The sequence below is a fragment of the Cornus florida genome, unplaced genomic scaffold (assembly GCF_030987335.1).
Source record: "Cornus florida cultivar Cherokee Brave unplaced genomic scaffold, ASM3098733v1 CherokeeBrave_3.0.0_Hap2_Chr03, whole genome shotgun sequence".
Lineage (NCBI taxonomy): Eukaryota > Viridiplantae > Streptophyta > Magnoliopsida > Cornales > Cornaceae > Cornus > Cornus florida.
In genome coordinates, this window is record NW_026775573.1 from 40,022,051 (window position 1) to 40,094,139 (window position 72,089).

General features: G+C 37.5%; 4 protein-coding genes and 1 non-coding gene across 5 annotated transcripts; 3 read left to right on the forward strand and 2 right to left on the reverse strand.

Annotated features, from left to right (window-relative positions):
* Positions 1 to 12,697: 12,697 nt before the first annotated feature.
* Positions 12,698 to 14,230, reverse strand: LOC132301476 (MATH domain and coiled-coil domain-containing protein At3g58410-like). The gene is made up of 7 exons (XM_059798725.1): positions 14,203 to 14,230; positions 13,979 to 14,105; positions 13,707 to 13,879; positions 13,490 to 13,620; positions 13,302 to 13,372; positions 13,088 to 13,174; positions 12,698 to 12,860 (listed from the first exon to the last, which is right to left on the reverse strand). The coding sequence occupies exons 1-7, from the start codon at positions 14,228 to 14,230 to the stop codon at positions 12,698 to 12,700; spliced, it is 780 nt and encodes a 259-aa protein (XP_059654708.1).
* Positions 14,231 to 21,294: 7,064 nt separating this feature from the next.
* LOC132301477 (uncharacterized) lies at positions 21,295 to 22,299 on the forward strand. Its single transcript, XM_059798726.1, has 3 exons — positions 21,295 to 21,353; positions 21,549 to 22,137; positions 22,198 to 22,299. Exons 1-3 carry the CDS (start codon positions 21,295 to 21,297, stop codon positions 22,297 to 22,299), a joined length of 750 nt encoding a protein of 249 aa, XP_059654709.1.
* Positions 22,300 to 34,454: 12,155 nt separating this feature from the next.
* LOC132301478 (MATH domain and coiled-coil domain-containing protein At3g58250-like) lies at positions 34,455 to 46,060 on the reverse strand. Its single transcript, XM_059798728.1, has 6 exons — positions 46,012 to 46,060; positions 35,712 to 35,841; positions 35,433 to 35,605; positions 35,069 to 35,195; positions 34,797 to 34,945; positions 34,455 to 34,639 (listed from the first exon to the last, which is right to left on the reverse strand). The coding sequence occupies exons 1-6, from the start codon at positions 46,058 to 46,060 to the stop codon at positions 34,455 to 34,457; spliced, it is 813 nt and encodes a 270-aa protein (XP_059654711.1).
* An 11,018-nt stretch (positions 46,061 to 57,078) lies between these two features.
* On the forward strand, positions 57,079 to 58,452 carry LOC132301479 (uncharacterized). The gene is made up of 2 exons (XM_059798729.1): positions 57,079 to 57,951; positions 58,033 to 58,452. The coding sequence occupies exons 1-2, from the start codon at positions 57,079 to 57,081 to the stop codon at positions 58,450 to 58,452; spliced, it is 1,293 nt and encodes a 430-aa protein (XP_059654712.1).
* Positions 58,453 to 68,887: 10,435 nt separating this feature from the next.
* Positions 68,888 to 68,994, forward strand: LOC132301988 (small nucleolar RNA R71). Its single transcript, XR_009480703.1, has one exon. It is a non-coding gene; the product is annotated as a small nucleolar RNA R71 (small nucleolar RNA).
* The last annotated feature ends 3,095 nt before the right edge of the window (positions 68,995 to 72,089 follow it).

The window sequence follows — 72,089 nt, forward strand, 5'->3', positions numbered from 1 at the left end:
ACCACTTGAGTCTCAGAGTTGTCGGTTAGGGAGCATATATGCAGTAAGATGCGTAGCTGGATATGATAGGTTGGGGTATACCTTGTTAGGCTTAGGTACTCATGCCCACTCAGGTGCGCTTTGCATGTTGCCTTCTATTCAGGTTGAGACCCCCTGCATAGTCCAGTGAGAGTCCTGTAGTGTGGACATATATATATATATATACGGATTATTTAGCTATTGCTGAGTTGATTAGAATGTACATGCGTATTGAGTCTCAGTTTGGATTGTAGTAAAATAGAACTTGTTCGTGGGCTTGACCCACTTCTATTTTTTCAGGTTTTTGCCAGTTCCAGTCTTAGACCTGATCGTGCTGAGCAGAGACTATCACTCACTCTTCCGTTGATGTAGGACTTCTCTCCATGGTTTAATTTTGGATATTCGTTCAGTTATTTATATTTCAGTTTGGATTTTTATAAGGGGTCCACTGGATGGATTCCCGAGTTGTTAAACTATTGGAGGTTTTGGGATTTTAAGTATTTAATTTGAAAGGATGTTATTTTTGAGATCTTTCAGCTTTTAATTATTTATTTCTTAATTCATTTTGTAATCTGTGTTCACTTAAAATACTTTAATTGTTTGATATTACCCTCGGGTTCGGGCTTAGGCCTGATCAATCCATGTCTCGAATTCAAGGGGTATCACAGTTAGTAGTGGGTGAAATGGCATTAAGAGTATGGGTGAAAGGATATTTTTCACTTGGAGATAGAATATACATGTAATGTGATAATTTCAATGCATTGGGATGGAGGGAAGGGGTGGTAGGTTATTAAGCTCTGGGATTAGTCTAAGCAGAGGGGTTGGGACCCTCCAAGCATTCCTAATGAAGGAATTGACACTGACATTCTCACCTGCTGTGTATATATATATGAGCTGAAGATCTGCTAATTTTGTTTGCAAGAGGGCTTGACATAATCCAACTATTATTGTTGCCATTCGGAATGTAGTGTTTGATAAGGGGCCTAGCTAAAGGTTTTAACTGCAAAACTTTCCTCCAAGTCCAAGAGGCATTCTGGGGGCTCTTGATGTTCCATAAGCAGCTGCCTTTAATCATGTAACAAAGCCAGTAAGGGCTGGAGAAGATATTAAATAAGCCTAGCTAGCATGCCATCTGTAAATGTGAGGTTCAGAAGCTTAAGAAATCACCCATGCTTTGATTAGAATCGAACTGAATGAAATAATCGAACAACGAGAGAGAGAGAGAGGAACCGAAAAGGATGAATGAGAAAGCGAGTGAGAGAGCAAAAATGAAGCAAAATAGAAGTGGGGCCTTCTTGACGTATCCTCCCACACGTGACCTTGGGGGTATTTGTAGGGCTCACGACTAGGGTATGTGATAGCTGTCATCCACCACCTTGTAATAATTTGGTTAAATTACAAGTATACCCTTGGAGGGTCATGGACCACTTGTATCCGCGAGGGTCATCTATGGCACGTGGATGCTGATCCACACATCCACTTCGTGTTCCTATACCGTGTAATCTAACGAACCTCTCTCTCAATTAAGGATGGCAACGGGGGCGGGTGTACCTTCCTCCACCCCCGCAACTATTTAAAAACTCCGCCTCGTCCCCGCCCAAAACCGCAAAAACGGGGGGACTTTCCACCCCATCCCTACAACCGTTTAACATTTTTACCCCTGCAGGTACCTGCCCCACCCCATTTAAGACCATAATTTATTTATTGTTGAAATAGATTTACTCTTTCTTATTTTTATTTTTTATTTACTTTTTTATTTTTCTCTCTCATCTTCATTTCTTCACCATTGCAACTTTCCTTCTAATCAAATTTATTTGTTACTTTAATATTGTTATACAAGGTCCTTAATATATATAGTAATGAAATAAGGGTACTTAAGTAATTGCTAATCTAAACGGGGCGGGGTGGTGTGGGGCGACCTCCCCCGCCCTCGTACCAAACCCGTACGGGTTTTTATTACATCAAACCATCTTCGCCCAAATAAGCTAAACGGTCCCCCAAAATTGCCAAAAATAGGGCAAGTAACTGCAGGGGGTGGGTCAAATTGCCATCCAACTCTTAATCCTCCATTCCACAATCAACCCATCTTCCCGATTGGGACTATGACGCTATGGTGTGTCGCGATACCAGTTGCACAAAAGTGTGTAATGTGGCTAAGTTTGAATTTATAGAATGATACTACTACTACTGACTACTAATATAGCTAGAGTGAGTAGGGATCGTCTCAAGGGAAAGGAGTTATATTTTTGCTTGGAAATCAATGTCGGATTAGTAGGTCGAATGATCAAAGATGATTTGTTGGTTGAATTATACTACAATTTAAACTAAGCAAATGCAATGTAAAACAACTAAAGTAAATAAGGTGAAGAGAATATGAGAGAAAGGTCTTGGGACTTAGAGTTCACCACTAAGCACCACCTTCGTAGACATTCAATTTTTGATGGATTAGGGGGATTATATGTTGCAAATGAGATTGTGTGCCATTAATTGAATTCTCAAGCATAGATGGCCAAGTAAGCATACATTGTCTAGCCAAACTAGTGAATAGCACAACATATCAAATTAAGCCATTATTCCTTCCTTTAAGTCCATAATTAATGCACATCATCAAATTAGAGAAATATACCACTTGCATTCACAAGCATGGAACATCAAACAACAAGCATGGATTGCCCTCCTATCTAAGAAAGTAAGGCAATTACACTACAACTAACCTAGTGACATGAAAATTAAACTAATTAAACTAAGAAGAAAGTACAGTCCATCAAGAAATAAGCATGTACCATCAAACAAACCACAAGAGTAATCTGTTTAAGCACTATGCCTTGACCATCACTAGATTCATAGTATCAACACACATAGACATACATCAATATCACAAAATTTAGAAATAAACACATGAACATTAACTTTAGAATACATAGACATATGGATATAATTAAATGATCAGTTGAAAGCATTAAACCACGCAATCATTGTAGAAACAAGATTCATAAATATATAAGATATCAAGACAAACATTACAACATAAAACCCCTTTAATTACAAAGCATCAAAGTTTAGGAGCATGCTTAGGGCTATCTCTAGCCCTAATAAGATGTTTAGCCACTCATTGATGTTGTCATCTAACCCTCAAGGGCTATTTCCATGGTAGAAATAATCTTCTTTTCCTTGGTGGAAACCCTAGATGAGTGGAAGAACTTTTCCCAATTGGTGTGTATCTCTCTCTAATCTCTAGCCAAGCCTCTCTCACTAACCAACCTTTTTTACTCAGAATAGCTAAAATCCTTATATAGGTGGCTCAAATGTCACCCCAAATGGTCAGACCTCATGCACTACGACCTTCTAATGATTGCACCACGAGCACACCCTTTAATTTGTTGGAACTCTATTTTTCTTGCACTTGAGGCAGTTCGATTGATCACAATGGTGCTTCGATCGACTATGGCGGTGTCTTTTTGGAATAATGACAAAACTGAGATATTTTCGGGATATTTTGGGAAAAGAACAAAAGTAGTAGGTGGGGATAAAATCAAAAATGTTCGATCGATCGAAAGAATGTTAGATCGATCGAAAAGGGAAATTTCCTGGAGATAAGGACAAAAGGCTCGATCCATCTTGGCATGGTTGGATCGATCACTGTGTGATTGATTAGAGCTTGTTTCGATCAATCGAAGAAGGCTTCCTTTCACCACTTTGCTTCTACTTTGTTTCTTTCTTCCAGTAAGCTTAAGATTGCTTCTTTTATGCTTTAATTCGGCTGAATTAACTATTTTGGGGATAAGTGCCTGAAAAGGGAAATAACACGAAATTAGACTAAAACGAAAAAATAAGATAGAATAAGGTGCTAAAACATTCAAGCTTAAGGGGTTTAAATGTGCACTTTTCAGTGCTTATCACGCTACATGTCTCAATGTGACACCATAGTCGCCTAAACCATATTACTGCGTAAGTAGATATGGCTTATGGACATAGATTGTGTTATTTAACTAGTTTCATCTGCTAACCTTGGTGATAATGTCGTGACTATCTTTAACTGTTTTAGTAGCATAACTTAGGTCAACAATCTTTAGGTCAATGCCACAGTTTATGAGTTTTGGTGTAACTGACATTTCGTATTACACCTTATCCTTCAATCTATGTGATTGTTTGGACACGATATTCTTCAAAATGCTATTTTGCTTTAACCGCATAATCGTTGTCTCAACGTGTCGCTTCCATCGTGGGATACACAAAGAGTTTTGTAACATCCCAAACATTCATAACACAATAATTACATTAATAATCTCACATACATAAAAAAAAAAAAAAAATCTCCCAGGACCTAATTAATTACATCAAACATCCTCAATATACATAAATCAATACTAAAAATACATGTCCAAAATAAATCTCCAAATAAGCAAAATAGATCCGCAACACAAGTTCCTCCACATTCCTTCTATTTCTTGAAAATGTTAAGGAAGGGCTAAGTAACACTTGCCCAGTAAAGAGTGGCTAAAACACATCTCCTATAACCACGTGAGCTACACAAACAAAGAAGCAAACTAAAGGGGAAAGGATCATGCTTTGAAAGGGAAGGTCATATTTCATGATATGGGTACCATAATAAAAAGAAGAGGATGATAGAAATAGCAATATCTTAAGTAATTCTAATTTAATTCAATGTGATATGAGTTCCATATGCCATGAATGCACTCACACACACACTGATCATATCACACTTACACACCCAACTCAACTCACACCAAAACCTCTAATCAACTTCACGTGTGATGCATCCCATCCCAAACTTGGTCTATACCGACCCCTCACTCACTTTTCGAAATCCCGTTAATTGACTTTATCGAGGCGAGATTAATAGCTATCCCCGGTTCCAATTATGGCAAAGCCTGGCAACCGTCAAATAGCCTAATATTAACTTTTTCATGCCTTACATCGGGCCACACTCCCTTTAGGTCAAGCTAGCCCTGGACTCGTGAAATCCAGTTCATTTTAAAAAAAAACTCCCCATTTCAAACAACAACCTTTCCTTTAAAATCCATTCCAAACTCTTTTAGAAATCAATACTTCATTTGACCAACCCAAACCAACCATACGATGCTAATGTGAATGCTATGAATGAAATGAACATTCTCTACACACAAACCACGACACACACACCCATAGATATGCATGTGTGATAAATGAACATGGCATTATAAAGTCCCAATTTTAGAATTTAAGTATGATTCTATAAAGTAGCAAGCATACAGGCATGAACAATAATTGTGAACATAATTTTATACCATTCACATAATTTCCATAATATCTGCACAGTCTTCACAAAACAATTAATAGATAATTCATTTTAAAACAAAATAGGGCAAACCAAAATTCTTTGGAATCTAAACTCAGAAAATACTATGAAAATTTCACTCCCAATAGCTTAAGCATTTCCAATGAAATCAATTTTTACAAGAAAAGCAATAGTCCTCAACTCAAAAAAAATCTGGGCAAGTTTGAGAGAAAATTTATCCCACACCGGAATGAGGGAAATTAAATTTATTTTGAATGCTAAATCATGAGAGTATAAAACTGAAATTTTTTGTAATATTTTGATATCGGGACGTCACCCAAATAATTTCATAAACATTTGTTTTCAAGCTGTGGTAGAAAACTGAGCAGCAACCACCATCTTATTTTTACAAAACATAATACATGGTCTAAAATCATAATAATTGGCAGAAACACACTAGACTGGTGTTAGAACTTGGGATAAACTTTTGAGAATTTTCATACGTACATTAGGAAGTTAGCCAAACAACTTTGTCAAAACCTGTTTTCAAACAGTGACGGGAAACTACACAGCAGGTACTCTCCAATTTTTATAAAACTAAGTACATGGTTTAAAATCATCAAAAATTACTGAACCATACTGGATTAATGTGGAAACTAGCTATAAAATATTTAGAATTGTTCTATGTGAGAAAATCAGTTAAACAATTTTTGCTCGAAACTTCATTTTCCAGTAGTGACATGAAACTAGACAGTAGATACTTCCAGATTTTTAGAAAAATATGTACGTGCTCTAAAATCATAAAATTTTTATGATATATACTAGACTTACAGGAGAAGTTCCAATGAAAATTTTGTTTCAATTAGAGTAGCACAACATTTAAATCAAAATTCATTCTAAAGAAGGTTGACATATTCACAAGGTAAGATATGTCATCACAAATGAATCATAGTAAGTAAGATTCAACTAGAATATGACATGAATTCATTAACTAAAATCAAGAAAACAATGAATTTAACCACATAGGAGATTATCCAAAACAAATAACATAATTATCCTACACTTAAGTATGTTTTGACATGAATAATAACTAATTTACTCACAATAATCAAGGAAATTGTGGGTTAGACACCCCTACCTCAAATGGAGAAAAAATCAAGCAAAACACCTAATTCAGCCCAAAATTCAAAATTCCAAGAGTGGCCAATTCAAGACCCACTTCGATTAAAATGTAGTCATCGACGAGCTCGTCAACTTTGCCTTCAATGGTAAAGTGAAAATCCAAGTGCAAAAGGGAAAAATCAAGGCTTGAATATAATGTTTATAGAGAGAGAAACCCACTCTGTAGAGACAGTAAGGAGGCCACGATTTTGAAGAAGGAATGGTCAGCAGATGGCTTATGCAACAATGTAATTTGCTTAATGCTTAGTGGGGTCCATCCAACAAATGTCATCATTTTGACTTTGTACAACCATATGCACATTACACACATTATAATCATAAATCTAAACATGTAATCAGGTAATTGAACATCAATTAACAATATATAAAATGCAATGATCCCAAAACACAATCCCCGTGCTCAATAACTCCGGTAACAGGTCCAACTTGGACCTTCCGGCCCGAAAAACTAAAAAATGCCAAAATGGCTACCAATGCATTTCTAGAAGTTCTGAACCTAAAGAAATGCCCTAACCAACTCTCAAATACACCCGACACACCCCACGGTGTCTGGCATGTAAAACGAGACAAAGTAAAAATAACGCCAAAAAATAAAAATAAAAAATCCCAAAAAATGAAAAATGATAAAATCGAAAATATTACAAGTTTCTTTATAAGTTTATTCCCTCATTCGAAACAACATATTTAAAGAATCTTAAGATATAGCCACAAAGGAGAGTGCCCCATTTCCTCACCCCTAAAGCATTATATATATAATATTATATATATATATATATATATATATATAATATTATATCCAAGTATCCTACAATGGTCATGTGGACCCCACTTTAATCTTCATATATTCAGAGCTTGCAAATTTATGCAATCCACACTATCGCGTGATCAAGGTCTTCTCGCACACTTTCACGAATGTCACTCATCCGCACCTTTTACGTACTTATATAAATTTGCATATCCTTTTGGCTACACAATTAATTCTTAATTGATAATTTGAAGGCAAAGTCAAAGTCTAAAGTATACTTCGCGTAACACTTTTACCTCTTATTTGAAAAAGTGTGCAAAAAATACCCTTAATCTTTTTACATTGTGCATAATACCCCTCAATCAGAAATCTAACATAGATTAGTGTTGTTATACCCACTTTATATGTAACTAATGCCCAAGGGGGTATATATGCCACTAATCTCATAGTATAGGGGTGTTATATGCACATTACCTTTTTTTTTTTTTTTTAAAAAAAAATTTCTATATATATATATATATATATATATATATCTAAACTTATTTTTTAAAACTTTGAGAATTTGTACGTAGAATAAGGATTTGAATTTTTTGATATTTTAGTTTACTATTTTCCACTAAATTATTTTTTTCATTATTATTAATTTTTTCGTACCAACACTTTTAAACCAAAAAAAAAAAATCCCAATATTAGTGTGCACTGGTTTTCAGAATTTGGAGCATATTTGTTTTCTTTTGTTTGCACTTAATTTCATTTTTTATTTTTTATTTTTATCTTTATTTTTCTTTTATACTTTTTTTTTTTTATCTTTACTTGTCCATTGCGGCGTCCTCCAATAGTGTCATTTTTGTCATTTTACAAAATTATTTATTTTTATATATTTTATAAAATAGTTTAGTAAAGGTAATTTAGAGAACTTAAGGTTTAAATTTGTCAGATGGACCTATTTGTACAAAATTAAAACTTTAAAGATGTTTTTTGCGTGTGAGGGGCATCTTCTAATAGTGTTTTTTTCGATCATTTTACAAAATTATTTATTTTTATATATTTTATAAAATAGTTTAGTAAGGGTAATTTAGTCAACTTATGATTTAAATTTGTTAGAATGATCTATTTGCACCAAATTAAAATTTTAAGAGTGTTTTACATATGAGGAATATGATACGCACTGTAAGTATATTTTGAGGGTGTTTTATACATTTTACATTTTACTTATATAACTATGCATATCCTTTTTGCTAGACAATTAATTCTTAATTGATAATTTCAAGGCAAAGTCAAAGTTTGAACCCATTACTTTAGTAAAACTATATCTCTTACAAGTTACATCTATTATGTTTATTATATTTTATTATATATATCTTTGTCCCAAATCACACACAATCCTGGTTGTCATTTGACTTCAAGTACATAAATGTAACAAGGGGGAGTTTCTTCCGTATCAGATTCGGATGAAAAAGTGAATGAATATATATGAGTCAAGTGTTAGTCCTATCTAATAACTTACGTTTTTGGATTGATAAGCACCCACCCATTACAGTTAGTATTAGAGTTAGACTTAATTCTTGATCCGGTGTCACGCCAACCACCCGGGCTTAAAATGGCTTTTGGGTTTGGACCCGGGGTAAGTAAGGTAGCCTGAGCCAAAACGAGGGCGTTGTGAGTTCGGATGGAAGAGAATATAACTAGAAGGAACTTATCTCACATTGGATGAGTTGGGTGTTCAACCCACCTAATAGCTTAAACTTTTGGATCGGATCGCGAAATACCGATCCATTACACTCAATTTCGCACAAGTTTGTGTATTTCTCTCATCTGCACCTCATTTAAACCATGTAATTGGTACCCAAAATTGACCTTACAAATTGAACGTATTTGTTGGCTACCTAAAATGAAAGAGTGAGGGGTTTTCAAGTTTTAGGGTTAATTAATCAAAAGGTATATTTCTATATATATATATAATTTTTTTTTTCTGCTATCAAAATTGGGTAGATTTTTTTATTATTATTAAAAATGTTACAGTTTAAAATGTCTCCTTTAATTAAATAATTTCATTAAATTAAAAAACTAGGATTAAATTAAATAATTTTTTGAAAATTAGGATTCTTATAACCTTTTATTTTCTCCAAAATGTTTTCTATGGGAAAATAAGCATGTCTTTTTATTTTGTGCTATTGTTTTATCCAACAGCTCCATAGATATTATTTTACCCAACAACTTCATCTATATTTGGAGATAACAACAATTTTTTACTAGGTTTCAAAGAATTAGAGTTCACTAACAATTTTATCATTGATAAATTTTTAGTTTACTTGACTTTCATTCCTAGTTGTTTTTCATCATATATTAATAATAGTAATTCAAAAGGTCTAAATTAATTAAAAACTTAATCATTTTTGAAACATATTTTATTACTAATTCTTTATTATTTTATTATTTTATATTTCACTTCACTTTTCTTTTCATTTTCTATATCTCTTCCTTTCTTGCTATTTCCATGTAACTTTTCTTTTCATTTTATCAAACTTATATATTTTAGGCCTTAGTGCCCTAAATCCCCCTCTAATTTTTTATTTTATTTTTCATAATACCCACTCTCATTTTTTTTAAGCAACAAACAACCTATTTTTTTATTAAATAAAATTACATAAATATTCAAAATAAGGAAATTGAATTAAAAAAAAAAAATAAACTAGATATTTTTTTTAAAAAAAAAGACCATAGCTAAACCAACCTTTCACCAGTTGGATTTTTTTGTTTGGAAAAGGAAAAGAAAAGAAAAAAAGGTTCTGCCTTAGGGTTCTATAGCAGTTGACAACCACCTCATGGAACCCTAATCGAGCAAAAACGAGAGTTTTAGGGTTTTAATTTGTCAATAAGGTTTTTTTTTTTTTTTTTTTTAAACGTTTTTCTTTTCAATTCAAATAGTAGCAAGTGCATACATTTTAGCTTGTGAAAAGGATGTTAAGGTTTGCAATTTGTCAACGGGTTACATATTAGTTCAGTATAAAAAAATTGATGATTCCATGCATGAGTGCCTGTATATTAAGGATTTTTTTTAAAAAAGATTTAAAAAAAAAATTCAAAACGGAAGATTCAAATCAAGAAGTGAAAGATTATTTGTAAGGATAATTCTGTCAAAAATAATGAATTCATGATACGTGTGAATATATATCACACCCCTTTGCTCCAGTCCATTGATTTATCGGTAACCAAAAAAAAAAAAAAAATCATTTTAAATCTATCATTTATTAAATTCTTCCAAGTTGGATCATTATTCACCATGTTTGGAATTCCACATGGAGGACCAACAATACAAAAATGAATTATGATGAGATGTTTTTGTTGAAAATAAACTTGATTTTAGTATTTAGTATTTTCAAGTATTTGTTATCCATGATGCATGTGTTAATTTAGGATGTTAGTGGGTAGTAAATTGTCTTAGTGGGAGTTAAGGTTATGTAAAATAAAGAGGCATGAGAGTTACAACTAGTAAATGGTCATGTTAGTGGGTTAGTGGGAGTTTTGCCTACTAAATGGTCATGTTAGTGGGTTAGTGAGAGTTTTGCCTACTAAATGATATGTTAGTGGGGTTTTAAGTTTCATTTACATTTATGTTTTGAAGCCTATATAAACCCATGCATTGTACTCATTTTCTATCAAGTGAAATAAAAAGTATTTTTCCGCCATTTCTATTCTCTTCCAAATAGTATAGTGTTGTGTGTGTAACTAGGCCACTATTTCCAACAAAGTGGTATCAGAGCCTAGACGATCCTAAAGGCTAGACGAAGTTGATCCTAGAAGGTTCAACATTTGAGAAAAACATGTTTCTCCTTGATGATGATGAAGGGGAGAAAATGTATTTTCTTAGTGAAAAGATGATGGTCTCTAATTACAAGAGAATGAGAATCATCATGACTTCATACCTCAAAGCATGCGATTTGTGGGATGTTGTTGGAGAAGAGCCAAAGAATGGCATGTCCAACAAGCTTCATGAAAAGAAAGAAGATAAGGCATTGGTAGTGTTGCAAAAGGCAATACATCAAGAAATTTGGGAGTATTTTGGAGAGTCCAAAACTCCAAGTTGTATTTGGAAGATGCTCGAGACCATCGTTTCCAATCATAGAGGTGAATCACTACCCATGGAGTATTGGGTACAATGCTTTGAGAATGATGAGTTTACAAAAGATGATTATGAAAGTCTTGAAGACAAAGTTGTGGAGAATGAAGAGGTGTATCGTGCAAAAGAAGTTGAAGATTTTGGAGATTCAAAAGTTGAAGGAGAATTTGAAATGGTGAATAAGGAAGAGGTAAGAAAAAGTGAAGGAGGATGAAGTGAAAATAGAAGATTTAGAAGAAGGAAGTGCTAAAGAACAGGCAAAAGTTCAAGTTGGTGAATTAACATCTTCAGGTATGGTTACAAATTCCACCTTGAAAGAAGTTATATTTGACTTATTTGATGAAATTATTATTTCTTCATATTCATCAAATAATGCTTATTTTGTGGAGAATGATGAACTTCTCTTAAAGAAAGTTGTTCCAAAGAAGTATGAGATTGAAGCCCAGGATGATAAGAAATTCTCATATTATTTTTAAAAAAATAGTTTGGAGAATTTTGTAATTGATACAGGTTGGGTGAATATGGAATTATTTTTTGACTCTAAAGAAGAAGTATATGTGAAATTGAAGATCCATAAAAAATTTAAGAAGAAAAAAGATCGGTGGTGTGCTTGTATAAAGAGGATGATATATGATTATACATCAAACAAGCATTTGAAGAAGTTTCACAAGCCTTACACATCAATGGAAATGGCCAAGAAGATTGAAGCTATTGAAGGAGGTGGAATTGAAGATCAACTATCGAACTTTTGATCAAGCCCCCAAGATTAATAAGAAGGTTTTTCAAGTTACAAAATCAAGTTTAAAGGGGGGTGTTGAAAATAAACTTGATTTTAGTATTTAGTATTTTCAAGTATTTGTTATCCATGATGCATGTGTTAATTTAGCATGTTAGTGGGTAGTAAATTGTCTTAGTGGGAGTTAAGGTTATGTAAAATAAAGAGGCATGAGAGTTACAACTAGTAAATGGTCATGTTAGTGGGTTAGTGGGAGTTTTGCCTACTAAATGGTCATGTTAGTGGGTTAGTGAGAGTTTTGCCTACTAAATGATATGTTAGTGGGGTTTTAAGTTTCATTTACATTTATGTTTTGAAGCCTATATAAACCCATGCATTGTACTCATTTTCTATCAAGTGAAATAAAAAGTATTTTTCCGCCATTTCTATTCTCTTCCAAATAGTATAGTGTTGTGTGTGTAATTAGGCCACTATTTCCAACAGTTTTAACGAAGAGAAACAAAATCTCAAATAAGATAAAGAAATCATAAACTGATAATTAAATGATAAAAGGAAATAAAATCAATTAAAATCCACTGCAATATTGCCAGCTATAATTTGTAATTCCTTCACCCACCTCTACTTGTCTTGTTTCTTCTCCTTCGAAGACATAATGGAATTAGTCTCGGACAACGTTACAATTTCTACCTCAATAATTATAGTATCTTTCACCTTGAAGCCCTTTGATTTGTCAAAGAGATTACTTAGATGCATGAAGCTTATGAATCCCCAGCTTGGAATCCTGGCACAGAAACAGACACTAGCTGCAAAGATAAATTTTGAAGGAAATTTAACAAAAAGAAAATAAAAAATCACCAAAAAAAAAGTTTCAATCCCTCTAAAAAGAAAAAGTTCTTGCAGTAAACAAGTTTATCCGGAGCAGCTGAGAGTAGAAATACAATTCTTACATTCCCCTTCAAAGTGTTTACCATTGACTTCATCCCTTATCCTCAGCTTGATTTTGCATACAGTTTTTCAGAATCAACTAGGTTCAGATACAGAGATAGGCTTTTGCCTTTTGACTTCCAATTTCCTTTGGGATAGAGAGAGAGCTTCCTGAATTCATTATAAAAAGAAACAAATAATAGCTTGCCTTAGAAATCAAACGAGCCAGTTTCAAATTGAGAACATCCAAGTTTTTTTAAAAAAAAAAAAAACGAAAACACAAAAATTTTGATCATACCAGCTCCGCCCTCCAATCTTAAACTCGTCGGAGCGTAGATATTCTTCAATTAAATCTAAAAATTTGTCAACCTTCCAAGTGTAAATTTTGTTACTTAGTAAATTTGTCATGGACAGACACATTTTGTTACTTAGTAACTTTGTCATGGACAGACACTTGCCTTTGCCTGAATATTTCATAACGAAAACCTCTGCGCCAAATACACAGGTGTCATTGATGAGGTACCCGTTTGAAGGATTTTGGAACTTCTTGAGAGAGAGAAATTTCTCAAAACCCCATTCTGTCTTATTCCCATGGAAACGCCTCACTGGTTCAGCATCTACATAATATATGGATATCTCTCTATTTAAATATTATGTTGCTATATCAGATTTCAGAAAATTGAATGCGTAGTAGAGAAACTACCTTCGATAGTTAAGTACTTGTCACGTAAATGATCAAAGACGAATAATTTAAAGTTCGCAATGATCTCCCAATCAGAAGGAAGATTAGCTGTGTCGGATACTGCGAGGTATAGTGAAATGTACTGATCTTTCCCCTTTCTTTTCTTATTCCCATTTGGATAGAAAGACAATTTCCTGAAAACCCAAAAATACAAAAATGTGATTTATTTGGTTTTGATATAGAGAACATGTATAGACTAAAGAGTATGGAACAAAGAAAATAGAAAAACACACCATTTATAGCCGCCAGCTTCAAAAACTTCTGATTCGTAATTTCCAATATTTTTCAGAAGCATAGAGAAAGACTGTATCTTGAAGATGTAATGTGATGGGTGGACATCACGCAATGTTCTTTTAAGCTCTGATACAGATTGAAGATGGACAAATATATTTAACATCACCATAACTCACCGTATATAAATCATGTAATAGGGAAATAAAAATAAAATATAACTTACCAACTGCGTCAATTATGTTAGATGACATTTTTTCTGCTGAATGTAAAATGAAGGAATTTATAACGTCTTGTGGCTTTATTGGTGATGACTTCTGCTAGGCTTAGGTGGTAAAATATTAAAGGACTCCATGTTTATATATGTACAGATCAATCTGGATGATTCAGTAAAAATTCACTTGGCATGCTAAAAGACACCTTGCAAAATCAAAGTACTGTCCCACCAAATTCATTTACTTGTGTTCATTTGTTGAAGTTCTTTACCAAAACCTAGTTATGTATGTCCAATTGAAGGATCTAAATATTAAAGTAACATTTCGAATAGTTTAAGCTTTTAGAGTACAAGGTTGTCAACATGGTATCAAAATCAAAAGTCTCGAGTTCAAACATCACCATCACCTAATTAAAAATTAAAAAATACGAGTTGGACAAAAAGAAGGCCACACGTGAAGGGCGTGTTAAAGGATTTAAATCTTAAAATTACTCCCGTTCTAATAGCTTAGGCTTTTAGAACATGGTGGTTGTTAACATGCATATGCAGCTTTAAAGTTTTGGGTTTTGGACATTCATTGCATTTATTTTTTTGGAGCTCAGTAGGTTGATTGCCTCTAAAGTGAATCAAAATGGTCAAAACAAAATAAAATCAAGCTTAAACTTGAACAATAAATAATATTCTTTTTCCTAGGTTGAGCTAAGCATTAAGCACTTTAAACTTCAAGCCAAAACCAAACAAGAAAAGCATTCTCTCCCTTTTTTAATATATAACAAGTTAAAAACTTCATACTTCCATATAGATTAGATCGTAGTTTTTGTTTGAGTTACAAGAAAAGTTTTAAAACTTTGACTTCTAGAATTCCTATCGGTTAGAAATTCAAAAGTCCTTAACTAAATAACTAATTAACTGCATGTGATAATAATAATAACCTTAAGGAAATTAAAGTAATTAATTAAAGACTAACGGTTAATAAGAGTTAATAGTGATTTAGCCAAACAAAAAGACGTGATAAAGTCTATAAATATATAGGTTGTGAGTAGTGGAAAAAATCAATCAATCAAATTCTCTTCTTTTCTCAAAAAACCTACATATTCTCTCTGCAATCATATTCCTTTGCAATTATACAGTTTACTCCTACCATATATATTCTCTATTTCTTATATTCAATTTTGGGGCAACCTCACATCAAAACTTGTTGAAAATTTCTATGTGATCGTGCGCATAGGGAATAATTAGAGTTGTAGCATGGAGCCTATGGTGGATTGTAATTACCACCACATAAGGGAGACTTCAAAGGATTTAAGACAGCACATTGTGTGCCTCTCCATTAACAGGTCAAAACTATCTTTCTCTGATATAATTATACTTGTTGTTTAATTATTTCTAAATATTTTTAAAACTTTTTTTCCATTCCCTAAATAGAAGTATTTTACAATCAGAAAACTAATATCCCTAACAGTTACAAGGTGAAGATAGTAAAGCTAGGATGACAGATTATATCACTAATTTCACATAAAACAATGCTAAAAAAATAGCAGCTTTATCCACATTCCTTAGATAATTGTAAGAGTCAAATAAAATCCACATCTACTGAGAGAACTGTCATCCATAATGGAGTTCATGGAATTTAGAACCTTCAAGTCAAACCAACGATCACAAATGAACAATTAACAACAAATAACTTTGAATCCACGTACAAAGTAAATAAAAAGAGCTCTGAAATATGGCATTACACTTTCCACAATGTTTGTGTGCATGTATAAAAAGAAATGATATTATATAACGTTTATTTATTAGTAAATACTTTTTAAATCATGTAATGTAAAGGTATAAGAAAAAATAAATAAATAAATAACTTTGCAGGCTGTGGATAACTTACTATCCGCATTAGACATCCCTACTATGCTTTTTAGGTTTTGAATGATCACTAATGCCATGTTGAGGTAGCGAAGCAGAAACGAAGGGCTTCCTGTTTATATGAGCATATGGATCAAAAAAGTACCCCGAAATATCGAATAATTCTACAATTTACTCTATATCATGATACATAATTTGGGTATTAATTTTATTTAATTTTTTTTTTTTTAGCACAACACTGTAATCAATATAAGCCCAAAATTCATAAGTTTCTTACCTTGTAACAATAAATCAACTTTGAATGATGGGGAAATTCTTCAACTGGACTTGAGACTCAAAGTTGATAGGCTAATTTCCTTGAATCGTTGGGTTGTACCTGACTCACTTGGTCACATTCCCTTCTTTCAATCACAGAACTTTCACACTCAACTAAATGAACTATCTAACCCTTCCACCAATACTGATACAGTTTTATAGTTACCTTAACCTAGCTGCAATTTCTCCCTTTCTCATACAATCAAATACCTCCTCCCTCCCACTTTCATTTTCCCATGGCATAAAACCATTTGGTTTAAACATCATATTCCCAAGCATAGCTTTATTGCTTGGTTAGCAGCAAAAGGTAGACTCTATACTCTTGACAGAAAACCTAGGAAGCATAAACATCACATCAATGCTTGCTTTCTTTGCCTAGCCAACAATGAATCCTTGGACCATCTATTCTTCTAGTGTAAGTTCTCAAAGGTGGTGTGGTCATTCATTCAACACACAATTGGGTTGTACATTCAGCTATCTAGTTGGAAAGAACTGATCTTATGGTGTTCTGCTCATTGGAGTGCTAATGATTTTCTGGTGCATAAGTTACTACTCTCTGCTACTGTCTACTTTCTATGGATGGAAAGAAATAATAGGGCCTTCAGGAACACATCCTCTTCCTCATCCTTAGTCATTTCTTAGATTAAGATATGTTTAAAAGGAAGATTAGCCTCAATTAAGCTGAAGAATGCTTCTGATCTGAGAAATATTAGGAGACTTGAAGACTTGCAAAACTGTTCTTGGATGGATGCAGCTTTACCTGTGCTCAGGCTCTAACTATCCCTTAAACTTGGTCGCTTTAAATGGAAGTGTCTACTGGAAGATGCTTGCTTGGATGGTTGCTTCTTATGTTTGTTTTGCTTTAGGTTTACTTGAACTTGTAGAAGTCTAGTTCTGTAGCCTTTTATGTATTTTGCTTGCTAGGACTGGTTCCTAGCATTTGTATTTTGCTGGGATTCTGCTGCTGCCTTGTGCAACTTGTTGCTCCTATCTTATAGGATAGGACCCTCTTGTACATTTTTTACATCTATACAAGCTTACCCTTTAACTGAAAAAAATAAATAAATAAATCAACTTTGAATCCAGAAAGTATAAGCCAAGAGAACTCTGAAAAAAAGTTATTAATTGCATGAAAACCTAACAGAACATAGAGGAGGTATTTATAATGGACTTGGATCCTCTAAGTTAAAATTTCTCTAACTTATCATAAGTTGAATTTTCTACATAATGACGCGAATATATCTGCGGCCTATATTAAACCACATCAACTAATCTAATAAAATTTTAAAAACTACACTATTTTAAGATAAAAAGTTTTACGTAAACATCTCTCTCCTATAATATCTCTCCTCTTTTCCCCAAAAAAAAAGTTGCTCACCCTCTTTTTGAAATAATAGTATTGGCTTGGATAAAGATGATTTGATTAATGAAACTTGAATAGTAGGTTTTTAATTTAATAGTATACAATTAGATGAATTTTGTAAAATTTAAGATTTGAGCATAGTTTGCCATGATATTCATTATTTAGAAATACTAAATCTTTGGTTGGTAATAACTATATGCATTTTTATGCAAATTCAGATTTAGATTTAAACTGAAATATAAGAGTAATGATACTGGCACCGAATTGTTGCACCGAATGTTTCTTAGTTATTTATGCATAGTACATGTAAATGGAGGGCCCTACTTTCTTATTTATGTGATTTGTTGTAATGAATTGTCAGACCTATTTTTTTTAATCGATCCATTTTTGCATAAATAAAGGAGTGGTGCCCTCCACTTACATATATTAAATATTCGATTAGGTAATTCACTGCAATAAATCGGTGCAAGTATCTTTACTCGAAATATAAATGGTGAAGGTATTTTAAAGGTTTTCTATTTTAAAACGTGCAGTTTCCTAACTTTTATTAAATTAGTTGAAGTGATTTAAAATAAATTAGAGATATATCTTAAATGACACATGTCATTCTATAGAAAATTCAATTTAGGATAACTTAGAGGATTCAAGTCCAAATATAATACAAAAGTTGCATAACGAAACCTAACACATAAAGAAAGTTGAAAGAAAGGCATAATTAATTAAGTTGCATAACGAAACCTAAGGAAAGTTGAAAGAAAGGCATAATTAAGTTGCATAACAAAATCTAACAAATAAGGAAAGGTCCCTCTAACAATTATGAAAAGGAAAGTAGGAGATACTTTCCATGACAGAAAATCCCATTTCCAATGGGCAATATAGACATTCGCAATCTGCATCAAATACAAACAGCCCTTTTGTACTTGATCACTGTTGAAAATATAAAATTATAATTTAGGAACAAAAATATATAAAATTATATATTTTTCCAACAGTTTTACATCTTTATATATATATGTAAGAAATTTGATAGTATGCCCTCCACTCCCCTAAAATTTTTAATTATTAAAATTATCTTTTTCCCTTTTTGTCCTTTCACTTTTACTAATTAAATTCCTTTAAAGTTGCATTCCCTTTGTTCATGATTAATCGAATCTTAATTCTCCTATTTTTCTTTCTTTTTATTTTATTTTTTTTCTTTTTATTTTTCCACAACTCAATGTCTATCTCACATTCAAAATAATATAAAGAGCCGAAGACAGTTGTAATTTTATTTTGGTGAAAATATTATCAATCAATATATATATATTTTTATTTTTCACGTATTTATCTTTCTTTTACTACTCTTTGATTAGCATATTATTTGACAATCATTTTTTTTTTTATTTGCCTTTTGATTTGAACAATCTATATTTATTGATTTTTTTTAATAAAAATTTAAGTACATTGTGAAACCCTGTCACCGAATAAAAGGGTAATAAAAAAACAAGCAGGCTAATAGACTAGCTGTACAAATAGACTTAATCAGGATTCAGAGAGAGAGTAAGAGGGTGATGAAAATTCAAGATTTAAGGCCTAAGACTTTGAGTAATTAGAAAATTGATAATCTAAAAGAACATCAACCTTCGTTTCAAGTGCCAATTACTATATTCAATTATTGGCGTTCGAACAGAAGATTGTCGTTGCTCTAAATCAAAGGCATGTCTATTTTGGAGGGAAGAATCTCCCTCCAATAAAAATTGAACACGTCATCACTTTATAAATCTACATTTGGTAGATTTCAAAAGCCCATCCGGATCAATCCCAAATTACATTATTCTTTAACCCAATATCATTTATATTGGACCTCCAAGGCCAGGTAAAAACATTAATCAGCCCAACGTCACTATTGTTGAAGTTCCAGCCCATTGGTCAAGTCATTTAAACCGAGTTGCATCCGGCCCAAGTACAATTAAATATTATCCAGTCTTGTTAAGCAAAAGATTCAACACAGAAGGAAAGTTCTATACAAAGCAAGTTCTACGTAGGAAATATTATACAATAAAAAGAACTCTATTTGCAAAGAAAGTCATGTATGAGAAGAATTGGAGGACAATCAACGTGAGTCCTACCTTAATTCTACCAATTTTTGTGTATAAATAGAGGCCCAAACCTCCAATAAAAAGATCCAAGCAATTCTATACTTCTCTGTACATTGTTCTTGTTTATTTTTACTATTCTTGAGTGTGTTGTATTATTTTTCTTAATCGTTATTGGTTGAGCGGAATTTTGTATCTACACTTTGGCGCCGTCTGTCAGAACGTGTGCAAATATATTCCTACTCTTGTTTCACAAGTGAATCCTGTAACTATCATTCGGAATGTCGAACGGAGGATCTTCAACAGATCAATAGATGAAGTTGATGCAGAAGATGCGTGAAGAGTTTTTACTCCAGTTTGACGTACTTCGTCAAGCAAATGAAGCTAGCGTGGCTCAGATCGCCTTGCTTCAACAGCAGAATAACACTCTGCAAACGGCGATGGCTCAGTTGGCACCACCGCCACCACTAGGTGACACAGCAACACCCCCGAATCAGAATATTCCTTCAGTTAACGGGCTTCCACCTAATGGGGCATGACCCAACGAGGTTTAGCAACAACAGAGGGCAAGGTCCGAGGCTGTGCCTCAGACAACATCCCCCGTCCCATGCAGGACGAGTAAGTCGAGTCTAGCCATAAGCTCACGGTGTGGTCCAATGGAATTCCAGATGGTGCAGGTGTTCAGGATGCCTTTGATGAGAAAAGACTCCTAAAGATTCAGACACCTGTTGAGATGGCTAAAGAGCACAAAAACTCCCTGGTCAAAACTCCTTTCATTGACGATGTGTATAAGGTTGAGAGGCCCAAGAAATTTACCATGCCTTCTTTTACTCAGTTTGATGGTACGGGAGATCCTTCTCGGCACCTAGATCATTACGACCAAAAGATGGCTTTGGATGACCGTAATGACCCTTGGATGTTTAGATTTTTTCCTACCAGCTTGACAGGAGCAGTACTAGAGTGGTTCAGGAATATGCCACATAAGTCCATCCCGGATTACATAACTCTGTGCACCATGTTCCTAGCACAATACTGTGGAAATAAGAAGCAAAAGAAGAGTATTGCTAGCCTCTTCACAGTAAGGCAAAAGAAGGGGGAAACACTGTAGGATTTCTTATCTAGATTCAACATGGAAGCCTCGGAAATAGCAGACTGTCATCCCACGACTGCTATAGAAACATTTAAACTTGCAATGATTCAGGGGATGAAGTTCACACTTCCTTGGTCAAGTATTCTCCTCCCGACATGCAGACTCTTAATGCCAGGGCCCAGATCTACATTCGGCTCGAGGAAAATGTAGCCCACCGAGTGCAGCACACCACCCTCATGATAGTAGAGAACAAGCCTCGAGAGAGAATTCCAAAGTCAAAGATTCAGAAAAGTCAATGAGCCTCAACACCGATCACCTAGGCACCTGAGAAGCGGCAAAGGATAGAGGAAGGGTTTACACCTCTCTGAACTACCTTGGCTTGGCTCTTCCAAGAGAATAAGATGGAGTTCACAGCCCTGCAGCCAATGAAGCAACCCTTGGAGCAGAGGGACAAAAGCAAGTATTGCACTTATCACCGAGATTATGGGCATTCAACCAATGATTACAGATCCCTTAGGCGATAAGTGAAAAATATGATAGCCAGAGGTGAGTTGGCAGATTACCTCATGACAAAGGAGTATGTGAAGCCCCGCGGGCTTTATCCTTGCAAGGTAGAAAGAACTTAGTTAAAGGTCATTCATGCAATAAATGGCAGATCTGAAGATGATCAAGAATCCGAGGTGATATACAGATCCAGATTGAGGGCAACCCATAAGCTCAGGAAGATATCCTCAATCAATGCTATCACTTTAGGTAACATCAGTATTGGATTCGGTGATGGTGATCTATCCAGAGTTCAGCTCCCCCGTGAGGATCCATTGGTCATCAGTCTTTTAGTGGCAAATTGCATGATCAAGAGGGTTTTGATAGACCTAGGGAGTAGCGCCAACATCATCACAAAGACGGTCTTTGAGCAGCTAGAGATCCTGTCATCATCTATTCGACCTACCTCTAGCCTATTGATGGGGCTCGATGGCACAAGAGTAGATCCCCTTAGAGTAATAGACTTATCCGTAACTGCGGCGAAGAGAACTCTAAAGGAGACCTCTGTCTTAACAGAGATCCATCCTTCTTATAATCTTATCATGGGAAGAGGCTGGATACACCAGATGAGAGGAGTTTCGTCCACCCTTCATCAGGTGATGCGGTGCTTGTCTCCGGACAGAAAAGAGGTGATTAACCTATGGGGCGATCAAGTCGCTGTGAAGGAATGCTATATGCTGACACAGGCTGAAGCAAAGAAGGTATCTAGACAGCCTCAACCAGGTATGACTTCCAGAAATATACTCAAATAGCAATTACAGAGCCCTCTTCCCAAGTATCTTAAGGTGGATGACAAAGAGGAAATTGCGAAGCCTACCAAGGAGACCCTCGAAGCCGTAGAAGTTATCCTGGACGACCCTTAGAAGGTCACTTATTGAGGTTTTTCTTCCACGTCCGAAGAAAAGGAAGCATTAATTGATGTCATTCGGAGCAATGCAGATGCTTTTACATGGGATCACTTGGACATGGTAGGAATTGTTCCTTTAGTCTCCTGCCATAGCCTGAAGGTGGATCCAAAGTTCAAACCGGTTAAACAGAAACACCGAAGGTTTGCCCCCGAACTCAATCGCATTATAGTTGAAGAAGTGAACAAGTTGTTACAAGTAGGTTTCATTCAACAAGTGCAATATCCACAATGGCTGTCAAACGTGGTGGTCGTATAAAAGAAGAATGGAAAGTGGAGGGTTTGTGTAGACTATACCAATCTTAACAAAGCCTGCCTTAAAGATAGCTTCTTTCTGCCAAAGATAGATCAGATGGTTGATGCTACTACTGCCTACGAGAGGCTGACATTCCTTGATGCGTACTCGGGATACAATCAGATTCCTATAAACCAAGAAGATGAAGAGAAAACGTATTTCATTACAGAAAAGGGGACTTATTGTTACAGGGTCATGCCCTTCGGGCTGAAGAATGCCGGGGCCACTTATCAATGCCTTGTTAACAAGATCTTTGACAATTTGTTAGGGAAGACAGTTGAAGCATACATAGATGACATGGTGGTCAAAAGTGTGAAGAAGCAAGACCATCTAAAGCACCTCCAGGAAGTTTTCAATACTCTGAAGAAGTACAACATGAAGCTGAATCCATCTAAGTGCTCCTTTGTAGTATCAACAGGTCAATTCCTCGGCCATATAGTGAATAAAAGAGCGATAGAGGTAAGCCCAGCTCAGGCTAAGGCCTCATGCAGAATTAGGAACCAAAAAATCGTAAGGGGGTGTAAGTTCTTACCGGTCGGATCGCGGCCCTCAGCCGGTTTATATCCCGATTATCAGATAAGTGTAAACCATTCTTCGATGCCATAAGATCTAAGAATAAGGATATATGGGGACCTCAATAGCAGGAGGTCCACAATCAGTTGAAATGTTATATGGCCGAACCTCCAATTCTATCCGTTCCAAAACCCGGAGAGGTTCTTATTATGTACTTAGCAATTTCTAGCATAACGACAAGTGCAGCATTGATTAGAGAGGAAGGAGAGATTCAACATCCAGTCTTCTACACAAGTAAGACAATGATAGATGCGGAGACATGGTATAGCAAAGCGGAGAAAATCATCCTAGCCTTGGTTTATGCCAAAAGGAAGCTTCGGCATTATTTTGAATCTCACAGCATTGTGGTACTCACCAACTATCCTATACGGGGTATATTCTCTAAGCCAGATCTATCTGGGAGAATTACTAAATGGGCTATCGAGCTCAGTTCCTTCGACATAACTCATGAGCTGAAGGTGTCGCACAAGGGATAAGCCTTAGCAGACTTTCTTTTAGAATATGAAGACACTCCCGAAGAGCCAGAACTCCCTGAACCATAGTGGGAGCTTTGGGTCGATGGCTCCTCGAACCAAATAAGTGCAGGAGTTGGGGTTGTTATATCAACACCCGAGGGTACCAAGTTGCAGCAGTCCATTTACTTGAATTTCCCTGCTACAAACAATGAGGCTGAATATGAGGCATTACTTGCTGGTCTTCAATTGGCCAGCAGCCTTCAGGTACATTGTTTAAAAGTTTTTAGTGACTCACAGCTTGTTATAAATCAAGTGACAGGTCAGTATCATCCCAAAGAGGAAAGGATGAAAGCATATAAAGAAGTTATGGAGAATGTTACACGAGGATTCGATCAAGTCGAATTCCACCAGGTACCTTGTGTTGAGAATGCTGAAGCAGATCAATTGGCCACGGCAGCGTCATCTACAAATGAAGATCTGATTCAGATTATGCCAATTGATGTCCTAAACGAACCCAGCATCAACCCTCAGCAAGAAGTAATGATGATTCCAGTCATTCCGCGAGAACCATGATGGATTGATCCATTGGAAGCCTACCTCAAGCATGGAACTCTTCTAAACCAGAAAAATTAGGCGCGGAAGCTCAGACTCACCGCAGCTAAATATGCCATCAACAACCAGTTATACCGAAAATCATTCTCAGGTCCTTACCTGAAATGTTTAAGCCTTACTGAGGCTCTTGTGGTGTTGAAACAGATTCATGATGGAGATTGCGGCAACCACTCTTGGGGCAGATCCCTTGCACATAAGGTTCTAACTTAAGGTTACTTCTGGCCGTACTTAGCCCGGAATGCTGAAGAGTACGCCTGGAGATGTGATAAGTGTTAGCGTCATGGTCCAATAAAGCATCAATATGCCGAAGATTTACATGCAATGGCAAATCCATGGCCGTTCGCACAATGGGGGATTGATATGGTAAGCCCGTTACCCAAGACCGTGGAACAAATGGAATACGTGCTGCTGGCTACAGACTATTTCACAAAATGGGTGGAAGCCGAGGCTTACTTAAGTGTGACTCATGAGCAGGTAAAAAGTTTTCTTTAGAACAACATCATTTGCCGGTTTGGGGTACCAAAAGTCATTATGATGGACAATGGTAAGAACCTCGACAATAAGAGTATAAGAAAATTCTTCGCCGAGCATGGAAGGGAATGGACAGGCTGAAATAACTAACCGAACCATTTTTCAGTTGTTTAAAGAAGAAGCTGGAGAAACTCAAAACAAAATGGTACAAGAATCTCTCTCAGGTGCTTTGGGCGTACTAAACCACTCCACGGCGGCCCACGAGGGAAAGTCCATTTGCCATGGCTTATAGATCGGAAGCTGTGATCCTAACCAAGGTAGCAATTCCAACCCTTCAGACATTCTTGTTACTTGAAGGAAACAATGGTCAGCAGCTCGAACACAGCCTCGATCTCCTGGACGAGAAGAGGGATGCTGCAGCAATTAGGCTTGCTTCATATCAGCAACAATTGCGCAACAGTTATAACAAACGCATCAGGTTCAGGAGCTTTGTGGTAGGCGATTGGGTTTTGAAGCAAGAGACAGCTCATGTAAAGAAACTCGAACCTAATTGGACCGGACCTTATAGGGTTACCGAAGTAGTGGGGAAGGGAGCATATCGTTTGGCTGAAGCTGACGGACGTCCCATTGCGCGTCCTTGAAATGCAATACACCTTAAAAGGTATTACCATTAGATAAGTTTGTCAATTTTGCTAGTAATTCTTCACAAGTAAGGCTGCTTATGCCCACAGTCAGTCAGGTTTTTTCTTTATATTGCTTCTATCATATTTAGTACAATTCTACTTCATTTATTTCTTTCCATAAAAATAGGGGCCATACTAGTGCCCTATAATTATGCGATTTTTATGCATATTTGTGTGCCAAGACGCATTATGCATTTTTTATGCAAAGCAATGCTAAAATCAAGTTATTAAGAAGCATTCTTCACAATGATTCTTTTTTAAAAGCATTCTTCACAATGATTCTTTTTTGAACCCAAGTTATGGCCTATTTAAAGCTCTCTATCCCACATCGATAAAAAAGTATGTTTTACATTATGTTATATATGGGAATATATAAATAGTTGACTGCAGTGTAAGGAGGGCCCACTAGTATTAAAGGGCGCCAATCCCGGTACCAGAGGCATTCCTTACACTGACTTTTTTTTGACAAAGTCTAACTTATGTCCCACATCGGATAGAAGTAGAAAAGAAATGTGGTTAATATATGCGTAATCCACTACATTTGGTCACCAAGAAGGGAGTCTCAGTGGAAGAAAGTCTCCAAAATAAGCAAATAGGAAACTTCCCAGCCACTGTTACTCGCTTTCTTAGCCTCCTATCATTTTTGAGTCTTCGGCCTTATAACAAGTTGTTTGAAAAATATATATATATGCGATAGCTCAACAAAGCTCCCCCCAAGCTCAGTACCGGGGAGTAATTCACTCACTTCGGACCCTAAGTGTCCAGCTCGGCAAACCTCCCCTCAGGCTCAGCGCCGGGGAGTAATTCACTCGCTTCGGACCTCAAGTGTCGAGCTCGGCAAACCTCCCCTCAGGCTCAGCGCCGGGGAGTAATTCACTCGCTTCGGACCCTAAGTGTCCAGCTCAGCAAACCTTCCCTCAGGCTTAGCGCCGAGGAGTAATTCACTCGCTTTGGACCCTAAGTGTCCAACTCGGCAAACCTACCCTCAGGCTCAGTGCGGGGGAGTAATTTACTCGCTTCGAACCCTAAGTGTCCAGCTCGGCAAACCTCCCCTCAGGCTCAGCGCCGGTAAGTAATTCACTCGCTTTGGACCCTAAGTGTCCAGCTCAGCAAACCTCCCCTCAGCCACGAGATTGTCCCACATTGAAAAAATACAAAAAGAAACAAGTATAAACATACTTACTTCACACAAATCCATTTTAAGAAGGGTTCCCTTGACGGTTAAATCACCAAAGGAAAAAACTATCCTCTGTTATCAGGTAAATCGTCAGAGGAGATCCCTTCTTCACATCTTATTTAGTTTTACTTCGGACTAAAACAAATGTGGAACCCTCAGGCAGGGTACTTTCCTTAAAACTATCACATCCAACAAAGTGTGTAAAATATTAAAAGCATTCAAACATACTCAGTCGAAGAAAAATTAAGGCGCCACAGCTTAAGAAACATGGTTATATCATTCATAACTATCATTCTAAATATTGTTTCATTACAAAAAGAATAAGATTACTTGATCCTAGTTCCTCTTCGGAACAAACGGGGTAGATTCAAAAACATCCACCACAGCTGGACTTGCAGGTGGAGGATTTAATGGGCCAGGAGTAGTTGTAGGAGTTGAGGCACTTGGAGCTAGAGGGACTTTAGGATGAGCCTTCACCATCTCGGCAGAGAGAACTACAGCTTCCTGAGCCTTCGGACCCTTATCATAAGGTAAAGACACCCCCATATGGGTATCAAAAGCCTCGGGATCTGTTGTTCTCTTGCCTGAACCTTGATTGAAGCCAGACCTGTAGGCCTTGGCGCTAGACAAGCGCATTAAACTGGAGTAATACCCCTACATCTGCCTCCCTACAATGATGCAGTTGCTAAGGGCATCATTCAAATGCTGGACCTCAGCCTCCAGCGACTCCACTTTTGCATCAGAAGGAGCCAGACGCTTCTTATAAACATCCCTAGCTTCATATGCAATTTGAGCATTTGTAATGGCATGGGATGCCTTCTTCTTAGAATTGCTGAGGTCTTTCTCCAACTTCTGAATGGAGAGAGACTAAGCCTCAGCGGTGGCACAAAGAGCCACGGTGTGATACAGGCCTTACATTGTCAGATAGAAACAATCACGATATAAGAAAATTGGTAAGATGATTATGACAAGGGAAGAAGAGGGGAGGAGCAAACCTCTATGGCTCGAATGGGGGCAGAAGGGAGTAGCTGTTCCAATCCCATCTTATCAATAATCTTTTCATCCTTGGGGAGCCACATTCCTCCAGCAACAGCCAGCGCTGCAGATGGATTAGTGATCATAGAATCACCAGTATAGAGGACGGACTTGTCAGCCCTCGAGAAAGAAGGAGTCCAAGGTGCTCTAGCCTCAGCAAGGATGTAAGCTCTGACCTCCTCTTCAAGATTAGTCTCTTCAGCCTTCTTTCCTTTACTTTTTGGGTTGGAAGCGCCCTTAGATTTCGTGGTTGAAGAAGAAGTCAACCTCGCCTTCTTGTTCAGAGGAATTTCGTCAATTTCTTTCTCCTGTTCGTTTGAGCGCAATATAGTTAATGGGGCACTCTCTGCAGCCTTTCTCTTCAAGGTTTCAGCCCTTTGTTTTTCTTCCTCAGTCATGGGGAAGCTGTCGAAAGATGGAAGTGAGAGGTCCATGAGATCAGTAGCTACGACTCTGGAAGTAACTGCTTTAAGGTTTGCAAAGGTAAGCAAGTCCTCAACAGAAGGAAGGTCTCTCCAAACCTGCTCTTCAAGGAAGGAAAGCCTCTTATTGGCAGCAGAGGAAGGGAATGTCATTGAAAAAACACCAAGAAACTCATAAATATACTAAAAGAATAAGACTCGACGTGGGAAACAGCTAGAACAATCTTCATAAAGAGAGGGGTGATGTTCTATACCTAACTTCCTGAACTTGTGTGGGATTGGGAGTTTGCTTGATTGAGGCACGGCTTATCATCCTCTCTTTCCACTTCTTTTCAGAAGTAGGGAGGTCTGTCCATATCCTTTGGTGCAAGGGAGAGGTGAAATAGAAGCGATCAGGTTCGGTTCCATGCTTAGAAATAGTGTAAGTGATCAGCAAGTCAGCCAGAGTCAGGTCAAGACTCTCCAGCCATCGGCGAATGAGAAGTGCCGAGATTACTCGAAGGAAGTTAGGGTTTACTTGTAGAGGTGCAATCCCCAATTTGTTAAAGATTAAATGATAAAAGGGATGAAGGGGGAATCTAAGAGCGTTGACATGCCCAATAGAGAGGAGCAACTCGTCTTTTCCGACGCCCTCGCCGGCACAAAAATCGACGCCCTTGGGGTATTCTACAATTTCTACTCCCTCAGAAATCTCAAAATCTTCCATTACGGATTCAATGGAAAACTTAATATGACGAACAGATAAAATTGCATTCCTTTCTTCCTTAGTAAAAATACTGTCCGACCGAGCCTTAAGGAAGTTCAAAACCCTAGGAGGAGGAACCCTAATGAGATTAGGGGAGGACGAGGGCGTGGACTCAGAATCTGTGATTTCTATACGTTCAGGAGTAGTCGAAGTACTCATAATGCAAGATTGGAAAAAGGGAAAGAAGAATTAACCTGGAGATATGAGAATGTGAAGAACGCAATGGACGGAACGAGCACACTGAGAACAAAAGCAAGTCTTGAAGAAGTCCTTGAGTTAGAATAACAATAGACACAAATGGAAACACCTCGTGCGAAAGTGGTAACTACACAACTTTAATTCCCCTTCGATTAGGAGCCATAACCCAATTAAAGAGGAATTAGGGGCAAAGTGTGGAGGGAAAAATCTCCCTCTAATAAGAATTGAACACGTCATCGCTATATAAATCTACATTTGGTAGATTTCAAAAGCCCATCCGGATCAAGCCCAAATTACATTATTCTTTAACCCAATATCATTTGTATTGGACCTCCAAACCAGGTAAAAACATTAATCAGCCCAACGTCACTACTGTTGAAGTTCCGGCCCATTGGTCAAGTCATTTAAACTAAGTTGCATCCAGCCCAAGTACAATTAAATATTGTCCAATCCTAGTAAGCAAATGATTCAACACAGAAGGAAAGTTCTATACAAAGCAAGTTCTATATATGAAATATTATACAATAGAAAGAACTCTATTTGCAAAGAAAGTCATGTATGGGAAGAATTGGAGGACAAGCAACGCGAGTCCTACTTTAATTCTACCAATTTTGTGTATAAATAGAGGCCCAGACCTCCAGTAAAAGGATCCAAGCAATTCTATACTTCTCTATACATTGTTCTTGTTTATTTTTACTATTCTTGAGTGTGTTGTATTATTTTTCTCAATCGTTAGTGGTTGAGCGGAATTTTGCACCTACATCTATGAACTGCAACACAATTAGAATTAAGTTTGGGTTGAGGTGCTAACAACCAATGCATAACCCAAAATTTTAAATATGCCAAGTGGTAGATCATGTACATTCCTAACAAATAAAGAATAAAAAATTAATCTACAAATTACCTAATGTGGTACAATATGTTTATATAAAAAAAGTTAGTCTAGCAATCCAAAATTTAACCCAAAATTTTCGATTTGTAAGACGGAATTGATCCTAAACTAAACCATTTAAGAATGGATTGGACTTGAGTTGGTTAGTTCAGATTGAAGGTCAAGGTAGGTTAAATAGTTCATATGTTGAGTTGAATTTGAGTTGTACCTTGAACGCATCCATTCCGCCCGAGTTGCACTCACAATGCTAACAAATGTTTTACCAGAGGACGATGTATCAATTGTAAAATTGCAAAACAACCTAAAATTTTGCGGACGAGTATAATATATAATGTAACATTTTAGCTAAATAAACACACACACACATACACTAAACCGATCAACTACAGACATATCAAGTCGTCGTCATTGTTTCATTACTGGTGGCAGTGATGATTGAGAAGAAACTCAAAAAAAAGAAAAGAAAATAGGGACAATTTAGTTATTTCACATTTAATTAGTTTTTTACTTAATTTTTATTCAGTTATAGAGGGATACTTTAGTTTTTCAGCATTCAGGTTCTTGTTTGCTCTAAAATGAAATGTTATAGACTTTTTAGAATGTATAGTAGGTTTTACACTCTATATGCATGCCATAGGGTTATTTTTCGTTCACGACCCATTAAAAAAACAACATGGGGTAAATGATAATGTGCCAAAACATTGTTAAATGCTACACAACGTTAGTATTAGGGATCAAGTGTAATTAAACAATTTTTTTTTCCCTGGAAATAACAACACAAAGGAAAGAATAGAGACACTAAAATTCAATAATAACATCATTGTGATGTTCCGGATTTTTCGATATTCCCCGACCATTTTTTTTGTTTGTACATAGGGAATGTGTGCCACAGTGTTCCAGGAGTTGTTTGGGATATTTTTTTTGGGTTTAGAACCATTAGAAATTCATTTGGGTTCCTTTTGATCAGTTTCGATTTTCGTGCTGAGAGGTCTCGTGGGCCTATTGATAGATTTTCGTGTTCAAAATTTTTTTCGACACCACTATGCTCTTCATTTACGTAGGGATTAACCGTTTTGCACTGAGTTGTGTCGTTTGCGAGTGTTTGGAACTTAAACGGGCTATTTTAAGCATTTAAGTGGGAGGCGGGACCCACGGGTTGACTTTAGTATATAAGGAAAGGACTAAGCTCATTTTCGGCCACAAATCATTTCATTTCCTGTCTTCACCAACCGTGGCCTCTCTTTCTCCCCCTTATTCTTTTCTTTTCTTTTTCCTTGTACATGCTTCAGGCATGGATTGCATCTAGCTCGGGTAAGATTTTGGCGATGCCGTAGAAGGGAATGTTGACTAGCGCGACGAAAGCTATGTGCCTATGGTCTCAGATTTTGATTTGGAGCATTTTGGAGATTTTGGGTGAAGACGAAGTTTGAATTTTGGAGGCGCCGTAGATGGATTATTTGATTTCCTTCGCCTCCCCTTTCATCCTACGGAGGCGGTTTCACGAGGAAGGCACTTTGGTTTCAGTAGGATTCGGATTTTCATCCTAATTTGAGGTAGGTGTGTCTAATTCATGGAGTCTTATGTTTTTGTGAGTCCTTATGTGATGATTGTGTGATGTGGCTTGCTATAGATACCATGTTTTTAAGGAATTGCTTAACTATGTAAAAATTTAAGTCTTTGTCTTGTATATTTGATGTTTAATCATATACTTATTTACGTGTTATCTATGTGGAGAAATTGCTAGCATGCTTTATATGATGTAAATGTGCCAATTTGTATGTTAGAATGATTATGTGGATGCATGCTTAAAATAAGGAAATTATAAATGCTTTATGATGAAATTGGTAAAGTATGTGTATAACATGATTTGGATATAGCTTTCTTGATTTTAAGTATGTTTGATGTTTGACAAGTTGATTTCGTGAAGTAACTCATTGGGTTTTGTTTGGGTTAAAGGATGCTTGTATAATGTGTTATTGATGTTGTTGGATGGCATATAATGCTAGCTAGAAACTAATCAATTTAAGTTAGAATGAGGCAATTAATGAGGTATTTATAGATCATGCATTGGGTAGGCAATACGTGAGCGAAAGGATGATGTGTGAAGGAAAGGAGTCAAGTTGAGGATAGTTGTGATGGACAAAATACAAGCGATGGTCTTGTTTTCGAGATTTTAATAGCTAGGCCCCAAATGGTTGGATTAGCGGTGGTGTCACGGCAGGGATAGCTAACCAGTGTTCCAAATGGTGGTAAGTAGACTTGTGTCATTTGGAGTTAGAAGCCTTTAGTGTGGATTTGTATAATGAGATGGATTGGTTGGGAAAGTGCTATTGTGTGTAGGATGAGATTATGGGATTGGTTCGAGGTGGATTCATGGTGTTTGGCCACAAAAATTCCGTTTGTTCCAAAGTGGAAATGTGAAAGGTGCAGGCGTGGCAGGATTCGCGGATAATCTAATGGAGATGGAATAGCACCAAACTATATTCCAAATCTGGCCTTGGGAGGCTTGAAGATCAGGCAATTGTGGAGAGCTTGGAATGACCGCTCTCGCTAGGTTCTTTATGCCTTTGTGGAAAAAGACTTTAAAAATGGAAAGATGGAATGGAAAAAGAAGGAAATGCTTGTTGAAAGTGCTGTTGGAGTATTGAAATGAATTGAATTGAAAGTCTGAAATTCATTAAACTAGGAACTAAAGTACAAGTGCTAAAAATTAAAGGAATTGAAATGTATGTGCTAAATTAAAAGTGCTTGAAAAGTAAGATTACACTATAAAAAGATAATTAAAGTGCATGAACTGAAATGAAGTATAAATGAAAATAGGAGTTGTTTGATCTGTGTGGAGATGCCTTTTATTTTGTCCAAGTCTTTTATTTATAGCTAGTGGCAGTTCCATTTATTATTAAGATGCTGTCAAGTGGAACATCTGATTTGTGCCAAGTGGAATATTTGATTTTTGCCACGTGTAACATATATCCCTTAGTCTTTTCACAATGTTGACACGTGTAAAAACATGATGTCCCATGAATTACAGCTTTGAATGAGTGGTTTTGGTGGTTCAATTCTAATTGAAGGCTTCTAGCCACGTTCTGAAACTGTCAAATGGAATGAACCATGATCTCCTAACTGCCTGGAACTGCGTCTAACTTGCAGGTAACTGCTCATTCACTAGCTGCCACGTGTCGACTTGAAAAGTCATATGTTTTTCAACTTTAGGTAACTGCTTTCCTCTTTGGCTGACACGGAAATGAATAGTCTTTTATAAATGTAAATGAATTTTGATAGTGCAAAATATGGATCGAAAACTTCTCTAGAGTCCTATATTTCCCATTGCCAAATAGTGCACTTCGGTGAAAAAAAAAATTAAACTAAATAGGAGCACAACAGTTGTGGTAGGACCATTAGTATGGGAGCACCTCACAATTTTAAATTTCTCAGAAAAGTAAGATGTCATCCTAATTATGGCTTATCAAAGGTATATATTTTAGGCCTTAGTGCACTGAATCCCCCTCTTGTTTTTTTTTTTTTTTTTTTGACATCATAATACCCACTCTCATTTTTTTTAAGCAACAAACCACCGTTTGTTTATTAAATAAAATTACATAAATATCCAAAATAAGGAAATTGAAATAAATAAAAAAAAAGAAAGAAAGAAAATAAATATTTTAAAAACAAAAAAGACCATAGCAAAACCAACCTTTCACCAGTTGAGTTTTGTTGTTGGGAAAAAGAAAAGAAAAAAAGGTACACCTCATGGAACCCTAATAGAGCCATCTACAGAAAAAAAAAAAAAAAAAAACAAACCCTAATCGAATTGATGTTTGGGATCAAAGACGAATCAAACCCTAGTCGAGTTGTTATTTATATTTTTGATAAAGGTTTTAGCGTTTTCAATTTGTCAGTTTTGAATTTTTTTTTTTTTTTAAAAAAAAAATTCAACCATAGTATATGCAATACATAAATGCGTGTGACGAGAGTTTTAGGGTTTTCAATTTGTCAATAAGGTTTTTTTTTTTAATGTTTTTTCTTTTCCATTCAAATAGTAGTATGTGCATACATTTATGCTTGTGAAAAGGATTTTAGGGTTTGCAATTTGTCAACGGTTACCTATTAGTTCAGTATAAAAAATTGATGTTTCCATGCATGAGTGCCTATATATTAAGGATTTTTTTTTATAAAACAAATTCAAATCGGAAGATCCAAATCAAGAAGTGAAAGATTATTTGTAAGGATAATTCTGTCAAAAATAATAAATTCATGATACACCCCTTTGCTCCAGTCCATTTGATTTATCGGTAACCAAATATATATATATCAGTTTAAATCTATCATTTATTAAATTCTTCCAAGTTGGATCATTATTCACCATGTTTGGAATTCCACATGCAGGACCAACAATACAAAAATCAATTATGATGAGATGTTTTAACAAAGAGAAACAAAATCTCAAATAAGATAAAGAAATCAAAAACTGATAATTAAATGATAAAAAGGAAATCAAAACAATTAAAATCCACCGCAATATTGCTAGCTATAATTTGTAATTCCTTCACCCACCTCTACTTGTCTTGTTTCTTCTCCTCCGAACACAAAATGGAATTAGTCTTAGACAACGTTACAATTTCTACCTCAATAATTATAGTATCTTTCACCTTGAAGCCCTTTGATTCGTCAAAGAGATCACTTAGATGCATGAAGATTGGGAATCCCCAGCTTGGAATCCTGGCACAGAAACAGACACTAGCTGCAAAGATAAATTTTGAAGGAAAATTAACAAAAAGAAAAGAAAAGAAAAAAAAATAACCCAAAAAAAAAAAAAAGTTTCAATCCCTCTAAAAAGAAAAGCTCTAGCAGTAAACAAGCTCATCCAAATCAGCTGAGAGTAGGAATACAATTCTTACCTTCGCGTTCAAAGTGTTTACCATTGACTTCATCCCTTACCCTCACCTTGAATTTTGCATACAGTTTTTCAGAATCAACTAGGTTCAGATACAGAGCTAGGCTTTTGCCTTTTGACTTCCAATTTCCTTTGGGATAGAGAGAGAGCTTCCTGAATTCATTATAAAAAGAAACAAATAATAGCTTGCCTTAGAAATCAAACGAGCCAGTTTCAAATTCAGAACATCCAAGTTTTTTTTTATAAAAAAAAAAAACTTAAAAATGTTGATCATACCAGTTCCGCCCTCCAATCTTAAACTCGTCGGACCATAGATATTCTTCACTATCTGAAAATTTGTCAACCTTCCAAGTGTAAATTTTGTTACGTAGTAACTTTGTTGTGGACAGACACTCGCCTTTGCCTGAATATTTCATAACGAAAACCTCTGCTCCAAATACACAGGTGTCATTGATGAGGTACCCGTTTGAAGGATTTTGGAACTTCTTTAGAGAGAAATTTCTCAAAACCCCATTCTGCTTTATTCCCATGGAAACGCCTCACTGGTTCAGCATCTACATAATATATAGATATCTCTCTATTTAAATATTATGTTGCTATATCAGATTTCAGAAAATTGAATGCATAGTAGAGAAACTACCTTCGACAGTTAGGTACTTGTCGCGTATATGATCAAAGACGAATAATTTAAAGTTCACAATGATCTCCCAATCAGAAGGAAGATTAGCTGTGTCGGATACTGCGAGGTATAGTGAAATGTACTGATCTTTCCCCTTTCTTTTCTTATTCCCATTTGGATAGAATGACAATTTCCTGAAAACCCAAAAATACATAAATGTGATTTACTTGGTTTTGATGTAGAGAACATGTATAGACTGAAGAGTATGGAACAGAGAAAAAAAAAAAAAAAAACACACACCATTTATAGCTGCCAGCTTCAAAAACTCCTGATTCGTAATTTCCAATATTTTTCAAAAGCATAGAGAAAGACTGTATCTTGAAGATATAATGCGATGGCTGGACATCACGCAATGTTCTTTTAAGTTCTGCTACAGATTGAAGACGGACAAATATTTAACATCACCAGAAATAAAATATAACTTACCAACTGCGTCAATTATGTTAGATGACATTTTTTCTACTGAATGTAAAATGAAGGAATTTATAAAGTCTTGTGGCTTTATTGGTGATGACTTCTGCTAGGCTTAGGTGGTAAAATATTAAAGGACTCCATGTTTATATATGCATCCAGATCAATCTGGATGATTCAGTAAAAATTCACTTGGCTTGCTAAACGCCACTTTTCAAAATCAAAGTACTCTCCCACCAAATTCATTTACTTTTGTTCATTTGTTGAGGTTCTTTACCAAAACCTGGTTAAGTTGTGTATGTCCTGTTGAAGGATCTAAATATTAAAGTAACACCCACTCGAACAACTAAAGTTTTTAGAGTACATGGTTATCAACATGGTATCAAAGCTAAAGGTCTCGAGTTCAAACACCACCATCACCTAATTGAAAATTAAAAAATATGTGTTGGACAAAAAGAAGGCCACACGTAAAAGGCGTGTTGAATGATTTAAATATTAAAATTCCCCCGTTCTAACAACTTAAACTTTTAGAGCATAATGGTTGTTAACATGCATATGCAGATTTATACTTTTGGGCTTTGGACATTCATTGCATTTATTTTTTGGAGCTCAGTAGGGTGAATCAAAATGGTCAAAACAAAATAAAATCAAGCTTAAACTTCAACAATAAATAATATTCTTTTTCCTAGGTTGAGCTAAGCATTAAGCACTTTGAACTTCAAGCCAAAACCAAACAAGAAATGCATTCTCTCCCTTTTTTAATATATAACAAGTGAAAACTTCATACTTCCATATAGATTAGATTGTAGTTACTCTAAGAGTTATAAGAGAAGTTTTAAAACTTTCAACTCTAGAATTCCTATTGGTTAGAAATTCGAAAGTCCTTAACTAATTAACTGCATGGGATAATAATAATAATAACGTTAAGGAAATTAAAGTAATTAAAGATTATAAGTTTTAATAACCGTGATTTAGCCAAACAACACATTTAGGGTTATACTTATTGACGAAAAGACGTGATAAAGTTTATAAATATGTAGGTTGTGATCGATTAGGGGAAAAAATCAATCAAAAAAGTTCTCTTCTTGTCTCAAAAAACCTACATATTCTATCTGCAATCATATTCTCTCTCTGCAATAATATAGTCTACTCCTACCATACATATTCTCTATTTCTTATATTCAATTTTGGAGCAACGTGATATCAAAACTTGGTAAAAACTTCTCTGTGATCATGCACATAGGGAACAAATGGAGTTGTATTTTGGAGCTTTTGGTGGATTGTAATTACCTACACGTAAGGGAGATTTCAAAGGCTTTAGGACAGCGCGTGTTCATTTTCTGTTCTGATATAATTATATTTGTTGTTTAATTATTTCTAAATGTAGTTGTTTTATTATAATTATTCTCTTATTTTAAAAGATCTTTTCCATTCCCTAAATAGAAGTATTTTACAATCTGAAAACTAATATCCCTAAAAGTTACAAGATGAAGATAGTAAAGCTCGGAAGACAGATTATATCACACATTTCTCATAAAACAATGCTAAAAAGAACAGCAGCTTTATCCACATTCCTTAGATAATTGTAAGAGTCAAAGAAAATCCACATCTACCGAGAGAACTGGCATCCATAATGGAGTTCATGGAATTTAGGACCTTCAAGTCAAATCAACGATCACAAATGAACAATAAACAACAAATAACAAAGTTAAGAAAAAGAGAACTCTGAAATATGGCATTACACTTTCCACAATGTTTTTCTGCATGTATAGAAAGAAACGATATTATATTACATTTATTTATTAATGTAATGTAAAGGAATAAGAAAAATAAATAAATAAATAAATAACTTTGCAGGCTTTGAATAACTTACTATCCGCATTAGACATCCCTACTATGCTTTTTAGGTTTTGAACGATCACCGATGCCATGTTGAGATAGCGAAGCAGATACAAATGACTTCCTGTTTATACGAGCATATGGATCAAAAAAGTACCCACGAATATCAAATAATTCTACAATTTACTCTCTATCATGATACCTAATACACTGTAATCAATATAAACCCAAAATTCATAAGTTTCTTACCTTGGAATACTGACGGAGTAACAATAAATCAACTTTGAATCCAGAAAGTATAAGCCAAGAGGACTCTGAAAAGAATTATTAATTGCATGAAAGCCGCCTAACAGAACGTAGAGGAGGTATTTATAATACAAAAGTTGCATAACGAAACCTAACACATAAGGAAAGTCGAAAGAAAGACATAAGTTGCATAACGAAACCTAACACATAAGGAAATGTCCCTCTAACAATTACGAAAAGGAAAGTAGGAGTTACTTTCCATGACAGAAAATGCCGTTTTCAATCAAGAATGGAAATCACTGTTGAAAATATAAAATTACCTTAAATTCTTAATTATTAAAATTATCTTTTACCTTTTTTTTTTTTTTTTTTCCTTTCTCTTTTACTAATTAAATTCCTTTAAAGTTGTATTCCCTTTGTTCATGATTAATGGAATCTTAATTCTTTCATTTTTCTTTTTTTCTTTTTATTTTTCCACAACTCAATGTCGGTATCACATTCAAAATAATATAAAGACCCGAGGACAGTTGTAATTTTATTTTGGTGAAGATATTATCAATTAATAATTTTTTTCTTTTTTATTTTTTATATATTTGTCTCATATTTATCTTTCTTATACTACTTTTTGATTAACATATTATTTGGCAATGATTTTTTTTTTTCTTTTCTTATTTGCCTTTTGATTTGAACAATCTATATTTATTGATTTTTTTTAATAAAAATTCAAGTACACTTTTGAGGAGGCCCGAGATGACATGGGCCGGATATGACTTGCAAACGCGACATCCGGTCCGTACAGATGGGTCAGGCCCATATAAAGACACTGCCATATGGGCCGAACGCGAATAAGCCCATCAAAGATGACCAGGACTCATGGAGGAATGGGCCTAGATCCAGCAGTCCATCAACATTTGTAAATATCTATAAATAGGAGAAGTAATGGAAAGAAAAGGGAGATATTTTTTGGTCGAAATGCAAGAATTCTAGAGAGAGAAAGGGGGAAGGAATTTCTTGTATCTTCAATTGGCGCCGTCTGTGGGAAGCATGGAAGATTGGTTGATCAATGATTAATATCGCGTGGATTCAGACCAATCCGGGTGATCGAGACTCGATCTTTGGGAGTTGGATCCAGATCTGAGCGATTGTGACCTACTCTGGAGGAATTTTAGTTCCTGTTGCGTTGGCAGAAGTGGCTTCAGATCTACGCAACAACGAGTTGTTCGATTGTGGCAGGATCTGACGGATTTAGAATTCGGACAATTCAGATCTCGTCAACCGTGAGCATAATTCGGAGAATTCGAAACCAGATCTGAATAATTCCCACTCACGAAGTTCGGATCTACTCGCGAACTTGAGATTAATGCCTTTACTCCGTTCAGGAATAATGATAGGTGAAAGCTCCAATCCGATGGAGGCTGTCCAGCAAACAAAGCTTGAGGAGTTGATGAACTTGATCAAGGCTCTCAAAAAAGAGAATGCAGAATTGAAAGCTGGAATGCAACATCAGCAAATGCCCGCAGTTTCGCGTCCACCTCCGGCCGGAGAAGGAGGTGTTCAATCTAATATCGCGCATCAAGGCGAGCAGGACGAGAACAGTCAGTCAGCTCTCCACCGTGACGAAAGGAGGATGGATGATTTGCCGCCAAATGCTCGTCGAGTTGAGGATCACGAAGGATCGACTCAGGTTGATCCGCGACATGAGCAGATCAGACAGAACGAAGCCATGACCTTCGATCTGCATCAGGAAAGGTTCAACCGAGAGGAGGTGATAGAGGTTGATCGCCGCCAAGTTGCGTCGCCTTGGCAAAGAGAGCTCATAGAGGAACGGTCGTTCGATCCGTCCTATCGGCCCTCCATGGCTACAATCACTCATCGCGGTTCTGAGAGCAGAACCGTAGCTCACAGAGCTACCACTGGGCGCCAAAGAGAGAATGAAGCACTCCGATCCGCGGCTCGAACGGTTGATTCACCATTCACTGACGAGATCCTGAATGCCCCGCATCCAAGGAAGTTTGCTATGCCAGTATTTATTCTGTTTGACAGAACAACCGATCCGATCGATCATGTGTACCATATCCAGTTGAAGATGGCCCTGAATACGGAAAATGACGCTTTAATGTGCAAATGTTTCCCTACAAGCCTAGCTGGACCGGCGCTCAGCTGGTTCAAGAACTTGCCTAGGAGCTCCATTGGTAGCTTCCGAGATCTGTGCGATCGGTTCATAAGTCAGTACTATGGGAACAAGTGTCCGCCAAAGGACATCTCAAGCCTATTCACAATGAGACAGCACAAAGATGAACGTCTCCAGGCTTTTCTCACCAGGTTTAATCTCACTAAGAGTATGGTGATCGATTGCCACCCTTCTACAGCGGTTCAAGCCTTCAAGTTAGCCATGACACGTGGCACGCCGTTCCATACCAGTCTGGTAGTGAACACGCCGACGACTATGGATGAACTCAATGAAAGAGCCGACGGCTTTGTGCGCCTAGAAGAAGAGGAGGCAGCCAATGCTCGGACAGCGTCGCTCATGTCGACCGAGGAAAAGTCCAAGGCAAAGATCAGGCAGAAGCAGGCTCAGCCGCAGCGTCAGACCTCCTGGAAGGCAGAAAAGAGGTCCAGGGAGGAAGAGCTTATCACTCCGCTGAAGGTTACTCTGGCGAGGCTATATCAGGAGAACAAAGATAAGTTTCATCCACTACTGCCAATTAGGCAACCCCTCGAACAGAGGGATCAGACTAAACATTGTGCTTTCCATTCCGATTTCGGTCATCAGACTAATGAATGCAGGAATTTGAGAAGGCAAGTGGAGATGTTGATAGCTAGAGGCGAGTTCGCGAGTTATGTTCAAGGCTCGGCGACAGAGCAGAATCGACCGATGGAACAAGTAAAAAGGAGCCATAAACAAAGCTCCCACAATTCACAACCAGTTCGTATAATCAATGCTATCCACGGTCGACCCGAGCCCAGCGAAGATTCAGATGAGCTGCTCCGAGCGCGCCTACGGCAGGCGCAGATGAAGAAAAGGGTCAACAGTGTGAATACTCTACACCAACAGATCACATCGATACAGATAAAGTTTGACAGGACAGACCTGCAGCTTGTTCAAATCCCCCATGAAGACCCGTTGGTAGTCAGTTTGACAGTGGCGGACTGCCTGGTGCGCAGAGTTCTGATCGATCCCGGGAGCAGTGCGAATGTCATGCCGAGGGACACATTTGATCGGCTCGAGATTAAACCAGAGAGGCTCAAGCCCACTGGAAATCCCTTGTTAGGATTCGATGGCAAGAGGGTGGAGCCCGTCGGAATGGTGGAAGTAGAAGTTCAAGCTGCAGAACGAGCTCTTATGGAAACTTTTGTGGTTGTAGAGATTCACCCATCGTACAATCTCCTGATGGGAAGAGGATGGATTCACAGAGTCCAAGGAGTACCCTCAACTTTGCATCAGGTCATGAGGTGCCTCGGACCCGATGGAAATAAGGTGATAGACATTCGTGGGGATCAGGTTGCAGCCAAAGAGTGCTATTCTGTCACACTAAAGTATGCTGGGAAAGGGAAGGCGCCCATCCGACCGGCAAGCCCCAGATAGCAATTATAGGAACCTCCGCCCAAGCAGAACAGGGTGGAGGAGTCAGTTGACTTGACCGAAGAGCCCCTTTTGGATGTGCAGATCGATCAGTCCAGGCCAGAACGAACTACCAGAGTAGGAATAAGACTGACCAGGGAAGAGCGGCAAGAGCTAGCTGACTTATTGTTTCACAATGCCGATGTATTTGCATGGAGTCACCTAGACATGCCTGGAATTAATCCCTCCGTATCCTGTCATTCCTTGAATGTCAATCCCAACTTCAAACCAGTAAAACAGAAGCAACGAAGATTTGCTCCAGAACGCAACCAAATCATAGCCGAGGAAGTTGATAGGCTGCTTGATGCGGGATTTATCAGAGAAGTACACTACCCTGATTGGTTGTCCAACGTCGTTGTCGTGCAGAAGAAGAATGGGAAATGGCGAGTATGCATTGATTTCACCAATTTGAACAAAGCCTGTCCGAAGGATAGCTTCCCGCTGCCAAAGATTGACCAAATGGTGGATGCTACCACCGGGTATGAACGCTTAACCTTTCTGGACGCTTATTCAGGTTATAATCAGATCCCTATGGACCCAGCAGATGAAGAAAAAACTTCTTTTGTAACCCAGCGAGGGACATACTGCTACAAAGTTATGCCTTTCGGACTAAAGAACGCGGGAGCAACTTATCAAAGACTTGTTAGCAAAATTTTCAAGGATCAAATAGGAAAGATTGTGGAAGCCTATATTGATGATATGGTGGTAAAGAGTAGGAAGAAGAATGATCATCTGAAACATCTGCAAGATATATTTGATGTGCTGAGGCGATATGGGATGAGGCTCAATCCAACCAAATGCTCGTTCGGTGTGAGTTCCGGTCAGTTTTTGGGACACATGGTCAACCGCAGAGGCATCGAAGTTAGCCCCGCTCAAGCAGAGGCTTTGATTAAGAATGCCGAGCCAAATACGATCAGAGAGGTGCAAGCCCTCACAGGACGAATAGCTGCATTAAGTCGATTCATTTCAAAATTGTCAGACCGCTGCAAGCCGTTCTTTGACACGATTCGGAGTCATGGAAGACAGGTCTGGGGAGATGAGCAACGACAAGCATTGACCCATTTGAAGGAATATATGCAGAATCCACCAGTCCTATCAGCCCCGGATCCAGAAGAAAAGTTATTTTTGTATCTTGGAGTATCTAGTGTTGTGACAAGTGCCGTTCTGATTTGTTGCAAGGAAGGCGTGCAACACCCGGTATTTTATGTCAGTAAAACAATGACCAAGGCAGAACGAAAATACTCGAAGGCCGAACGGGTGATACTTGCACTGGTAAACGCAAAAAGAAAGTTGAGGCATTATTTCGAATCCCACCCTATTGCTGTTCTAACAACTTTTCCAATCAGAGTGCTTATGCACAAGCCAGAACTCTCGGGCAGAATGACAAAGTGGGCCATAGAGTTAAGTTTATTTGACATAACATATGAGCCGAGAACAGCTGTCAAAGGACAAGCGGTAGCCAATTTCCTGCTAGAATGTGACTCTGAAGATACGGAAGAAGACCTCAGGTGCGGCTCTTGGAAACTTTATGTGGATGGCTCCTCTAACCAGATGGGGGCTGGAATTGGGGTTAAACTGCAAACCCCAGAGGGTACTTCTTTGAGTCAAGCACTCAGACTTGAGTTCCGAGCCACCAATAATGAAGCGGAATACGAGGCGTTACTGAATGGGTTAAAGTTGGCCAGAGAGCTACAGGTCAGAAGTTTGACTTTTTATAGTGACTCACAGTTGATTATTCGGCAGGTAAATGGTGAGTACGCGACCAAGGGAGACGTGATGGAGGCATATCGTTCTGCCGTTCTGCATAAAGCCAAGGACTTTGTAAAGATTGAATTCATATAGTTACCGAGGGAACAGAACGCAGAAACGGACCGGTTAGCATGTAGTGCTTCGAGCTCCGGTGAAACATTGGCGAGGGTGATTCCAATAGGAATATTGACCCAGCCATCTATTTTCGAAGAACCTTTGGTCTCTGACCCTTGGCAAGTCAACGTCATACCGTATGAACCGAGTTGGATTGACCCCATCATTACTTATATTCGAGATGGCGTTTTGCCTATGCACAGGGACGAAGCTAGGAAACTCAAAAAGAATGCTGCAAAATATGCCATCATGCATAACCAGCTGTACAGAAGATCCTATTCTGGCCCATACTTGAAGTGTGTCACCCCCGCAGAGTCGCAGCAGGTATTGCGAGCTATTCATGAAGGTGTGTGTGGCAATCATTCTGGGGGAAGATCGTTAGCGCATAAGGCAATGACACAAGGGTATTTCTGGCCGAACATGTCAAGAGATGCGGAGGAGTTCTCTCGAAGGTGCGATAAATGCCAACGATATGGACCATTGACCCACCAACCACCTGAGGAATTGCACGTAATGGCCTCGCCATGGCCTTTCGCGCAATGGGGGATGGATGTGGTCGGTCCTCTGCCAACGGCAAGAGCTCAAAACAAGTATGTGTTACTGGCCACGGATTACTCACTAAGTGGGTGGAAGCAGAACTATATCCTAGCGTGACTCAGACTCATGTGAGACGATTTATTTGGAACAATATTATCTGCCGTTTCGGCGTTCCAAGATCAATAGTCATGGATAATGGCACGAATCTCGACAGCAAGCAAGTAAGAGAGCTGCTGGAGGAGTATGGAATTAATTAGAAGTTGGCTGCAGTAAGTCATCCTCAGGCCAATGGACAAGCAGAAATTACAAACAGAACAATTTTCGCCTGCATTAAGAAGAAGCTGGAGGACCATAAAGGGAAGTGGTTGGATGAGCTCCCGAACGTCCTATGGGCTTACAGAACCACCCCAAGGCAGCCGACTGGGGAGAGCCCGTTTACAATGGTATATGGTACCGAGGCAGTTATACCGGTTGAGCACTTGGCCCCAACTATCAGAAGCTTAGCATGGAGTCGAGATCAGAACGACAAGATGTTAAGATTGAACCTCGATATGATAGACGAAAGGAGGGACGCTGCAACAATAAGGTTAGCATCATACCAGCAAGTATTGGCGAATAGTCACAACAAAAGAGTGAAATACAGAGATTTTGCCCCTGGCGATCTGGTTCTGAAAAGAAAGGTGGGGATAGTCAAAAAAATGATGCCACCCTGGGAAGGCCCATACAGAATTGCAGAAGTCATAGGCAAGGGAGCATATACGTTAGAAACCATGGCGGGAAGGTTGGTCAGCAAGCCCTGGAATGCCACGTCTCTGAAGAGGTACTACCAATAAAAGCTAAGTTTCGGCTTTATTGGGTGTTGTTTGTTGTCAATCAAGTACGTATGAATGTGCAAATTCCTGAAATTTATAAAAATAACTTTCCTCTTCAATGGGTTGCTAAAATTAAAAAAAAAAAAATGAAAAGCCAAGTGGCAAGTGGCATTCTAGCCGAGCGCCAGGCACTTAAGCAAGATAAGTGGCAGCTGGCACCATAAGCCGAACGCCAGGCATTTGCTAAAAAATGAAAAGCCAAGTGGCAAGTGGCATTCTAGCCGAGCACCAGGCACTTAAGCAAGATAAGTGGCAGCTGGCACCATAAGTCGAACGCCAGACACTTGCTAAAAAATGAAAAGCCAAGTGGCAAGTGGCATTCTAGCCGAGCGCCAGGCACTTAAGGAAGATAAGTGGCAGCTGGCACCATAAGCCAAACGCCAGGCACTTGCTAAAAAATGAAAAGCCAAGTGGCAAGTGGCATTCTAGCCGAGCGCCAGGCACTTAAGCAAGATAAGTGGTAGCTGGCACCATAAGTCGAACGCCAGGCACTTGCTAAAAAATGAAAAGCCAAGTGACAAGTGGCATTCTAGCCGAGCGCCAGACACTTAAGCAAGATAAGTGGCAGCTGGCACCATAAGCCGAATGCCAGGCACTTGCTAAAAAATGAAAAGCCAAGTGGCAAGTGGCATTCTAGCCGAGCGCCAAGCACTTAAGCAAGATAAGTGGCAGCTGGCACCATAAGCCGAACACCAGGCACTTGCTAAAAAATGAAAAGCCAAGTGGCAAGTGGCATTCTAGCCGAGCGCCAGGCACTTAAGCAAGATAAGTGGCAGCTGGCACCATAAGCCGAACGCCAGGCACTTGCTAAAAAATGAAAAGCCAAGTGGCAAGTGGCATTCTAGCCGAGCGCCAGGCACTTAAGCAAGATAAGTGGCAGCTGGCACCACAAGCCGAACGCCAAGCACTTGCCATAAACAAGCACGCGACAAAGTTAATATAAAAAAAAAAAAAAAAGAGAAAAGGTATATATATATTGAAAATGGGTTTGAACAGAGCGTAACACAAAGGAAAAAGAGAAAAAGAGTTCTGTCATCTCATTCATGATAAGCATTGGATTTACAAAAAAAATGAAGTATTCAAGTCACATTGTTACAAAAAAGTATGGAATCGAAGAGTCCGGAGGAGTCCTAGCTAGCTGCCCTAGTACCGACAGCCTCCTGGTTGTGCCGGTCCGCCTCCTCAATCCCATCAGCCATCTCACCCTCACGAGGTGGGGAATCAAGATGAATAACAGAGTCATTCTACTGGGGGCCAACGTCAGCAGTGGCTATGGGAGATACCACAGTTGACGATTGAGGAGCGGTTAGAGGCAGAGCAGTAGGAGGAGCTGTAGTGATCCTAGAGGAAGCAATGTCCTGGCATTCATCAAATATGTGCTCCGCTTTGGTGGGTTCTGGGTTAACATAGACCCCCAGAGGGTCAATCCCTAAATCCTTATCGACCTCATCTGGAGTTGAGCTGGTCTGTCCCTCATCCGGAACTCGGTCGGAGAAACCTTCTCGGAATCCTTGAGTATACCTAAGAGCGCCGACCCTTGAGAACCGAGCATGAAGAGCTAGCATCCCACCGTTCACTCTGCTGATGGTATCAATCAGAGCAGTACGCTCGTCCAGAGCTCTCTTCTCAAAAGCCATCCGAGCAGACTGTTCATCAGCCAGAAGGCGCTGGAGCTCTGCCTTTTCGTCTCTGATTGAATCACGCTCAGTCTGCCAGACACTCTTTTCAAGCTGGAGGGCATCCTTCTCATCCTGAAGAGAGTTGTTTTCCTTCTTCAAGACATCTCTTTCTTGTTTGGTTTTTTCAAGCCGAGCCAATACCTCGGTATTCTTGCTGGCGAGAAGGTCGTTTTCCTTATTGGCCACCTCCAGGCTATCAGAAAACTTACGGGCCCTGGCGTTCCCCATTTCAACCTGCTTCTGCATAGCCATCATTCCGAACAAAGTCTGTATAGATATACATTAATAATGGTTAAATCGATAGTCTGGTCGGACGAAGGCAAGACCAAATAATATGAGAGGATTCATGAGTTGGAAAATAAAAGTCACCTCCATGGTAGATTGGGGAAAGCGGCTGAACACATCCTTCTGGGATAGACCTTTCGCCGCCTCAAGGTCTTTCGGAGTCCACATGCTCCTATAATACGCCATGGTGGTCTGGCCATCCTTTAGCATGGTCTCGTTCAGCTTCACGAACGTCCCATCCGTTCAGGTGTACCGAGGAGCCCATGGTGGTAAAGTGGGAAGAGAAGGGGAGCTTGAAGCAGAAGCAGAGGCACCAGCTGCAACAGGCCCGGAGGGGGCAGGAGCTCTGACTGGGCGATGCAAGAGAGCACCCGGCCCAGAGACCCGGGTCCTCCTTATAAGAGGTTCCTCCTCAGGGTCGACTCCACCGTCAGGATGAGGCCTTTTGCCTCGTTCTTTATCCCGAGCGCCCCCAGCAGCAGCAGGGGCTGTAGTGATTTGTGGAGACGCGCTCGGGTTGGTAGCAGGGGTGCTGACAACAGAATCAATAGCCACCGTGCTCAGATGGTGTCAGAGATGGTGGCTGAGGAAGAGGCTGATGCAGGAGAGGAGGTTGCCCCAGCAGCAGAAGTGGTTGGGGGAGTATTTTTCTTCCTGCCAAAGGATGGAATCTGAAGCCTACTCATGGTATAGCCGAGGGATGAGAGCGCTAGAAGGTTGTCTGAAGTGAGGAGATCTGAGCAGGAAGGAATATCGTTTAGAACGTATTTCTTCAAGTAATTACTCCTATCCCTGCAAACACTGTAGCTCAAGTCATCACAAAGTATTCCTAAGGAGCGGCATAAGAAAGTACAAAAGCGAGGAACACATGTTTCGCAGGGACAATCGTTTTTGTGAGATTTGAATTTCTTATATGAGGACACAGAACAGACGCCAAAGGCGCTCGGGATTGGGTAATCCTCTGTAGTCGGCGAAGACCAAGCCCCACTAATGCCCACGATGTTATCCCTCCAACCCTTTTCAAATTTGATTGTGTCCGTACATATGGACATCTTGTCGATCGGGTAGAGGTGGTAGAAGGGCTCGTTAGTTCGGATCTTACTGACCTTATAACACAGAAGAAGATCTATGAGGTCAAGGTCCAGACTTCTGTCACGAATCAACAGTAGCACAACGGATATGATTCTAAAGAAATTGGGGTTTACCTGCAGGGGGGATATCCCCAGTCTATTGAAGACATAATTAAAGAAGGGGTGCAGAGGGAACCTAACGACATTCAGTTGAAGGTTTGAAAATAAAACTTCGCCGGGAAGGAGGCCGGCACCGGTCATAATATTAACATCCTTAGGGCAAACCCTAACTTGGATGTTGTCAGGAAGCCTAAGTCTCATACAAAGAACATCTAGATCTACAACCATGGTGGAAGTGTTTGAAGGATCTAAAAGGGTAAAAAGAAGCCTGCCGAAAATAAAAAGGAACAAAACTAACCTCTGAGGTAGAAAGCAACAAAGAGCACTGCAAGACTGCTGGAAGAATGACTCTTGAAGGATTTCACCGGAAAAAGCTTAGCACTGTTCTAAAAAGAGAGAGATTTGACTGATGATGGAGACGGTAAAAAGGCATGAAGTGGTATTCTAGAGCCTTATAAAGGCGAGGGGGACCCGAGGGCCGAAGCGTCAGGAAGGCGAGAAATTCATCGAGCCCCGGAACATTGATTCTGGATCTGACCGTCCGTTCCCCCATGTGGGTTTCTCGAGCCGTCAACGTCATGATGAGACGCCTTCAATAATTACCCCCTTATTAAACAAGGGGTAATTATGGGGGCAGTTGAGGAGGCCCGAGATGACATGGGCCAGATATGACTTGCAAACGCGACATCCGGTCCGTACAGATGGGTCAGGCCCATAGAAAGACACTGCCATATGGGCTGAACGCGAATAAGCCCATCAAAGATGACCAGGACTCATGGAGGAACGGGCCTAGATCCAGCAGTCCATCAACATTTGTAAATATCTATAAATAGGAGAAGTAATGGAAAGAAAAGGGAGATATTTTTTGGTCGAAATGCAAGAATTCTAGAGAGAGAAAGGGGGAAGGAATTTCTTGTATCTTCAACTTTGGCCCTAAGATGAAATCCTGTCTCCGAATAAAAGGGTAATAAAAAAACAAGCAGGCTAACAGACCAGCTGTACAAATTGACTTAATCAGGATTTAGAGAGAGAGAGAAGGAGGTTGATGAAAATCAAAGATTTAGGGGCTAAGACTTTGAGTAATTAGAAAATTGATAATCAAGATGAACATGGACCTTGGTTTCAAGTGGAACCTTGATTTCAAGTGGCAATTACCAGCATTCATTTATTGGCGTTCGTACTGAAGATTGTTGTTGCTCTAAATCAGAGGCATGTCTATGAACTGGAACGTAATTAGAATTGAGTTTGGGTTAAGGTGCTAACAACCATAGCATAACCCAAAATTTAAAATATGCCTAGTGGTAGATCACGTACATTTCTAACCAATAAAGAATAAAAAAGTAATCTACAAATTGCCTAATGTGGTATGATATGTTTAGGAATTATTACATATAAATGGGGTTAGGGTTCCATATTTACTAAGAGGCTGAGTCAAAGTCCCATATTTCTTAAAAATGTGGTTGACTAAATTGATAACATGGCACATAAATTATTACTGTTTAAAACTTGTGGTGCCTAAAATGCCCTTCTCACTATTCCAGAACATTTACCTTATTGCCCCCGTTTAATTTAGTCACCCAACTCTAAAGCATTGTTGCCCTAAAATACACTCAGTCGTGCATCACAAATCCAGCGATGCAAGACCAGGATTGAAGCGTAGCCGTTGAGCCCTAACCCTCATTCAAGCCCTCTCTCTTTCCCCCTCTGTAACAGCGAAGCACTTTTCCACGTCCAACCGTCATTGGTGTGCCCTCTCTGTAGCCCAGCAAAGCACTTCTCCACTTCTGCAATTCATTTATTGTTGTTCTAGTAATATGGTAAGTACTCTCTCTCTCTTAACACACACACGTTTATTTTTTAGATGATTATGGTCCTGATTTAGTGTTATAATTTTTTTTTTTCCAATTGGATGTCTGATTTTCATCTAGGTTATGTTTATATATATTCTCCTCTTATAATTTCTATTATGCAATCATATATATATAATTTCTATTCTGCAATCAAGATTGTTGTTGCTCTGTTTGTTGTATATGTTTGACATGTGTGTAACAAATGTTGCTCTCTTGTGCGTGACAAAATTAATTTTTAAAACTCAGTTTTATCCCACCAACAAAGGCAAAATTTTCCTAAAGTAGATACTTAATTAATCAAATGTTTTTTTTATTTTTTATTTTTTTCTTCTTCTTTTGTAATTAGGTTTGCTTGTTTTTGAAGAGTTCATGCTTTCTTTATACGTTGACTGAACTGATATCCCAAATGTTATCCTACAATCTTTCCACTAGCATGGATTTTCATAGTTAAAATACTCGAAATTTGCTGAAGAAAACATAATTAAACACGATAAAAAACAAATTTCCATGCATGTCCTTTGTTACATACATCAGATTATAGTTCAATGTTAAATATAAAGGCATAATATACATAAGATAACAAGCAACCCAACTCATATGTGTGCCAAAAACCCCAAATACAATCATTTTCTACATTCAGTTACACAGAAAACCACAAAGCTTTACTTTTCCAAGTATCCCAAATTAAGATACAAATAGGATCAGAATCCTTATTCATATTTATAATTCTATATCGAAAATCACTAACTTGCATTTGAATTGGAATATCCATGTGCATGAAAAAATCATATGTGACCCTAGTTGGAGGAATAAAAATTCCTAAAAGATTGTAAAAGTCAGCATCCTTCCTTCAATAATATACAAGTGATGGGCCCTAACTTTCTTGTTCTTGAGGTAAAGAGTTAAATGGCCAAAATTATTCCCCCCCCCCCCCCCTCTATTTTTAGTGCATTACTCCGTGTATGTCTAGCTTACATCAGCTGCTAAGAGAGGAAGATGGAAGACAGACAAACTTTGAGTCTGTTCTTAGATTAAAACTCGTATCCAATTACACCAAGTAATGATCCTGATGGATTTTTGGAACACGCTTAAACTTCAATATCATTCTTTTTAATTTTTTATCTCATTTTCTCTGTCTTACATTAGTTATCAGTTTGCATTTCTTTGATTAGCACCAATATGAAAAGGGTGAAGTTCCAAACAAATTGATTTCCCATTAGATTGGCAGAAAAGAAAGTTCAAGCATCTCACAACTAAAAATACTAAGGACAGCAGCACTATTTAGTTTCCTAAACCTTTTTTTTTTTTTTTTTGGTTCTTTGAACCAACCAAACACAGCTCTAAACCAATCAGAGGTCCTACCTTTTAAATTTTATATAGTTAAAAGCCACAGCAAAGTGACCAAAATTTAAGAGGGTGTTTTTGGGTAGCTAGTTTCTAGTGCTACAAATGCAAGAAAAAGGAGCAATAAAAGCAAACTGATAATGATACTTGCGAAGTTTAAAGGCCATCAGTGGACTGTTGGTAGACCAGTAATTAATAAATAATCTCCTATTGTGTACAGAATCACAACACTTACTCCAAAAACATATATATATATATATATATATATATATATATATATTGTGAGTTGAGTTGAGAATTTCACTTGACAGAGCTTTGATGTCAAATAAATAAAGAAAGACAGGTTTCATAAATGAGGAGTGAAGAAGTTGAGGGAACACTGACAATATTTCTTTGTATTTTGCTCTGTTTTGAAAAGGCTACATGAGAGAGCTCTCTCTCTCTCTCTCTTTGAGGTGGATCTAATTTTTTTGGTCCAAAACTCTGGCACTAATATCAAACCCAAGACACCACCTTTATGTGAAGGTGAATACGGATACTACATCTCTTTGCACCAGGAAAGGAATCAAAATCAAAATCAAAATCAAAACAGCTAATGGGTGATTTAAAGTTTTCAATGGGAAACAGATAAGTGCGGTACTACTAAAGTCTCTTTTAAGAGAAAAGCCTTCAAACATGGTAGAGTTTATAGATTTTTGTGGGGATTGCTTTATTAAATCTACCTATGCTCTTTTAGCTGCATTATATATTTTTCTCGGAATCGAGATATACATGGTTTTACCCAACTAATTCTCGGAGCTCCCAAAGAATTATTTGTACTCATGAAAGCGTAGTCTCAAAGAATTATTTATACTTATGAGGAATCCAATTTTAAATCTGGTGCTTTATGTACTTTTAATTTTTGATTTTCAATTGTATCCAAACATCTTATTGTTTTATATTTCCATTAAAATGGTATCTCTCTTTGATTTTGGATCATGTGTGTGATTATGAAATTATGTGTTGATTTGTAAGGTTGCTTTCAGATTTGGACAAAAATAAAATGAAATGCTCTTTGAATTATCGACTCTCAATTAACTATGTTGGTAGCCTATTGCAATCGATTAGAATGATTAATAAATTCTTAAAATTTTGTTTCTTGTGAGGGAGGGTCTAATTTTGTAATTTTGCTTTAATGGTATTTGATAGTAACAGAAAAATTCAGTAAGTTTATATTTATATTTGGTTTTATACTAAGTCGCATAAAGTGGTAGATAGAGCGCAAAAGCAACAAAATTAAATTACAAACAAATCGTGAGAATGGGAGCTAGATTTACACCTGTTAAAAAGAATTTTATGACCTGGATTTTAACACAAACACACTTGTCATAGGCTAGCTACACCTATTGTAACTTCTGCGGCTAGCTATTGGTCACTATTTGGTGTTTGTTTGAGTGTGTTTGGATCATAAAAAAACAAACATATTTCAGCCACTACATGAATAGCTTCCCAATGAGATTGAGGAAAAACTTCAAGACAAAATGGCTGAGCTAAATCTAGTTTATGATTATGTTAAGTGCTGTTAGGAGGAGATTGAAACAGCACTAGACCGTCAATAAGCACATCAATCTTAAGAATCATAGTGTGAACTATACTCTAATATAGGTCCATAGAACACGTGTGCCAGTAGGGGAGAGAAAACCTTAACGTACCTCGATCTGGAAGGAGAAAGAGAAGGCATGAGAGAAACGGTATAATAATACTTGTTTAACCTTCCAAAAAAAACCTTTAGGAGTCATCCAAACCAACATGAATTTGTTCTGATTTTTACAAGAGTTGAGCTAAAATATTTAAACATAACACAACTTTGTCATATATATGTATGTTTATACATGATTTTAACACACACACACTGGCCATAGGCCTAAATACCACACATTCATTAGTACATAATGGAACACATACACAAAACTAGTAGTAATCATGATGCAACTAATAAACTCCATATGATCAAAGTAGTTTCACGACTTATTTATCATTAAGCAGTAGTTGCCATGGACTGATATAGATATATATTCAAAGCATATAATTTTAAATTTTTAAGCTCATTACATCAGCAAACTATAGAGTATTTTATTTTATTTTCATCCAAATCTGAAAGCAACCTTACAAATCAACACATAATTTCATAACCACACACATGATCCAAAATCAAAGAGCGATACCATTTTAATGGAAATATCAAAAAATAGTTAAAACCATTAATACTAACCACCATTATATCCATTTGAAATTTGAAATTCACATTGTCAGTTACAACCAATACACACCACAATATTGCTCGATAGCTATGAGTAAAATCAGCTATATCTGTATCCTCCTATAAAAAGAGTCAGAATTTATCAATTTTTTACTATTATTTTTTACATGGAAATTGAATCCTTATTTGGAAGCGACATGAGATACCACTCAAGCTGAGTCACTTAGATGGGGAAGGGTGGTAATAGAAGTGGAAAAAGTAAGTAATACAAAAAATAAAAAATAAAAAATGGTTCCTATTAGAAAGAATTCTGAAACTTAACAATTTGTTCTATTTTAAGATATTTATGGGAATCTTCCATGCCCACATAGTCAGAGGGCCAAAGAAGAATGATTTTATTTGTTTTGGTAGTTTTTTTCATTCAACCTGTATATTCAAGGCTCTTTGATGACTGCAGACTAAATCCTCAGCAGAACCTAATTGGTAATGTGTTTTACAGCCTATCCCCAAGAATCATTTGTTCACATACAAGAATCATTTGTTCACATAAGTAGAACTACTAAATACATACTGGTGCAAGATAATATATCAAACCAATTAGAGTATTCTGCTACGGTGCAACATACCACCAAACTCAGCATATCAGCTGATCCTTAGCATTAATCAACTACTGAACAAAGAAAAATCAAAACCTATAATCAAATAAACTAAGGCACAGTTGAGAAACAACTTAAAAGTCAGAGACCTGAAGAAACTTAATTTACTTCATATAAATTATCATTAGATGAATTATGAATTGTGCCACTTGTGTGGCTTTGAAGTCTTATTATCCTAACAACTAACTAGGATTATTTGTGTTGATGAATCTGAAATATATGCATATTTATATTTGTGGTATTGTTCATTAAAGACTGATACACTTTTAATCAAACCTCCTCCAGTTCGCCATCAATTGAAGCAAGTCTTAAGCCCTAAATGATAACACACGGCTCAGATTCCTTTGTCTGATCAGTAAGCAAATCGTAACTTTTTCTGTTCAATTCCTTCCTCTTGATTCCTTTTTCACACACACTCATCAACACATGCACACATATGTATATGTATCTATGTGTATATATTGAACATATTGCAATTGGATTTTATTTCTTTTCATCATTAATCTATGCTCCTTTGCTTTTGAAAAAAGAAAAAACATATATAAGTATTTGATGGTGGACTTGTTGGATCAGTTTACGAGCCTTTTAGGATTAGTCTCAACATGGAAATCCAAAAATTTTGATATCAAATGCTTATAAAAAATTTGAGATCAAGTTTGGATTTTGGTGGATTAGGACCTTTAGATTTTATTTATTTAACGTCGCTAAATCATTTAAAATTAAATAACCAATACTATACTAAAATTTCTTCAAATTTTAGCAATTTTAAAAAAATTAAATTAGATGGAGACCTCTTAGCCTGCCCTGGACACCAAAGTAGGCAATAGTTCAATCATTTCCTGCTGGACTGAGTGTGTAGCATATAGGTTTCATCATCCCATTTATCTTAATTTACTGCTCATCATTGTGGAATGTGGACCTCAGTTTTAAAGCAAATTAAATAAACAGTGCTCCATTGATGTGGATTATTATTCTCTTAATGGATTTGTCAAAATGACTTAAAAACATGTGATCTTGGAGGCATACTTTGTTAAGCAGAAGAAAACAAAGTGTATAAGAAAAAGAAAAGTTGGAAAGGATAAGCTTAAAAAGCTTTCTTTTATCTCCTAGACTCCAAAGATAACAATGAGCAACAAGTGTTCATTTGAATACGTTTATAAATCATAATCTAACGTAATAGATGGGTATTTTATATTAATTAATATTTCTTTGTCATAATGGGTGATGTGTGAAAATCATTTGTTGGTCAGTTATTCAAATTCCAACCTTTGTTAACGATAGCATTCTCTATATATTTAAATTACTTCTTCTAAGTTTGATCTAGTGTTATGTGTGTATATACATATACACATTACATACATATATATATACACACACATATTCTATTTCTTCATTCCATAGTCTTAAATCTTTAACTAGGAATTTAGGAGTTAAAATTCAAAGCCACCAACACGTAGGTAGTCCAATTAGTTTTTATGTATAATTAATTATTATAAGTCAATTTAGATCAAGAATTATTCAAGATTGTTGCCTCTTTCTCAAATGGCATGTAGAGTATACCTCTGTGTAATGTGTCTTTAGGCATCTACACACATGATGGGATTGATGCAAAAGCTAGCAAACTCTATAAATGAGGCTTTTTTAATATATGTATTTAGTATTAATTTATCAAAAAAATGTACTTAGTATTAATTTATTATTCCAACATTCCCTTGTACTTGTCTCCCTCATTTTCAAGACTTACACATATAAATTATGTGTGTGAAAAATATTCAACACTCTACTCTCTCTCTATTTAACTCTCAATTTTTTATTTTCAATTTATATTGTCCCATTTAACTCTCAATTCATCTCATAATCTCCCTCATCTTGTATATATGTTTGTTGTACACATAGTGATATAAGTATCTAGTAATCAATAGCATTGATTTTGTGGTTGTATTTTGATTTAAAAAAGGTCTGTAGTGTGTGTTTAGGAAAAGTTTAATCTTGACACCGCCTATCCCTATTGAGGGAATTGGTAGTGTTTAGCTATAAACAGATCTCTAAATTACATTATATAATTATGATCTTTAATTGTTTTATATTTCATTATTTTTTGAACTTCATATTTAGTTTTTTTTTTTTAACTAATGAGTCAATTTTTGAAACAGTTGGAGAAATGGATGAGAGACAAATTATATGCTATTGTCGATTTGATGGGAAAATTGACAAAAATGAGAATGGGGAAATTACATACATCGGCGGTGTCACAGACCCTTTTATGATAACAACAACAACAACATATGAATCATTTATAAATGAGTTACAACAACGTTCATCTTCAAACATGAGTGGTAAAGTCATATATTATACCACCGAAACTAACAAGAATAAACTTTTGAGGATGACGGGAGAATCTGGATTTAGAGTGATGCTTGTAGTGAGTGGTCCCATGCTAAATATATATATGGAAGATGCAACGCCTGTAATTGCATGATGCACAATTCCTACTAATCATAGTGAGAGGTAAGACATATATATTTAAAGTAATACATTAATGTATGCGTTGCATAGGTTATGTGACTTTCAATATACCTTTTTATCCACTTGTAGACAATTTGTTGAAGCCACATCGCCAATTGGTCTTCCGCAAAGTGTTGCGTCAACGTCTTTATTTCCTCCAAGAAATGCGCATCGGGATTCTTTACGACACATTGATGACATTTTTTGCGTGGATCAGCTTTTTGACAGCCTAAATGATTTCAAAGATGCACTCGTTTTGTTTGGTCTTCGTAATCATTTTCGGGTCAAGTACTTGGACAATAGCAAAAAATATTATAGAGTTGTGTGCAAGGTTAATAATTGTCCATGGAAATTGTCAGCTGGTTGTAAAGGAAGTGGTGATATAGTGAGAATCAAGCGGTTTAATAATGTTCACACTCACATTACTTAAGACATTTCAGATTATACAGCCATTTTTTGGTCGAAGGAAATGGGTCAAGCTATTGTGAACAAGGTTAGGGACAATCCTAAATGCACCCCTAAGACTATTTCCACAGACATAAACGGTGAATTTTCTGCTAAAATGACTTACATGCAATCGTGGAGAGCTAAGGAGTGTGCACGTCATATCATTGAGGGAAATCCCAAGGATAGCTATATTTTAGTCCCATGGTTGTATGAACGAATAGCAGAATATATTCCAGGGATAATTACATCTTGGGAGTGCACGGATGATAGGAGATTTAAGCGAGTGTTTGTAGCTTGTGGGTGCTCCATACGAGGTTTCATCAACTATTGCAGGCCCATGTTAGCAATCGATACTTGCCACTTGAGTGGCAATTATAAAGGAATAATGCTTGGTGCAAGGGGGTTCGATGCGAATGATGGCTTATGGCCTTTGGCGTATGCTGTTGTTTCTTGTGAGAATGATGATGATTGGTATTGGTTCTTGAGCAAGGTGAAAGAGATTCTAGATGGTCGCATTGTGACAATCTTAACTGACAGGCATCCGAGCCTAATAAGCTGTATTAGAGATATTTTTGGCTCCCAGTACCACTCATGGTGTCTTCATCACCTAACGGCGAATTGTTCTACATCCATTCTTGGGAGACAAAGTTTAGGATTGAGGGCTTTGGGCAAAGAGCAAGCAAAAAAATTACTCGATAAAATTGCATATGCTCGAACTGTAGATGAGTATGAGAATGCATTGGCTGCCATGCGGGTATTTCGAGGGGAGTTGTGCGATTGGGTTTTGGCGAATTCACCTGAACATTGGTCAAATGCTATGTCTACTTCCAAGCGTTGGGATAAATTATACACCAATCAAGTAGAGTCCTTCAATGCATGGGTGAAAGAAGAAAGGGTTTTTTCAATCATAAGGCTAATGGATACACACATGCAAAGACTCAGCAAATTTTTATACCAAAAGAGTTTGGACGTTTAGAAGTGGACTATCCTGGTTGGGGATCGTATTAAGGAGAAAATCCAAAAAGAGCAAGAGTTAGCACTTGGTTTTCAGTCGATGCGTGTTTCGCCTACTGAGTGTACAGTATATGATCAAGACAGAAAACCATTCAGGGTGGTATTTGGCAGTGAAAATTCTTGTAGTTGTTTGAAGTGGACCATGAGTGGGATTCCTTGTTCGCATGCATGCTATGCCATCCATGAATTATCTTTAAATATTTATGAGATGCTTGATCCATGGTTTAGGGTTGAAACACAACAAAAACTATGCGAACATCTCATATCTTCTATCCCCATGCATGATATGCCGAATCTAGCTGTTGTTGTTGCTGTTGCTGCTGCTGACGGTGAAAGTGCTTCCCATCTTAGGCCTCCTACAGTAACACGTCCCCCTGGATGACCTCGTATTAAATGAATCGAATCACAATTTCAAAATGTAAGGCCGTTACATTGTTCGTGATGCAGCGAGAATGGTCATAATCATCGAAAGTGCAAGGCTCCTATACCTGGATAGAATAGTTATATAATTGCTAATTCTAGTGGAGTTATTTTGTAAGGTGTTAAGGCCTTAAATATGGAATTATTTTGTAATTACTATTAATTCCTTGGAGCTCCGTTACTGCATTAGTATAACTATGCTGTGATAGTATTTCTAACTTATTTAGAAAACATGTCTAAGTGTGATGTAACTTATTCTAAGTTGAATCTGTATTATTCCTTTGGTGGTTTATTTTGGTATTGAAATTATATTCCTAGGTCCTCGTATGAGTCTTATGTCGAGTGTTATTTAAAAATCATAGGTGTGTGAGTTTTATTTAAAAATCATAGGTGTGTGAGTTTTCTGGCAGCTGGAGGGCCATGAAAGCAAGGAGGTTATGGGATTACGTGACAATGGACGGGCTTACATGTAACATGCTTACGGAAGGCTAGGAAAATAACATCATATTAAAGTCATTATGACTTGTTTCCTCACAATGCCAGAGCATGCAATATACATATTCGCATAAACTGTTCTCAAGTGTCTAATTTATCATATGCATGCCAGAGAGCGTCAATTAATATAAATAGCTTTTTGAAGTTCAATTCTAGTGTTTATCTTTTTTAATATTTTTTTTAATGGAGAATTGTTGCAGATATATTTTTCCCTAAAATTTGTACCAGAGTTGATCTTCCTATTATCCTAAATTGAAATATTTAGGGTGAACATATATTTACAGCAAATGTGAGTGATTCTTATACTGTATTGGCTATCACAACCGGAGATGGCAGCTTGGTGCCTGTTCAGCTTACTGTTATTTCAACCACAATTTACCTCATGAGTTTCTTTCTTCCTCACTTTCTCTGTGTCTCAAAAATTATATGAACATTGTGTTTACATTATCAACATTGTTTGACAGATAAGGCTGAATAGATAAATCAGTACAAAAGGAGAGTGTTCTAGTCATCGTCCTACCATACGTTTGAGAATGTGCAATTTAGGCGAGGGTCAAGTTTTACATTTGTAAAAGCCACTACTACCTTTCACTATAAATATAGCTAGGGCGAGTAGGGATCGTCCCAAGGGATTGGAGTCGGAGTTGATTGTGGAATCGTTATTAGGGTTAGTAGGTCGAGTGATTAAACAATTGGTTGGTAGGTTGATTAAAGAGCAACAAAATTAAACTAAGTAATTGAATGCAATGGAGATTAAGAAAGGGAGAGAGAAAAGTCTTGGGGTTTAGAGATCACCACCAAGCAATGCATTTCTATATTATTGACAAGTGATTAATGAGGGCAATTAGGGTGTTGTAATATTGGTGTGTGTGTATTCGGTTGATTCAACAAGCAAGGATGACTAATTAAGTATACATTGTCTAACCAACATGTCAAAAGCACAATATATCTAGGAATTAAGTATATATTGTCTAAATAGCATGTGAAAAGTATAATATAACTAACAAATCATTGGCCCTTTTCATTAGGCTTACAATCTAAATACAACACAAGATTAGAGACAAATGCTACTTGCATTCAAAAGTATGGAGCATCAAACAACTAGCATGGATTGTCTTCCCATCTAATATTATACTATCACTAAACTACAATTAAGCCATTGAAATTAAACTAATTTAGCTAAGAAGGAGACACAATCCATCAAGATTTGAGCATGAACCATCTAGAGAATCACAAAAACATTCATTTAAGCATTATGTTTTGACAACCTCTAAATTTATGGCATCAATACGCATAGACATGGATCAACAACACAAAATCTAGAAATAAGCACATGAACATCTATTCTAACATACATAGACATATAGATAGAATGAAATGATCAATTGGAAGTATTAAACCACATAAATCATTGATTAAACAAGATCTATATATATCAAAGTGTCAAAACATTAATTGCAACACAGATCCCTCAATAATACACAAGATTAAGATATATAAAGCATGCTTGGGGCTAACTCTAGCTCCAAGAGGATGTTTAGCCACTCATGGTGAGGATGCTCCAACCCTCAAGGGTTAAATCCATGGAAGAGGTTTGTTCCTCGTTGATGAAGATCTCTAATGGTGTCTCTAGCCTTCTTCTTCTCTAAACTTCCTCTCCAAGAGATGATATGAAAGTAATGTTCATCCCCTTTGAAAAAGCAATCTTTATCCTTATATAGGTAGGTCAAAATGACCCCCAAAATGAGCTGGGGTCATGTACACAATATTCCCTAATGATTGGATAAATGACAACTTTCAATGAGATGGAATTTTAACTTTTTTGCACTGGAGGAAGTTCGATCGATCGAAAGTAAGTGAGATCGATCGAAAGTAAGTGAGATAGATCGAACTTAGGCTGGATTGATCCAACTGGCTGAGCTTTTTGGAAAAAGACAAATCCGAGATATTTATGGGAGATATTTATGGGAAAAGGACAAAAGTGGTTGGTGGGTGCTTCAGCCGTGGATAGGATAAATCATTTGTATAAGGACAAAGGTGTTCGATCGATTGAAGAATGATGTTGGATCGATCGAACTTTTGGACTTAAGTGTTTTGGGTTAAGGCTTGGATCTATCTTGAAGTACTGAGATCGATCAATGTTCGATCGATTGAACCTTGGACTTAGATCGATCGAACTTGCTGCTTTGCTTCATTTTGCTTCTTTCTTCCTCCACTTTGCTCCTTTCTTTGTTCTCCAGAATTGCTTCAATTAAGCTCTTATTTGGCTAAGTTAGCTTATTTTCGGGATAAGTGCCTGAAAATGAAAATAATACAAAATCAATCTAAAATGGTAAAGTAAGATAGATAAAGGTACTAGAATGCCTAAGCTTAAGGGGTTTAAATATACGCTTTTCAGTGCTTATCACACCCCCAAACTTAAATATTGCTAGTCCCTAGCAATGAACTACGAAGTAAAGAAATGAGATGAACAACTATACAGCTATGAACTAGAAAACAATAAATGGATAACGCCACTTTCGTAGGGAACACAATTGCATTTAGCATATGCAACAAGCCTTTTAAACCCCTAGGTTACCCCTAGTGGACGAGTGAAGTCTCGTGAGGGTTTCCAGAAATGGTACCCACAAACATTAAGCTCATTTTTGTCAAAAGAGGTACCAATATTGCGAACAAGCATTGGGAGAAAACTACCTCAAGTATGCAATTTTTCAACCCTTTCCAAGCAATCTCTCAAAATTTCAATATCAAGCAAGCAAGTATGGTCCTCCACACATCAAGAAAGTGATCATGAAATCAAAACAACTCTAGAATTCTTTTGAGTGGACCGGCATCAATGCGTTGCTATCTTAGCCAACTAAAGAATAAATCACATCCTTACCCTCAAACTAGCATACAAATCTAGTACCGATCATCAAGACAAAAAGTGAACCTTTTATTAAAGCTTTATTGTTCTAGGTGCACTTATTCTTTTCACTCGGATATTTATTTATTTATTTTTTATAGGATCAAAGATGAAAGTATAGTGCAATGTGTTGATCTATTAAGCTTTCTAGCGATTTATGAGGTCTAGCGTTAGGTTAATGACTCCCAAACCAGACGGCTTTAAGGCATTAGGCGTTAAGACACCCCTACGGACTTACAAACTCAAATCAACTAGGCTACAAATCAAGACAATAACCATCTAATCATTTCCCACTTCTCACCATTTGGGAGAAGTCCTCACTTTTTATTACTTTTGCTTTTGCTCTTTTTTTTTTGACCAAACAAGTTCAATTATTAACCTAGAGTTTGGGCCCTCCACCTTTCGGCGCGAGAAGTTCAGTGCTTGATGAGGCTAGAATCCCGGCTACTTAGTAAAAAGGGGTTATTATCCACCTTTATTAAGAATGAAAGCTTTCAATGCACTACTAGTTCAATTGGGATATAACCAATTCAATAATTAACAAAGCATGTACCCTACAAATGAATGCTAGTGTGCGCCTGTGCTAGTGTAGAAGACTAGAGTGAATCTCAAAATAATTACAAAATCAGGATGATGTGGACTACAAGTGCAAGCAAGATATTAATCTTTTGAAAAATTTACTCCTAAATGGCATTCATAAGGCATACAAGGAGTATTGGACTCTCAAGTCAAGTAATTTCTAAATTTTAAGCAATATAGTCCTCAAAAGATCAAAATCATGGCTAGATATGGACCAATCATAGAAATATCCCTCAAATACACAAGTCATGCTCAAAAGATATGTAATTTAAAACTAACACTGCAAGGCACTATTCCCCCCAAACTTAAATTGCACAATGTCCTCAATGTGGAAAGAGAACAAAGGAAAGAGTATACCAATGCAACTAAGCAAGAATGATCGGGATTGATATATCCGAAGTGGGTGGCAGGGCCCCCCCAAACTTGGGATTAACTGTGGTCCTATAAATTGGCACTTGGATAAACTCATCAGATAATAAAATGGGATAATCAGTGCATAGTGGACATGCAAGTGTAAATGGGATAAACAGATAAAAAAATGAGAGAGGTATAAGGGTGGTCTTGAAAATTGGGTAGCACTCTCTCACTGAAGTCACTATGATGCACCTGATGGAGTCAAACATACAGATATGAGAATACAATCAGATGACAACCATAGCAAAAATAGATATATAAAATAAAGAAAGTGCAGGTACAACAAAAATATCAAAGCCGACAGACCAACTATAAAAATAATACAGTGATAATAATAAAGTATCAAAAGGAGAGAGGGATTATATGATAGAAAATAGTGGGAGCTCAGGAAAAGGAGGTAGCACAGGTAGGTCTGGCTTCGCGGATGTCTCTAGATAAATCTCTGAACATGGTCGCGACATCCATGCGGAATGTAGCAAACTCCGCTCTGTAGGCCGTGAGGTCAGCTCTGATGGTAATAACAGTGTCCTCGAGTGTCTGCAGACGCACTCCGAAGCCGGGGGTCAAGTCTGATATGGAGGAGTCAGAAGACAGCTCCTAGGTCTGCTTCTGCTCATGGATAGGTGACCCGGCTGGAGAATGTTGAACTGCGTCATCCGCTGAGTGCTCCAAGTCAATGTCTATATCAATGTCATCATGCTCGGTAGCTAGATCGACTGGTGCATCATCCGCTATGGGATCTGCTGCTACTGGCTCTGCTGGTGCTGGGGCTGTCTGTGCTGCTGCCTCCTCCTCTAACTCCAGCTCTGCAGCCGCCAGTACAGCATGGGTCTGCAGGCGAGTGATAATAGCTCTGTAGCTCTTGTCCCAGTCCTTCTTGAGGAAGTGACAGGAACCTTTCTCGAGGTCCTCCTGTAGGTGGATGGGATAGCGCTGGTCTATGAGAATCTAGGTGATGAGGTGGCTGAATGGAAGAGATTTGGCCCTTTCAGGCGCCTCCTTGCTGATGTACTCATCATAGAGCTTCCTCATCACGCTTTAGATGAACACAGGAATAGACACCTAGTGGCCGGTATAGAAGGCGTACAGGGCTTCTAGATAGTCGCCCCGCCTCTGAATCTTGTGTTCGGCCATGTATATGTTCCGGAAAAGCACAGAATCGATGAACCAAAGGTCGTCTGGAAGATATGTGCGGGTGGCGAAAGTCTCGCCACCGGCATGGTGACCTGTGAGAAAAACTGCCATATCGGCGTAAGAAAGCCTGTGGAGCGTGGGATATGTCTCCTGTAGCTCGGGCGGGCACGGATGTGGATAGCAAGTCGAACGGGCCAGAGTATCCACTGTAATGGTGATCTCATGACCATCGATAAAGGTGATGAGCTCGGCTGTAGTGCACAGCGACGGTCGGAGGTTCTGGTAGAACAACCGTACCAGTCGCGGATAGATCGGCTCTGTGACTGGGGCAAGAATAGCTGAGAGGCCCCGCTGAATGATATCCTGGTAGGCAGATCGAGTCAGCACCGATCTGGAGAAGGATGCGGTGTCGAATGCTGACTCGTGGTCGATAGTCATGTGTGCATATCGAGGTGCGAGTCTGTCGTGCTGTAAAGGAGCTGGCTAAACAGGTGGAGCCGGCTGAGCTGGCTGCTCAGCACCTCTATGCGGTGGAGATGGTGATGGAGTGAATGCTGGACGAGCTTGCGACTGGGGTGGAGTAGGGTGTAATGGCTCCTCTGTATGGGAGGGTTGCATAGTCTTCTCTGTCCGCTGTCGGACTCTCCTCTGTGTGTGCTCGGGGCTAGGATCCCGGACATAAGATAGACCGGCCCCGTCGTTAAGTCTGCGTCTGGTGCCGTGATGGTGTCTACGTGCTACAGTCTTGACGCGAGCCATAGTTTGTAAATAGAATTTCAAGAGTTAGTGCCAGCATATATAGAATATAAGGCACAATATAGAAACATGTATGTCAAATAAGATAGACAAAACAAGATATTGCATGATTCTATACAAGTGGCAGAATATGAAACATGCCAAACAATGTGAGTATGAAATGCATCCAATGTAAAATATCACAGGCATTGGGCATATATAAGGTAGCATGAACATAAGCTAAGATGAATGGAGTGTATATATGTGATCTGTGAAATTCGATCGATCATAAAAAGAAATGAGATCGATCACAAAAGTTGGATCGATCGAAGGTTGAGTTGGATCGATCGCAAATATTCGATCGATCATAAATTTGTTCGATCGATCGAATAGTGCGACGATGAAACCTAACAGTCACAGATCTGTGACTTTTGAAGAACAGGGCCCACACGAACATGTTTGTGGGCCCTGTAGCACATCAAATCAATAACTCCCATCACCCAAACATGGCCTATACTCCCAAATCAAACAAAAATATCAAAAATATATACAACGATATATATATATATATATATATATATATATATATACATATTTCAAGCATCAACAATGGAGGTTTAATCATATATAAAGCATGAATCAAACATATAAACCATGTATGCACGAGATTGAAGCTTGAAATCGACTAGTGAGGTCACGGATCTTACCCAAATCGAATGGAGATGTGGATGTAAAGAGGGAGGAATGAAACCGAGATGAGAGAGAGAGAGAGAAGCTTGGTTCTCACCGGAGATCTCACCGGAGATGGAAGATATAAGTAGGTGCAGCGGCGGCGACGAGAGAGAAAAAGGGGGGTTTTGAGGTTGAGGGTGAGTTGGATCGATCTAAATGATCGATCATGAGAACCCTCGATTTTGAAAAACATTCCCCAATTAGTTCGATCGATCGAACTCAGCTGAGATCGATCGAACTTTCTCTCACAAAGTTTTTTTATTTTTATTTTTTTTATTTTATTTTAAATGAATTGGAAAATTAAAATTAAATTTGGAAAATAGAAAATCTTTTTAGTATTTTTGAAAAATAAAATAAAAAATAAAAATATATATATATATTTTTGGATTTTTGAAATTTGAAAAGTCAAACTAAAATTAAAATAATGAAATAAAGATTTGTGATCGATCAAATCAAGAGTTCGATCGATCATACAGAGAGCAAAAATATACAGGTTTTTGGTTCAAAAATTTGGCTAAGTGTTGGAACATGAGATCGATCGAACTGGGAAGTTAGATCGATCTTGGAATGTTTCAAACGATCAAACAGAGAGCTGAAAATATGCAGGTGGATGCAGGCTCAAAATTTTTCTAAGTGTTGAGGCATGAGATCGATCGAACTTGGAAGTTGGATCGATTGAATGTCTCTTGATCGATTTAAGAATTAGTTCGAACGATGGGACAGAGAGGTGATTTGGATGCAAGTTCTGCAGGCTCAAAAATATTCTAAGTGTCAACACTCAAGATCGATCGAACAAGATAGTTGGATCGATCGAAGTTACTATAATCGATCCAACTGAGAACTAAGATCGCAGATTTTTCTTAGATCGATGGGACACAGAGCCTATTTGGATGCAGGCTTGAAAATTCTCTAAGTGTTGGATTCAGATGGAAGTTCGATCGATCGAACTCAGGTATGAGATCGATCAAACTTATGCAGAATGCTCAAAAATGACATGAAAGCTTATGCAATCCTCACCAAAGTTCCTTGAAATGCATATGAACCAAAAACAAGTATCTAGACTTCGCAAGAAATGAAATGTAAGATAGAAATGAGAGAGAAATAGGGTTTTGACACCCTGCGAATGCTTTTACTAGTCTTTAACGTCTCTAGCAAGACATTGGGCTCTTTTAGCCCGGATCAAAGATCTTATAATGCATCCCCTCCTTGTTGGGGTGATGGATGCTTTGAACTCTACCCAACAAATGGTCCTTTGAAGAACTTGTTGGATCAAGCTCAAAAGAGGCTTTTGATCCTTTGTCTATGCCATCAAAACTTTTGGGCTTCCATGCCCTTTCAAAGTAAGAATTTGAAACAACACTTTGAGAATGCAAGTTTGAAGATAATCCTTTGGAAGTTTTGGTTTTACACAAAAGTTCATTTCCTTGACATTGAAGATCATGACACTTTTCTACAACATTGACCTCTACTTCATATTTTTCAAATGAATTGGGTGTGGGATTAAAGATATTCAACTTCACCTTCATATGGCCAAATGAAATCTTCATTATCCCCGTCCTACAATTTATGTTGGCATTAGCGGTTGCCAAGAAAGGACGGCGAAGGATAATGGGAATTTGGCTCTTAGGATTGGAAACCAATTCTGTATCTATGACAACGAAATCAACAAGAAAAAAGAATTTATCAATCATAATCAAAACATCTTCAATGACACCTCTAGGCTTTTTAATGGATCGGTCGGCAAGTTGCAAAACTACCGACGTCGGTTTCAATTCACCTAAGCCTAGTTTGATATAAACCGAGTAAGGAAAAAGGTTAACACTTGCTTCTAAGTTAAGAAGCGCCCGATTAATGATATGTTCACCAATGATGCATGATGTAGTGGGTGAACCGGGGTCCTTTAACTTTGGAAGAGTGTTATGTTGCAAAATTAAGCTTACTTGCTCGGTCAAAACCACTTTTTTTTTTTTGTGCTTGGCTTTTGTTCTTTCGCTTTTGGGTGCAAAGATCTTTTAAAAACTTGGCATAAGCCGGTATTTGCTTGATTGCATCCAAAAGTGGGAGATTAACTTTTACTTGCCTAAACATTTCCAAACTCTCATTGGTCTTGACTTTTTGCTTTTCTTTTGAAATGGACCCTTTCAAGGCATCCGGAAATGGAACCTTTGGTTCAAACACTTTTTTAAGATTTTCTTTTGAACTCTCTTTAACACAAGAAGTTTTCAAATTAGGTTTCAATTCACTTTTCAACAAAATTTTCTTAACATCATTTTTCAAAACTTTCTTCAATGGATCATTTTCAAGATCGCTTTTCAAATCACATTTTTCAGCTTTCTCATTTATAAGATCATGCACATGCAATGAAGAAGGAATAAAATGTGAAACAGGACGAGTGACAACTTGTGGTTGCACCGGTTCACTCTCTTCATTGGTCATTTCTACTTGATTATTAACAACTCTACCACTCCGCATGGTGGTCACCGCATTAACATGTTTTATGGTACACCCCTCTGATGAGGATTGGGTTTCCACAACACATTGTTGCTTAGGTGGGGCATTAATAGGCATCTTTCCCTTCTCTCTAGCATTAAGAGTGCTACCTATTTGCCTTACTTGGGTTTCTAGCTTTGCAATAGATTGAGAGTGAGAATGAAGCAATTGTGTGTTAGCCTCTAAAGTGCCCAAAGCATTTAAAACTTTCTCTTCAAAAGCGGGACTTCGAGAATTACCTTGGGAATATGATTGGTTGGGAAAATGGGAATTAGAGAATTGATTCCCTTATGATTGGTATGGCCTATAACCTTGGGATCCTTGGTTTTGCATTGGAGGTGGAATATACTTCCCTTGAAAACCGCCTTGGGGAGGGTTTGAGCCTTCCCCTTGGTTTTTCCATGAGAAGTTCGGATGATTTCTCCAACTTGGATTGTAATAAGTACCATAAGGATTGTTCCCTTGGTTCACAAAAGCCGTATTGACTTGTTCATTAGGTTCACTTTGCACTTGTCCATGAGGACAATGAGAAGTAGAATGAAGAACACTAGAACAAGTCATACATGTTTCATTTGATGCACGATGAAAATGGTTAGGGAAGGAAGTTACTTGGTTCGCCGAGTTTTGGTTAATTAAAAATTGATCAAACCTTTGAGACAAAGACTTCATTTCGGCGGCTATTTCATTTGAATGTTTGACTTAATATAAGCCGACACTCTTCCTACCTTGTGTATTTCTACCATTCTTTGATGACAATGTTCTATGCAATGAATTTTCACTCATGCTTTCATAGAGGCGCCATACGTCATCCTCATGCCTATCAATGTAAGAGCCACCCATGGAAGCATCAACCATACCCTTATAGTTGTCCGATAAGCTCTCAAATAAATATTGAACTAATTGCCATTTGGGCATGACATGGTGTGGACACTTCCTTAGCAATTCATTGAAACGTTCCCATGCCTCATGGAATGTCTCCCCATCCCCATGTGTAAATTCTCGAATTGAGGTCCTCATGGCATTGGTCTTAGAAATCGGATAGTACTTCTTCAAAAACTCTTGTTGCATTTCTGCCTAAGAAGTGATTGAAAAAGGCCTAAGATTGTTAAACCAATACTTTGCTTTGTCCTTAAGGGTGAATGGAAAAAGTTTAAGCCTTAAGACTTCTTCCGGCATGTCCGTGTATTTCACGGTAAAACAAACTTCAAGAAACTCATCCAAATGCTTATAGGGTTCTTCACTTGGAAGTCCATGAAAGTTAAGAAGCATTTGAATGGTTTGTGCTTTAATTTCATAATGGTGTGCTCGAAATAGTGGCAATTGAATACATGTGGGTGCATTATATTCATTTGGCACATAATGGTCTCTTAAAGCAAGAGGTGGATTAGCTACTTGAGGTGCAACATGAACACCTTGATTTTGAATTCCTCGATTGACAATGGGAGGTTGTGGAGCATACATTGGCCTTGGCATTTCGAATGGAACTTGGCCTTGTTGTTGTGGTGGTGGGTGAATGTATGGCCTAGGCATGCCTAATAGTACTTGAATGTTCTCATTGTACACATTTAGATGAAGGATGCCTTGTTGGTCTATGTGACCAAGGTGCTCAACATGATCATCATTATGGTCATCCATTGATAGGCGGGTTCTATTTGAACTTCCCCTTCCCCTAGGATTTCTAATGATGGATTCAAGATGCAAATCAAAAGGAACAAGAGTTGGTCTCAATGAACGACGACCATGCATGCACAATAACAAATAAGTAAGCACAACAAATGAATAAATACTTTGCCTTCACAACAATACAATTAAACTTCCTCCACAAACACAATTTCCATGTTTGAAACAATAATAATGCAATGACAAGAGAAATGCCTCCACGCAGGCTCACGATTTAACTAAGGAGATTGAGTCAAGAAAGTCTCACAAAGGTCCTATAACACTTCAACTCCAAATTTAGCTTAGCTTAGCAATTTTTTAAAATTTTTAGCTTTTCCCTTATTTTGCTTTGCTGTGCTTTGCTCCTTAGCTTGGATGCTCCTTTGCTTGGCTTCTTTCCAACAATACACCTAGTCAAGTGAAAACAAACACAACAAGCAACCAAAAAGAATAGTGAAATCAAAGTAAAGAAAAGACACGATCAAAAGAGTACTAATTCCTAATGAATTCCACAAATATGACGTTGCCTAATCCCCGGCAACGGTGCCAAAAACTAATGGCGTGTATGTCGCCGCACCATACGTTTGAGAATGTGCAATTTAGGCGAGGGTCAAGTTTTACATTTGTAAAAGCCACTACTATCTTTCACTATAAATATAGCTAGGGCGAGTATGGATCGTCCCAAGGGTTCGGAGTCGGAGTTGATTGTGGAATCGCAATTAGGGTTAGTAGGTCGAGTGATCAAACAATTGGTTAGTAGGTTGATTAAAGAGCAACAAAATTAAACTAAGTAATTGAATGCAATGGAGATTAAGTAAGAGAGAGAGAAGAGTCTTGGGGTTTAGAGATCACCACCAAGAAATGCATTTCTATATTATTGACAAGTGATTAATGAGGGCAATTGGGTTGTTGCAATATTGGTGTGTGTATATTTGGTTGATTCAACAAGCAAGGATGACTAATTAAGTATACATTGTCTAACCAACATGTGAAAAGCACAATATATCTAGCAATTAAGTATATATTGTCTAAATAGCATGTGAAAAACACAACATATCAAACAAATCATTGGTCCTTTTCATTAGGCTCACAATCCAAATACAACACAAGATTAGAGACATATGCTACTTGCATTCAAAAATATTGAGCATCAAACAACTAGCATGGATTGTCTTCCTATCTAATATTATACTAATACTAAACTACAATTAAGCCATTGAAATTAAACTAATTTAGCTAAGAAGGAGACACAATCCATCAAGATATGAGCATGAACCATCTAGAGAATCACAAAAACATTTATTTAAGCACTATGTTTTGACGACCTCTAAATTTCTGGCATCAATACACATAGACATGCATCAACAACACAAAATCTAGAAATAAGTACATGAACATCTATTCTAACATACATAGACATATGGATAGAATGAAATGATCAATTGGAAGCATTAAACACATAAATCATTGATTAAACAAGATCTATATATATCAAAGTGTCAAAACATTAATTACAACACTAATCCCTCATTAATACACAAGATTAAGATATAGAAAGCATGCTTGGGGCTAACTCTAGCCCCAAGAGGATGTCTAGCCACTCATGGTGAGGATGCTCCAACCCTCAAGGGCTAACTCCATGGAAGAGGTTTGCTCCTCGTTGATGAAGATCTCCAATGGTGTCTCTAGCCTTATTCTTCTCTAAACTTCCTCTCCAAGAGATGATATGAAAGTAATGTTCATCCCCTTTGAAAAATCAATCATTATCCTTATATAGGTAGGTCAAAATGACACCCAAAATGAGCTGGGGTCATGCACACAATATTCCCTAATGATTGGATAAAGGACAACTTTCAATGAGATGGAATTTTAACTTTTTCGCACTGGAGGAAGTTCGATCGATTGAAAGTAAGTGAGATCGATCGAAAGTAAGTGAGATCGATCGAAGTTAGGCTGGATCGATCCAACTGGCTGAGCTTTTTGGAAAAAGACAAAATCGAGATATTTATGGGAAAAGGACAAAAGTGATTGGTGGGTGGTACAACCGTGGATAGGATCAATCATTTTGATAAGGACAAAGGTGTTCGATCGATCGAAGAATGATGTTGGATATCGATCGAACTTTTGGACTTAAGTGCTTTGGGTTAAGGCTTGGATCTATCTTGAAGTACTGAGATCAATCAATGTTCGATCGATCGAACCTTGGACTTGGATTGATCGAACTTGCTGCTTTGCTCCACTTTGCTCCTTTCTTCCTCCACTTTGCTTCTTTCTTTGTTCAATCCCAAAATTACTTCAATTAAGCTCTTATTTGGTTAAGTTAGCTTATTTTCAAGATAAGCACCTGAAAATGGAAATAATACGAAATCAATCTAAAACGGTAAAGTAAGATAGATAGAGGTACTAGAATGCCTAAGCTTAAAGGGTTTAAATACGCACTTTTCAATGCTCATCAT

What these genes read in the sequence shown, in the direction of transcription:
- LOC132301476 (XM_059798725.1), bottom strand. Translation starts at nt 14,230, where the DNA reads ATGTCATCTAACATAATTGACGCAGTTG. An exon ending in CCTGTGTATTTGGCGCAGAG is followed by an intron (nt 13,373 to 13,489) that starts GTTTTCGTTATG and finishes TACACTTGGAAG; the next exon opens with GTTGACAAATTTTTAGATTT. An exon ending in CTAGTTGATTCTGAAAAACT is followed by an intron (nt 12,861 to 13,087) that starts GTATGCAAAATC and finishes TTTCTGTGCCAG; the next exon opens with GATTCCAAGCTGGGGATTCA.
- LOC132301477 (XM_059798726.1), top strand. Translation starts at nt 21,295, where the DNA reads ATGGAGTTCACAGCCCTGCAGCCAATGAAGCAACCCTTGGAGCAGAGG. An exon ending in GAGCAGAGGGACAAAAGCAA is followed by an intron (nt 21,354 to 21,548) that starts GTATTGCACTTA and finishes AATAAATGGCAG; the next exon opens with ATCTGAAGATGATCAAGAAT. An exon ending in CACAGGCTGAAGCAAAGAAG is followed by an intron (nt 22,138 to 22,197) that starts GTATCTAGACAG and finishes TAGCAATTACAG; the next exon opens with AGCCCTCTTCCCAAGTATCT.
- LOC132301478 (XM_059798728.1), bottom strand. Translation starts at nt 46,060, where the DNA reads ATGGCTGATGGGATTGAGGAGGCGGACCGGCACAACCAGGAGGCTGTC. An exon ending in GCACAACCAGGAGGCTGTCG is followed by an intron (nt 35,842 to 46,011) that starts GTACTAGGGCAG and finishes TTCAATCTGTAG; the next exon opens with CAGAACTTAAAAGAACATTG. An exon ending in TAAACACTTTGAACGCGAAG is followed by an intron (nt 34,640 to 34,796) that starts GTAAGAATTGTA and finishes TTATCTTTGCAG; the next exon opens with CTAGTGTCTGTTTCTGTGCC.
- LOC132301479 (XM_059798729.1), top strand. Translation starts at nt 57,079, where the DNA reads ATGGGTCAAGCTATTGTGAACAAGGTTAGGGACAATCCTAAATGCACC. An exon ending in CATGGGTGAAAGAAGAAAGG is followed by an intron (nt 57,952 to 58,032) that starts GTTTTTTCAATC and finishes TTGGACGTTTAG; the next exon opens with AAGTGGACTATCCTGGTTGG.